Below are 72,089 nucleotides of genomic sequence, written 5' to 3'. Positions count from 1 at the left end.
TCAATATGCAATTTGTGTGGGAACACAGCCAAACCATATCATAGCCCCATATTTATTACATTTAATGAAATAAAACTCTGATATAAAAAGTTGATATTTTGTCATTCAAGGACAAAACCCAAAAGGAGCTTAAATAACTTCCATACTCCCACTTTCATTTCTTATTTTATTACCTTTTTCTTCAGTATCCCTTTCAGTGTAATGATGACATATAACTTTATATACAAATTTCTAATTCTATCCTGTACCTATTTTTTAAATATTGCAGTCATATTTTTGATGGCCTCATAAATAAAAACTTGGAACTCATATTCATTTTCTTCAAAACTAAGCTCATAATATTTCCTCCCAATTATCCTTTTCCCTATATTTTACTTTTGAGACATTGTTGCCTATTTCACAAATAAGTTTGTTAACTTAGACTCCTCCATTTACCTCATATTCAATGTGCAGTTTCTACCAATGCATAACAATTTTATTCACAAATATCTCTTCCTTCCCTCATTCCCATTACACGTGATTCAAGTTACTTCTTAGGTCTACTCCTGTTACAATTCAGTAGAAGTTTAAATAATAAATTCAATCTGTGATACGCCATTTTAAGATTATGCTCCCTACATATCCTGTCCTCTTTTTCTTCCTGATTTCACTGAATAACTATAAACATAGAGATAGAAAGAAGAAAATGTTTGATTTGGCGGCACATCACCCTTAACAAATCCTATATAAGAGATTATCTTAACTCTAGCTATCTGTGTTAGAGGCACAAATATTGTATGTGTCTATTTTAACTGAGATTTTGCAAATCTGGGATTCTAACAGCATTTCAGATATGATTGAAAAATTTGAATGAACAAAAGGCAATATATTAATGTCAGATTTCTAGGTATGATACTTGAATGCTGTGTACATGTGGTAATGAGGAACAAAAAGAAATTCAATATGAACTACTCTGTTTGATATGTGTCTATCAGGTAGTTCAATGTGTTTCTGTTTCCCAAAGGAATGTATATGATAATGAGACTTGTGGTGAAGCACATATTTCTAAATGACTACCTGATTCCATTGTAGGTAAAGGGAATAAAAAAAAACTATTCTTATAAAAATATGAAATATGATATTAACGGCCTAAGTTGTATACTTCCCTTGAGACCTTCACTTTTAATAACCTCCAGGATTATAGATAAAAGTGAGGTAGTAATCATTACTGAAATGGATTTTCTGGCAGAATTAGACATCACCTCCAAGAATCAATAATCATTTGAAGCTAACAGGGTGATTAAATGACCTCCTTTTTATTTTTCCTCATGTTGAGTTGCTTTTTAATCTTCATTTAGAGTCACACTGTTAGAAACAAAGATAAACTGAGGACTTAGGACATTAGAGCAGCAACTTGAGACTTATTCATTATCAAGGTTAAAGACTCCCTTCCTTCAATCAAGGCATTTTTAGGTAATCAATGCATTCTAAAGGAAAAAGTGAACACTCTAGGTGCATACTGTATAAATACCACCACCTAAGGCTGCTTTTCGTTTTTAAAGATATGCACCATTAGCTTTGCTGTGGCAGGCGCTATTTTTTTTTTATTTAATAATTTACCATGTCAATGATGCTTGAGGATATCTTTACATTGACTGATAATGATGTCATTAATTCTTTTCATCCAGGAAGTTGATCCCTCCCATCTTTTTACAGTCCAGAAAAGAACTGCCTCAAGTTGGCAGCAACTTAATTCTACTAACCAAGTATTTTCTACCATATGTAGAAAATGCAGCCAATTCCCAAAAGTTTTTCATAGTTTGAATTCTCAGTTACTACGTAAAGAACTGTACTGACCAAACTATTTAGTTTGTGTATGTGTATATGTGATGTGTGTATGTGTGTGTGTCCTAATATGCACATATCACAATATGGAAAGGAAGTATTAGCGTTCATGTGCAAGAAATAACTACAATTTAAAAAATATAGAATTCAATAAAATTCAAAGCAAGCATTGTTTTATCTCTTATGCAAAGATAGATAGATAGATAGATAGATAGATAGATAGATAGATAGACAGACAGACATAAACAGAGAGAGATCTGGTGAGTGAATATATACACACATGTATGCACAAAGGAATAAAAAAGAGAGAGTGTGTCTTTAGGTATATACTGTAAATATATTATTAACCTATTGCCCATACTTTTCTGACTCTGAACATAAGAGTTTTTATTTATAACTACTTCTATCTTAAGTCTTCATTTCTTCATAGATTGAACATCTTTCATTTCTTTAAAAGTATATTTTATGTTTGAAGTCATAAACATGATTAATAAGATTACAACAACAAGTTATAAAGTAACAATTATCATGCACTTTCTTTGCAAAATATTTTCAAAATATAATTTACAATTCATTAATGAACCTCATTTCTGAAAATCTTTTATAGAGTTACTTGGTAAGTAGAAGATGATTTTCAAAATGTTGAAACTGGATACCTGAATTTTAAATACTTTTGCCACTGCCATGACAGTCACTTAGGGAAAATATTAGTCTTCTTAAAGAAATTGATTTTTAAAAATATTTTTTAACACTACAAAGTGTCCTACTGTTCCTTTTCAAGTGCAGAATGTAATTTCACTTCATTTCTACATAGTTAACAGTTTGAAAGGGAGATTTTCAGCTAACATGTTTACAGTTCTGTTTATTGATTCTCACATTCATTTACAGACCTTAAATACTGTCCATGTAATTCTGACAAGAAGGACAGAGAGATGCTCTGTACTTCTCATAAATCCCTAACAGGAGACACATTATATATCTTTTTATGAAATTAATTTTGATCTGTGTGACCAGGTATTATGAGTCCAATCCATCCACATAATATTCATTGTCAGTATTCTACCTAAATTGTTTAGACGATCATTGCTGATTGTCTACCTGCTTTATTTATTTAGGAGTTGCAAAATAATTCTATCCTAATTCTATCATGTACTTTGCATTCATCAGCTGCCGTTTGTTACATTATTCTAAGTATCATGAAGTGTATTTTACAAAGAAGTTAAGGAATATGTTCTGGTGTTTATTAATTATTGAGAATAATAATTGGTTCTCAAAAATATAATAAAAGTGAGAAATATATTTTTATTTTACTTATGATTGCAGTAATATTAGTGTGTTTGATATACTTCAATCTATTGCAGTAATTATTTTTGATGCTCATATTGTCCTATCTTTGACCAGAGGCATCATTCAAAGTTTTGTTTTGTTTTATTTAATATGAGCCTAGTAATCTTTATCACTTTCATGATATCATGTATAATGTGATAATTCCAAACACCTCTTGCACCTTTTTTACTTCAGACCTGGAATTAGTCATTTCCTCAAGGAGCTTTGATTATTATTAATACAATGTGTTTAGTGATCACAACATGGGCACTACGGTTTCTCATTATTATATTGTTCATTGTTTCTCGAGTTTTGATAAATGCAGCTAGGAATATATGCCTTTTTTAATAAGAGAGAAAATACATCATAGAGTCATACTAATATGTCCAATAACACTTTAGAATTTTAGTGTTTTTGTATTATTTGATTTTATATTTATCTACATTTTATAATCTGAAAAATATTGGTTTCTAATGACGTTAGCTTATTGGCTTATTTGACTTGTCCTCATAGATGAGTGCTTACACATATAGTAGTATGCTGTTAAATGTTCAGTATTGAAAAATAAACTGCCTGGAGAAATAAAAACAGCCCTGGTTAGTAGCGTTTGCTTATTTCCATGGAGTAAATATGCCCACTCTGGTTGATTTCAGGCTAACACGGCACCACTGAATGCAAAGTTCAGGAAGATGCGTTGTCATGCAGAGGTGTCTAATATGTTCACCATACAGGTACAATAGATGCAAATAATCTCAAGACCACAAATGTCATAAAATAGAGTAAAGTAATTAATAAATGATGAATTGTTGAATATCATTGACTTCATTTTAAAACAAAATATATTTAGTTGTGAGGTTTTATGATTTAATTTTTTAATAATAACTGCATTTAACACTGGGCTCACAATGTTACTGAAAATTCAATGACCGGGTTTCACACAAGGTGGTACGAAGTTGGCTCAAGCACACCAGTCCCTTATGTGTACATACAATACATTTATTGTGATAATACCAAAATAATTACTAAAAATAAGATTATTTAAAATAAATTTAAAATATTTTTGCTCTTAGGATATTTGCCAATGTATAAGCACAAATTATTGCATTTTGAAATCCCTTGAAATAATTTCTCTCTGTATACTTAGGTCTTGTTAGAGACTATTTGCTTCATTTGGCTTTTAAATATTAAATATTTTTATTTTATATTTTGATGTAATTTTAATATTGTGTAAAACTTTTGCATGTTTCCAATGACAAATGAAATATATCATCAGAGAAATTGTAATTCCGTCATTTGTTCATTTATTCTATTCTCTCCCTTCACTTATTGATAACTATAGTACTCGGATTTTATTTAGTCTTACATTCACAGTTAGACAAACATAATGTATTATTTATTTGATTTCATTAATACTAACTACAAATTTATAAGAAGTATAAAACGAATAGAGTGATATGTTAAGTGCCACTACAAACATGGAATCAAATATATTTAGAAAGTAGAAAATCCTATGGAATAAATAGCTCACCTTCTTAATCAGTTGCAAGACAGAATTAAAAAGTTTGGGTATTGTAGATATAATGAGACTTAAGATACATGTCAACCAAATGTAATATGTGGACCTTGTTTGGATCCAGAGTCAATCAAAACATTAGAGAGAAACAGAGAGAGAGAGAGAGAGAGAGAGAGAGAGAATTTGGGGCATTTTAGCACTATTTTAACTGTTTTCTGGTATTTAGGAATTATTGTAACTCTTAATTTTTTATTAAGAGTAAAAATAGTATTGGGGCAGTATTATAAGTAAAAGATCTTTTTTTTTAGAGATACATAGTGAAGTTTTATGTATTTTTATAGCTATTGGTGATTACTGAACTTGAGTATACACGTGTATATGGGGGCTCAGAATACCATCCTCAGAGATACAAAAAAACACAAAATGAAGTCACTATCCTCAAGAGTCTTATTAGACTGGTATAGTTTTGAGGCTTGTAAATAATTATTACACTGTGGTTATATAGATGGTTTAAAGTCTGCTAGATTGTAAAGAGTGGGGAGAAACTAAATCCATCTGGGGAATTAAGAAGGGCTTTATGGAGAGAAGGGTATTAATATATGTGTAAGAATTTGGGATTGATCAATGAAAATGAGAATATTTCACACAACAATCCTTATTTGCAGAAATAGGAGTTTTGAAAACTCGTGACATTTTCAAAAATAGTGAATAACAGATTAAGTTTATTTTTTTCTAGATTATATTTTTTATTGAAAACTAAAAGTACTGTACTTATGATGTGGTATAATTCTTACTTGTGTTTTTATTTATATCAGTGAAGTTAAAATTTTATCTTATATGTTATTAAAATTATGAAGTGTTTTTAGTTCATGGAAATTAATTATTATATTTAAAGTATGTGAGATAAGTCAGCTATGTCAGGCATGCAAAAAGTAGCTACTGAAATGGCTTTTTGTGAACTAAATTATTCAAAGATTTAGTTGAAATGTAAGTTATGCATTGCAGTTGTGAAAATAAACCTATAGATTGCATTAGTGGGTCATTGATGAAAATATATCAGTCCCTGTTATCCACAGAATTCATAATCATGCTAACAAGAGCATTTGACAATTTGAATATAAGTTTAATTTTTAAAAATGATGAAACCTAAAAAGACCATATTAAGATACTTTCTAAAACACTATTAGATCAATATGCAGTACTTAACAAATTATAGGACTCCAGGGATTCTTTTCCAAATGGAAAAGTAAAGATGTATGTCATCTGAAAATGATCCCACAGTAATTTTAAATATCTTTGCTTCCTTTACACTCACCTTGAATCCATCTAGAATCACAGACCCAATCTAAATGACAAAGGCACATACTTAAGTATGAAAATATTGTAGGGGAGAAACAGGTACAAAGTGTGTTCCAAGTTTTGACATTTTTTAAATAAAAGCATTTGATATTAAGAAAGAAGGGGAGGAAACAGGCAAAGAATATTAAAGAGATGAAGAGAAAGTTAGAAAACCAAAATTATAGCATAGGAAAGAAGGATACTGAAAGGATTCAGAAAGAAGGAAAAGGAAAAATCAGACGCAACATTAAGAACAAATGGAGGAAGATCTATTGCCCGGTCACGGCCATGGAAGTACTCATCCCCCATCCACTAATTTTATATTTATTTTCTTTAACAAGGTTTTATCATTTTATTTTTTTCAAATTAGTTTTTAATCTCAATTTTACATATAAACCTTTATAAAAACAAATAGTGCTTCCTTATGCTTCAATGGTTCCCCAATCTCGAATTCTAATTTACAGAAGCAATAATCTATACAATTTTTCCCAACAGTGATATGCATATTCTTCTATTTCTTTTCTTATTTATTTATTTATTTAAGATGGAGTCTTACTCTGTCACCCAGACTGGAGTGCAGTGGCATGATCTCGGCTCATCACAACCTCTACCTCCCAGGTTCAGGTGGTTATCCTGCCTCACCCTCCTGAGTAGCTGGGATTACAAGCGCAAGCCATCACACCCGGTTAATTTTTGCATTTTTAGTAGAGATGCGGTTTTGACATGTTGCCCAGGCTAGTCTTGAATTCCTGACCTCAAGTGATCCTTCCACTTCAGCCTCCCAAAGCGCTGGGATTACTGGCATGAGCCACTACTCACAGCATGTTCCTTCTATTTCTTGATTTTGTGCCCATTTCAGTTCTTCCATATACTAGTAATCTGTTATTGGGTTTTTAAGATATAGAGGCCTTCTAAGATGAAATAGGAAAATCTATTTTTCTTTCCACTTCTCCTCAGAAACAAATGTATCTTCCATATTTGACAATCTATAAATATAAATTAATAGGTAACTTTTTTCAGTTTTTCAGTTATTAATGATTAAGAATATTGTTCAGTCTGAGACATGTTTGCAGTGTGGTTTTATTTCCTCCTTTTGGCTTGCTGTTCATTTTACTTTATATACAACAACAACTTTTCTTCCAACTCTCTGGAAGCATAAATCTATATTCCCACTCCAGAAGCCACAATATCAGTGCCTATCAGGACTTTCTTTTTTTTTTTCTCCAGGCTGGTTGTATTTTAGGATTTCCATTTGTCATTATTCACAGTATTATTTTTATCTCTCCTTACTTACCTTCCTCCCTTTTCTTGAGCACATTTATTCTTCATCTTCAGGAAAAGGACAGTATAGGAGATAGCTTTAAGACTGTGTGTGTCAGAAAACATCATCAGTCCACTTGCTACCAGAACACTAATTTACCTGCTCATAAAATTTTAGGTGGAAAATTATTTTTTTCTAAGAAATGTCAAAGCATTTCCAACCATCCTCACCCTTCCTGGTATTATTGAAAATACAAAGACATTGTCCTTCTTGGGGTTTTAGATGTAACCTCTTAGTATTCTTTCTGGGGGCTGTTGAGATTATAATTTTTTATTCCTAGAGTTCTAAAATTTTATAATGACGTATCTTGTTGTGGGAGTTCAAACTTTCTTGTTTTAAGCAACCAGCAAACCTTTTTGAGTCTGGACATTCACATCTTCCTATTCTGATGAAAGTTTTTGACCAAATTCCTTCATCAGAAAATACATTATTTTTGCAACCCCTATTATTCAGAAGAATAACTAGTTGACTACCCAGATTGATCCTATTTTTTCCTCTTTTCTTATTATTTTTTGTGCCTTTTTTCTTTTGTTAATGTTTCTTTGGACTTATCTTCAAAATTGTACATTTAGTTTTTAATGCATTTCTTTCAATATATAGACCAATATATATTTTACACATATCTATCTATCTATCTATCTATCTATCTATCTATCTATCTATCTATCTATCTATCTGTCTGTCTGTCTATCTATCATCTATCTGGAGAGAGAGAATGAGAAAGGGGCGTAGGCTTTAGCATACAATGTATTGAGACTTCTCCTTTTCATTTCCTATTTGTTTTTGTCTCTGCAGACTTATGACTAATGTCATTTTAACACAATTTCAAGAAAGAGTAGACCCAAAGACATACATTGAATCTGCCATTTTAAAATAACAGCCACTTCCATATATATTTTCTAATTCACATTACTTATCTGCATTTCTTTATTTCTTTGTCTTGATGTCTTATTTGCCTCTTTTCAGCACTTATTTGTTCCTTTCCTCTTTTCATAATGTACTTATTAACAACATACAAAATATTTTGTTAGACTCCTACTCAAAACCTTTTTTATATTATTCATCCTACTTTTCTTATTATATATTTATTTTACTTCTCATCTTTGTTATTTGATTTTTTAACATTTTCATTGTGGCAAATGTTATATGCACAAATGTAAAAAATTAATATGTATGATTTTTTAAATGGTTAAATAAGTATCCATACCCTTCACAGAGATAAATAGAATGTTAGCAACTACCCTAGAAGCCCACTGTGCTGCCCACTAAAATATCCCATTATTTCTTTCCCTAGAAGTTACATCTGTCCTGAGTTGTGCACATACTTCTTATTTGAAAAAATAAAATATTTGATTTGAATATTTGAACCAACGCTTTTTAAAAAATGAATGAAATAAATATGTTCTTTTGTGACTTGGTCCATTCACTCAACATAACGTTTTTGAGTTTTAATCATGCTGTTACATTTAGCTACATTTCCTTTGTTTTTTGCTGCTGAAAGAAATCCATTGTATATACATACCACAATTTATTAATTCTATGATTGTTGTATATTTTATTTCCATGTCTAAAACATTTCTTTTTGTGGTTCTTCATGTATATATGCAAAAAATTGAACAGAGTACAAACAAAATAATAAAATACAAAGAGTTGTGAATGCTCTTCTCACATTCAGAGAAATGACTGAATGATAAGAATATGAGAATTTCCATTTAATATGCAATTACAAACCTTTACCAAAGTGACTGTATCAATTTACATTCTTATCAGTTGCATAAGGCATTTCATCCATCATCCTTTTACAGAAAATTTGATATTAATAGAATTACATTGATGGTATTGACCATAAGGGTCTCAGACTTTTGCAGTTTCCTGTGAATCTTACTTGATTTTTTGCAAGAGTGGGAAGGAGAAGTCTACCTTTTGTCTCTTGTTCCCCATGCCTGATGTTGGGTTCAGTGCACCCTTCCTAATGAAAGCCAGCCCTTCCATATGTTCACTTGCCAGACTTCCTGATATACTTCTATTTTAATATGAGCAGAACTTCAAAATATTTTTCTTAGTTACTTATTCCACATGCAATTGTACACTCTAAACAACACTTCAGAGAATCTAGCCTGCTGTATTGCAAGAATAGAAGTTCCCTGTTTTATTTTCAACAGGATGAAGAAATAAAATACATGATTCTAACCAAAGGAACTACAGAAATTTTAAAGTTCTAAATTTATTTTCCTTTACTATTGGTTGTTGTTTCACTCAGTATTGCAGAAACACTAACAAACCAAGAGCAACCAAAAGATTTTTGAAACTTTAAAATTCACATTATTCACTTCTCTGTAGCTCATTTTCTTAATCTGTGTATGGCAATAATAATAAAATTAGCTTTATGAAACTTTATAAAAGTGCCTACCATTTATTTTAACTATTCATTTTAACTATTAGTAAAACCATCATATGCATATAACTTGAAATATATGACACCATAAATTTCTAAAAGCAGTCATTAAAAAAATCTTTTCTTCACAAACTTTTGCTCTCACATTCTCTCATAAACACCACACTCACTCACACCCACACAATAGAAATGCTTTGAAATTCATAGAGAACGAAACTGAATTTCATAAATAAATCTTGAAAGTGATTTGAAATAACAGAAAAAATATGTGCCAGTGTTAAAATATATTTAAATAATTGAACAAATTCCTGTAGAGTTGTTCAACATTTGCAGAGGCTGAAAGTACCTGCCCTTCAGAATCACAAAATAAGGAACTTCATTTGAAATATGCAAGTTGGGAAATACACAGCATTGGATTGAGAAAATACTTAACATCTTTAGGAAATGTTTATAATGGAAGTCTCTATTTATCCTTAATTCAAACCTTGCTCTTTGAATGCTTCATTTAATGTAGCTGGGCCAATCCACCATTCAAAAGTCTATTGAGTGCCTACTATGTGCTCAGCATGAGAGTAGCAGAATCAGACAGCTCTGACATTTTGATAGGTTGATCTGATTTTCTGTCACTTGTCTTTTAGGCTCCCCTAGAGAGAACAACCTGGAAGTAGCAGGCTCTATCCCTTCAGGGAAATCTTAATGAGACCTAGCAGTTCAGACTGACAACCTGCAATCAGACCTGATTTTACTGCATTTCTTTTAGACTGAACATTGGTCTTTTCTTTATGCTTCTTTATAAGTCCCTTATCTTCAAACATTTCATTTTTATATACTTATACATGAAAAAAATAATGAAAGCTTTGATTTTCTCAAATAAATGATTATAGTAGACCCTGACCTCAATTAATAGTACAAACAAAGATGTTACGTTTCAAATTGAAATACAAACTTAAAAATCTTCTTCATCTTTCAAATATTAATAGGGAAAGTCTAAAATAATTTGCAGATAATTGTTCCTTCAGTTTTCATGCTTTAATTTCTTCTGACGTAAACTTAAAATACATAAAGCCATTTTTTGTAGTTTTTTACCTAATTTATCTTACCTAGTACTAAATTCTTTATTTTTATCTATTTGTGTTGCTTCAATGCTAGGTCATTTTTCTTCATTTGTTATTATTAATTAGTATTTAATACATAATTCCCCTGCCCATACTGTTGTGAGAATCATGCTAGAATCAGGGATTGCAATTAGTAAACACAAAATAAAAATCACTTTACTTGTAGCTGGGCCCAAAATAGATCTCCAGATCCAAGACCTGAACAGTTAAGACTTGCATTCAAGAGTGTAAATCTAGATTATCAGATTGGACCATGTTAGAGTATAAGAATCGGGAGCTTTGTGTTTGAAGCAATATGGAGATCTAATCATCAACTATAATTTCTTAGGAGGGTCAGATCTAGGTTTTGTGGTACCGGAAACCTCTGTAATTTGGGAGATCTTAAAAAAAAACCAGAAAGATAAATTACTAATACAAAAAGTATGTTTGTGTTAATTGCAAAAGACTTTAGAAAGGAATAGTGCTAATTTCAGACCCTAAAATTTAAGCTTTATTTGATTCACAATAAATATGCCTTACTGATGAGATTTATAATGAGTATAATTTTAGATAAAATATAGTATCTATGTGTTTAACATTACCTAATATATCTAATAGATAAGGAAGCTATCTCAATACTAAATACATAATGTGATGAGCATTCTTAAAAGTGTTCTGAAACCACAGATCCTGATGAGCGCAGGCATTGTATTCAATTTACAGTTGATGAATTTGACAAATTTCATTGTGTGGGACTGGAGAAAACTGAGGTAGAATAAATGAGACCAAGATAATTATAAGGAGGAGAGGAGAAAATGCAATGTGGTACACAAGGAGACAAAATGCTTCAGAGAAATAATGGTGACTTTAAATAAAATTTGTATATATGTAAATAATTTTAGAAATTATTTAATTAATAACAAAAATAACATTTATGTAAGATAGAAAAGAACTTTCAAGTGCAAAACTATTAGCCAAACTTCTATCATTTTGCAGTGCAAAAGAGTATGCAGAATGGCTTAGATTTAATGAAAAACCATTCAATTTATTTATGAGATGGACATCTTACAGAAAGTTGGAGACTATTTTTTCTTTGGACCTTTTCCTTAGACTATATTTGACCTACTGCTTTATAAAAAAATTTAAACGTCACATTTTATTTCATCTTTAGAAATGACAGACTCATCTTTTAGTGACCTAATCTGTGAATTAGTAATTCTACATAGACGCATAAGCCCATGATGACAGAATAAATCAGAAAGAAAGAGGTTTGTAAATAAACAAAAAATTGATATGTAAAAGTTATTCATGAAAATATGAGTATTTCTAGATGTAGCAGGTCATTCACTGAAGGGAAGTAATAGAGTTATAAATGTTATTATGCTTCTTGAGATAACATTTAATTCATTGTAAAACTGACTTGAATATTATATTATCATTAAAAATAATTTTAGATTAAATATATATAAATAGCATGGGAATTGAATGGTTGAGAATTTTAAAGATAAAAGGATAAATTATTATGTATTTGTATGAAAGTTTTCAACAATGATAATGGTTAAAGTCAAAATAACAGTTGGATTAGGGCAACAGATTGACAATTTATTTCACACTTAGAGACCACAAGTAGCCACCTGAAAAACAAAGGCCCACTGATCTGGTGCAACAACTAAATTATTTGTTGCATATAACAAAATGCTGTAATATTTATTTATGATTAAAATTAATTAAATTAGGTAAAAATGAAATACTGTAATGAAACAATTAAAATTAATATGTCAAATCAACTTACTGAAAGGCTACTAGAAATGTATCAATTTCTGCTCAAGAAGAATTAATTTTATGTATCCAGTATTAAGTGCTTTGCAAGAAATACTGTACAATTAAATGCAGTTGATTGCTTAGAATAACTATGATAAAAACATATATTATGCATAAGTATAAGCAGATAAATATTAAAGTAATATTTTATAACTAGTCTGATCATTACTGATATGGTTTGGCTATGTCCCACTCAAATCTCATCTTGAATTGTAGCTCTCACAATTACCATGTATAGTGGTAGGGAGCTGGTGGGAGGTAATTGAATCATGAGGCAGGTCTTTTCTGTGCTCTTCTCATGATAGTGAATAAGTCTCACGAGATCTGATGGTCTTATAAATGATATATCCCCTGCACAAGCTCTCTCTCCCTTGCCTGCTGCCATGCAAGACATGACTTTTCACTTTCCCTTCCACCATGATTGTGAGGCCTCCCCAGCCATGTGGAACTCTGAGTCAATAAAACTTCTTTTCTATATAAATTACCCAGTCTCAGTTATGTTTTTATTAGCAACATTAGAACAGAGTAATACAGTAATTGGTACCAGAAGTGGGGTTCTGATGTAAAGATACCCAAAAATGTGAAAGTGACTTTGGAACTGGGTAACAGGCAGACATTGGAAGAATTTGGAGGGCTCATAAGAAGACAGAAAGATGTGGGAAAGTTTGGGACTTCCCAGGGTCTTGTTCATGGCTTTGACCAAATGCTGCTCATCTCAACTGGCTATGAGGACCTTATTGGGAATGAAATAAAGGTGACTCTTGCTATGTTATAGCAAAGAGTCTAGTGACATTTTGCCTCTGCCCTAGAGATCTGTGGAACTTTGAACTTGAGAGAGATGATTTAGGGTAACTGGTTGAATGCTTATGTATTCACAAAGATATGGTTTGGAATTGAAACTTATGTTTAAAAGGGAAACAGAGCATAAAAGTTCAGAAAATTTGCAGCCTGACAATGTGATGAAAGGAAGAACCTATTTTCTGAGAATAAATTCAAGCAGGCCGCAGAAATTTTCATAAGTAACAAAGAGCCAAATATTAACCACCAAGACAATGGGGAAAATGTCTCCAGGTCACATCAGAGATCTTTGTGGCAGGTACTTTTATCACAGGCATGGAGGCCTATGAGAAAAAAAATGGTTTCATGGGCCAGGTCCAGGGCCCCCCAGCTGTGTGCAGCTTAGGAACTTACTGTGCTGAGTCCCAGCCCCTCCAGCTGTGGCTAAAAGGGGTCAGGGTACAGCTTGGGGCGTGACTTCAGAGTTTGCAAACTCCAAACGTTGGCAGTTTCCACGTAGTGTTTAGTCTGCAAGTGCACGAAAGTCAAGAGTTGAGGTTTGGGAACCTCCACCTAGATTTCAGAGGATGTATGGAAATACCTGGATGTCCAAGCAGGAGTTTGCTGCATAGGCAGAGCCCTAATGTAGAACCTCTGCTAGGGCAATGCAGAAGGGAAGTGTGAGGTTGGAGCCTGCACATAGAGTCCCTACTGGAGTGGTGCATGGAGGAGCTGTGAGAAGAGGGCCACTATCCTCCAGACCCCAGAATGGTAGTCCCACCAACAGCTTGCGCCGTGTCCCTGGGAAAGCCATGGACACTCAATGCCAGTCTGTGAAAGCAACCAGGACAATCAGGATAGGGGGCTCTACCTGCAAAACCACAGGGGCAATGCTACTATCCAAGGCCATTGGAACCCACCACTTGCATCAGCGTGACCTGGATGTGAGATATGGGATCAAAAAAGATCATTTTGGAGCTTTATGATTTGTATGCTCTTTCAAGTAAAGCTTTACTCAGTTATTGAAAATAAAATAATCACTGATTTTTTAATTAAAAAGCTTTGAAAGAAACCTGAGGCTCTTGAAGTAAAACTAAAACTAGGCTGGGCGTGGTGACTCAAACCTGTAATCCCAGCACTTTGGGAGGCCGAGGCGGGCAGATCGTGAGGTCAGATCGAGAACATCCTGGGTAACATGTTGAAACCCTATCTCTACTAAAAACACAAAAAAAATTAGCCGGGCATGGTGGGGGGTGACTGTAGTCCCAGCTACTCGGGAGGCTGAGGCAGGAGAACAGTGTCAATCCGGGAGGCGGAGCTTGCAGTGAGCCGAGATCCCGCCACTGCACTCCAGCCTGCGTGACAGAGTGAGACTCCATCAAAAACAAAACAAAACAAAACAAAACAAAACACTAAAACTAATAACTAATGACGGGATGCTTTGATCCAGTACATTTTTTGTTTGCTAAACAATGGTTCAACAGTAGAAATTGAGAGAGCTTGTGTTTGATTCTTACCCATGTGTTTTTATTATAGATTATCTTTGGTAACTTATTTTACAAGTCCATGTAGAGAGTCTACAGCAGTGTGGCTTGTCTTTTTTCCTCTCACTTATCAGATTTTTGTGTTTCATAGTTTATTTATAATTGCAGTTTTGTACTACTCAGAGTAGAAGTGAGGCAGAGCAGAGGTGCAAGATGACTTCACAGTTAAAGGAAGGTTACCTAGAGTAACACACTTTGGGTTAAATCACATATCTGCCAGGTACAATAAATGTGATTTCATCAATGCTACTTTTCACCTCTGTGCCTTAATATCCTTTTAATACAGAAATAATTATTATAGCTACCTTTTATGGTTTCTTTGAGAATTAAAATTGTTAATATATTTGTAAAGCCATATAAAAAATGCTGGCACTAAATTAATGTTAAACATTTATAGAAAATCCAGAGTCCCCTTTGATCATCATCCTCTATAACAATATACTTAGAATTATATACTTGTTAAGTGTATTACTTAACTACTCCATGTGCATTTACACATTTATACTCTATGTGTATAGAATGTGTTATTTTTAAAAAATGAAAGATATCATACTCTTCTTAACTTTTTTAGTCTGGTTTGTTGAAGGTATAATTTACAGACAGTTAAATTAATCTGTATATAGCATATGGTATAGATCAGGGCTTCCTTTTATGCATACTGAAGAAATAAAATTGTTTTTATATCGTTTGTTAAACAGACTGAATTGCCTCTACTCCTTTATTAGAGCAACTGACCATATTTCTTCAAGCTTTTTTATAGACTTGACACATTTTTCTAACCTAGAGGTATATTCTTTGTTAAAGATGAGTATTTTAATTCAGTTTCAGAAAAAGGTGATACATGGACTTGAATTAGAAAACATGAAATTAAGAGGCTTGCTTTACTGAAAATAGGCAAGAAAAAGAACTAAACTCTAGCATGTTCCATGATCATCTTCTGGATCTTCTTGTGTCAAAAGCTATATATTTTCTCCCTAAAGCAGCTGCTGCAAGGAATAACTACCCGGCTTTATCTCCCTCTAGCTGGGATAAACTAATTCCTCTCCACCCCCATCTCTCTTCTTTCAATAACACTGTGTGGTTGGTAAAGGCTTGGGCTCTGACCAATGAACATAATTGCCCTTTAAGCCAGCAACCCACAGGCAGTGGCACCAAAAATCTCACCCCTAGTCCCCATAAAGCTGCCATTGTTTCCAATGCCTCAGGAAGAAGGAGCCAAAATCTGACCCTCAGCACAAATCAAAGCCCAATATATAGAAAAAATAAGTCCTTCTAGGCCCACAGTAGGCAAGGCAAGCTGTGGGCAGGAAATGGATTTTTTTTCCACTACTGTGGTCTTCAAGTTACTCTACTGCTACTGAGCTCCAAGGGTATCTGAAAGCACAAAAGGATCTAAACTAATGAGGAGAACTTTGCCCAGACTGGGGATAAGAGTGACAAACAGGGAGACAGGTGAATGTCATCATGTGTAGGAAGATGATGCTTGGAACTTCCACTCTTCACATGGCTGCCAGTCCTACAGAGGACAACACAATTAAGAACCAAGACAACCACTGTAACCTGGTATATCTGGGGAAATCTTCAGCCTTTTCCTAGGTCCCATGTCAAGTGTTGAATCCCATTCTAGGTATGATACATGAGAGGGAAGATGAGTGCAAACTTAACCGTGAGAATCAGTGCTGGCCCCAGACACAGGGACCTCAGGAGTTCCAAATTAGACTCAAAGTTCCCAGGGAGCAACAGGGCCTACCTGCCAAAAAAAGAGACCTTTGCATTTAAAGCAATACTGGTGCCACAGTGGCAGATGGACATCACCATGGGAAGAGACCAACTGTAGATAATGATGTGGGGAGATAAAAACACTTCGAACCTGTGTTCTTATTCCAGAACTGCTCCATCTCTTCTTTGGCCATGGTTCCCAAAGCAACAATCAGAAAAGCATTTCTGATACAGAGCTGAGGACTAAAGTGGACTTGGAGGGAATGACGGCCTATAAGCCTCAACAAGAGTGCAGCCATCTTGGGTTCCAGCCTGGATGAAAATTAATCTAGAGTTACATTATTATGACAAAACCACAGTGTACTGACTACTATAACCAGACAGTAAGCCTTAAAATCAGTTGGGGTGAGTACTCTAAATTCTTTTTAAAATATTTTTATTAGTCTAAGCTCTTCGTTTTTGCTATATATTTTTAAAATTATTCTGTCAATATTCTACATAAATGCTTTCTGAGTGTTTTTCCCAAGATTTAAAAATAATATTGATAATTTTTTCATGAATACATAATTATTGTACATTTTTAAGGCATACATGTGACATTTTGATACAGGCATATAATGTGTAATGATCGAATAGTGGTAGATAATATATCTATCACCCCAAACATTTATCATTTTTCATTTCTTTTTGTTTTGGGAATATTTCAAATCCTCCCTTCTAGCTATTTTAAATATACAATAAAATAATGTTAATTATAGTTAACAAATATAAAAATTTTAAAAAGTCAAATATATCCTACTGTGTTTTGATTGAAATTGCACTAAATCTAAAGATAAGGGAAATTAGGATCTTAATTATATTGAGTTTTCAATCCATAGACACTGTATGTGTCTCCAGTTATTTAAATCTTCTTTGAATTTTAATTCCATAGTATTTTGGTTTTCCACATATACATCCCGCAGATGTTCTGTTTTATTCCTAAGTACTTTGTTAATGTATTATATGCATTTTGTTTATTTTAGTGCTAAATATCTATTGATAGTATATATAAATATTATTGTTATTAATATTCTGCTCTTTATTTTTTATTATTTATCACTGGCAAACCCACTCATGAGTTTTAGGAGATTATTTTAAAATCTTTGGGATTTTCTATGTAGAGGTTAAGCCATTTTGCAAACAACAACAATTATTTCTTCCTTTTCAATTTCTACCTTTGAAAAAAATTTTTAAGAAATTCTCTTTAGTGCATTGGTTAAGACTCAGGGTAAGATATTGAATAAGTATGCTCAGAATATATATCGTTACCTTGTTCCCAATTTAAAATGGTAAGAATTCAGCTTTCCACCACCCAATATGATGCCTGCCTTAGTTTTGTGTTTGTCTTTACAATGAATAAATGTGACATTTTGAAATTATGATTTTTTGCCTCAGTTGTTGATATAATTATCTATTTTTTCTTTATTTTATTAATATATTAGGTTATGTTGATTTATTTTTGCATGTTAAAAAAGCCTAGCATTACTGGGATGAACCATATTTATGATACATTTCTCTTTTAGTGTATTGTTGAATTCAATTTGCTAATATTTTGTTGAAAATTTGCATCTGTGTTCATGAAGGATGTTAAGCCTTTATTTTCCTTTATTGTACTATCTTTTTCTGGCTGTAGATTGGTGATGCCATTATGGAAAACAGCATGGAGATTTTTAGAGAAATTAAAAATACAACCATCACATGACCCAGCAATCACTCTTCTGAATATAGATCCAAAGGAAATGAAATCACCACCAAGTAAAGATATCTGCACTCCCCTGTTCACTGCAGCATTATTCATAGTAGCCAAGATCTGGAAACAACTTAAGTAATAATATCAATCAATGGATGAATGGATAAAGCAACTGTGATAGAATATACAATGGGATATTTTTCAGACTTAAAACTGGAGGAGATCCTCTTATTTGCCACAACATGAATAAACCTAGAGGACATTGTGCTAAGTGAAATAAGCCAACACAAAAAGAAAAATATTGCATTATCTCACTTACATACAATCTTTAAAAAAAGTCAAATATGCAGAGAGAGAAAATAAAACAGGGTTATCAGGGGCTGGGTTGGGTAGGGTGAAAAAAAATGGGGAAATGTTCGTCAAAGGATAGAAAGTGGCAAATACGTAAGATGCACAATTCTAGAGATTTAATATAAAACATGAGAACTATAATTAATGATGGTTTTTGTATTCAAGATTTTTGCTAAATGAGCAGACTGTAGCTGTTTTTGTCACATATACACCAAAAAAAATGGGTAACTGTGGGATGATGTACAAGTTAATTAGCATTGCTATAGTAAGCAGTTTTCTCTATATATGTCTGTCATAATATAATGTTGTATCGTTTAAATATGCACAATAAAATTTATTTTTAAAAATTGATGTTATTATTTGAAAAAATTTTGTAGAATTGTTGTTATTTCTTCTTTAAACATTTTGAAGAACTCTTCAGTGTAAACATGCAATAGATTCTTTTTTGAAAGTTTAACTATGAATTCAATTTTTCTAATAGAGCTAAGAATATTCAGGTTATATATTTTATGTCGATGAGTTTGGTAGTTTGTGACTTTCATCTCCATGTAGAATTGTATTCATGTTACTGAACTGATTGACATAAAGTTGCTTATATTATTCTCTTATTATTATTTTAATGCCTGTGAACTCAGTTATGACTTTTGTTCCTAATATTGGTAAATTATTTCCTCTCTCTTTTATTTTTTATTAGGTTTGCTAGAGTTTTATTGATTTTATTGATCTTTTCAAAGAAATATCTTTGGTTTTCCTGATTTTCACAGTTTGTTTTCTGTTTTCAATTTCATTCATTTCTATTTCTATGTTTTTCCATCATTCTGTTCAATTTGGTTTATTTTACTCTACATGCCCTAGTTTTTTAAGATGGAAACCTACACAATTATTTAGAAACTTTTCTACTTTCTAATATAAGTATTTAATGCTATGAATGTCCCTTAAACAGTGTTTAATTTCAGATAAACACTGCTTTATCTGTCCCAATATTTTTAATATACTGTATTTTGATTTTTATTCTTTTCAAAATATTTTGTCCCTGTCACTTCATTTTGACTCATGGATTTCTTGCTTTTCTATGCAATCTGATAATTAAAACTGTAATTATCAGTCCACTTATATGGTTTGATTTGAATCTGTCATATTAGTAGTTGCTTTGATTTAAACCCATGTATTTTTTTTTCCTTTTCCCTTTGTTCTTGCTTTTTGAGGTGATTAATATGTATAAAATTAATATAAAATATATGGTCTTGTTTATCTTGTTTAATTTGTTAATACTTTTTGAGTGTTTGCTGTAAAGTTCAGAATATAATTCTTTAATTTATATTACTCTATCTTCATGTATTCTTATACCACTTCATGTACAGTGTAAGAAACTTTCTATTTACCACTTTCCATACTTTGTGCTATTGTTGTCATACATTATTCTATAAATAACATAATTCTCCAAATATATTATCACTATTTTTATTAGGCAGTTATTCTTTTAAAGAATGTAAAATAAGAAAAATGTATTTTTAGTTTATGTACAATTTTAGCAACACTTTTGATTTATTTATTGTGTTTTATCTATTTAGTATATTTACCAAAATTTGATTTCATATTACTCCTTCCTTTATCATTTCTTATAGGGCAGTTCTGTGTAAAATGCATTCTCTGGAATTTGTTCATCTGAAATATCTTTTATTTGACTTCATTATCAAAATACATGTTCATTATACATAAAATTATTAGTTGTTATTTTTAAGGCATTTTAATGTCACTCAATTGTCCTCTAATTTTTCTTGATTTTTAACAAAAATCTACTCTAATTCTAAATTTTGTTCTTCTGTAGATATTTTCTTTTTTTTTTTTTTTTTTTTTACCTTCTGGAAGTCTTCAATATCTTCTGTTTTAGTGTCAACAATTAACTGTGCCTGTCTGAGATGTGTGTGTGATTATACTATTTTCTTATCAAATTTGTCTTCTTCCCAATGCCTTCTAAATTCTTTTACCAATATTTCAATTATTATACGTACCTTAGACCATTAGGTAATGTTCCACAGGATACCATATTCTAAATTAAAAAAAAAATTTCGTATTTTAGTTTGGATAATTTCTCTTGAACTGCAATTTTTATTTCCACTGTATCCATCCTTTTGATAAAACCATCAAAGGAATATTTGTATTTGATATCTTTTTTGTAGCATTTCCATGTGACTGTTTATTTTTCTATTTCCCATCTCTCTAACAAAATTACCTATCATGCTCTTTTCATAATTTTTTAAACTTTTTATATTTTTAAATGGCACTTCTTTAGTCTAGTTCTATCAATTATGTGTTCTGACAATTATTTTTTGATAATTTTTGATGGAATAATAGGCTTTATAGACCAAAGAAAATAAAAAACTACAATAAATAGAATTTATGCTCTTCTTTTTTCAGGCTTTTGGTGTTGGGAGTTCAACTGAGTCAATTATTGAGCTGAGTTTAACTTTTGTTATTGCAGTAATTACATCAGCACACTACAAAGTTCAAATTTCTTCAATGGTGGGATGCTACTAAGTCATTCATAGTGTTCTCTCCTCTTCTTCTATTAGACCCAGATGCCTGCAACACAGAGATGTTCTACATGGACATTCTTGGCCTTTCCCCAGTTTTAGATTGTTGTGGATTTTACTGCATGCAAGTATAATTTGGAGGTCAGAGTAGTCCTCAGCTCTGCTGGTCATTTTTTAGTCCTAAACAGTTTTTGTATGCCGGGGCCTCGGGGATAGGGGTTTCTTAGCTTTTTACTCTTCGTTCTCATGGAAGCTAGTTTCTTATATCTATGGAAAATCGTGAGTAGGAAGGGGGTATGTATATCCTCTCAGATTGGTAGTCAAACTGCCTTTTATCAGTTTATCGTCTTCAGCCCAAGTGGATTTTTCCAGTCGTTCCTCAATAGCAGACAGCTTGTTTATTTTCTGTCATTCAGGGTAGTACATAATCTCTGGGCTCTTTATTTAAGAGGATGTTTCACAATCTTCCAATAGCTTAAAGACTTCTTTTATAAGAGAGTAAGGTCAGGAATATGGTGAGATTTTGTATCTATGCACTATACTGTGGGTGCTTCATCTGGTTCACTGCTCTGCCCCCAACATATCTTGAGAGTATCTGGTATTGACCCATATTAAAAGCTTTCAAGAGTTGATAGATAATTATAGATAATTCTCCTGATATAGCTTGGATGTGTTTCCCCTCCAAACCCCAAGTTGTAATGTGACCTCCAATGTTGTTGTGGTCCTAGTAGGAGTTATGCGGGTCATAGTGGTAGACCCCTCATGAATGGCTTGGTGCCCTCTTCATGGTAATAAGTGAGTTCTCTCCTACTTTACCAGAGAGCTGGTTGTTTTGTAAAAGTGTGGCACATCCCTGCTTCTCCCTTTTTTCCCACTCTTGCCATGGGTGTATGTTGGATCTCCCTTCACCTTCTGCCATGATTCTAAGCTTCCTGAGGCCTTCACCAGAAGCAGATACTGGTACCAGGCCTGTACAGCCTACAGAACTGTGAGCCAATTAAGCCTGTTTTCTGTATATGTTACCAAGCACCAGGTATTTTTTATAGCAATGCTAAAACAGACTAACACATCTCCATATAGAGACAATATGTAAGAATGGCATTATCTCTTATTTTTTATAACTGTCCATGGAGATTCAGGGAAATCACATCATGGGACAGTTGTTTCAAATTGCTGCAAGCCCCTTAAACTAACTCGATGCTAGGTCTTCCATCTCAGACCAGAGCCATTTTCCACCAGACAACTCTTATCATTGATTAGTTTGGTGGAGACAGCATCCACATGGGTCACCTCCAGTTTATCATTATGGGACTTCAGGGATAAAGAAAACTAGGTAAACCTGAAGCTCATTCTGCTTCTTGAAACACGAGTATTAAAATCCTTTATCTCTGACTCAGTAGTCTTGTGTCCCCTACTAGCATCCATGAACCTGTAGTATGCTAAAATCTTAGCTTGTAAGTAGGATAAAATCTCAGACCCTTGATTGTCCTTGACAACAAATTCTTGCAATGTCTTGTCATCTTCTGTTTGTTTCTCCCAGGGATTGTACATGCTCATAACAGTCATTTAAGAAGGCATTCAAATTTTAGCTCTTTCTTGTTTACTTATTTCTTCTTACGATTTACTCAAAGTGAAGCAGTTCATGTAACTGTTCCTCTTTGGAGTTAACGGTCACTCTTTGGAATTCAGTTCATTTGATACAATCAAGTAGCTTAAAATTTTACAGATTATCTAGGGGGTGTTTTCATCATTATTGGGATAACAGTGCCATTTTCTTATGGCTTTGTACACTCTTTGCTTGTATTTAAAAATTTGCATATTTTGTTGTTCTGCAGTTTGTCCATGTGTCTTAGAGATTTTACTTGATGTCAATATGTACATTTTCTCCTTAACCTTTTCACCTGCCTCATGATACATCAAAATATGAATGATACAATAGTTTCCCTTATAATTAACATTTAAATATTATCTTATGGTTCCTGGTTCCAAATAGTGTCTATTCCTTATAGGCCTTCTTGAACATGTGTGCAAGTATTATGCTGAGTAGTTATCAGAAGTATGATTTCCCTATCATTGTGTTGCCACATGCTTTTTTTTTTTTTTGCTATTGATTTGTAATAGTTATTCATTTATTATATATATACACTAATTTTTGTGTGAGTTCTTCAGACATTTTCTAGTATACTTATATGTTAACCTTAATGATGCTTCAGTTATAGTGAAAACTTTGTTTATTTAATATTTTCCTCTGTGATGTTTATTTTTGTCTTAATGCTTTCCTTAAAGTTATAAAGATATTCTTCTGTATTTACTTTAGAGGCATAAATGTATATTACATGTTTAATAATTTTTTGATTGTGTTTATCATTTTTGTTAAGTTTATGCCTTTTTAATTTTGAGCTTTGTTATTATAAATAGTATTAACTTATTCTAAATTTGGAGTAATTTTTATACCTAATAATTTTCAAAAGGTACACAAATCCTTTGTGAACTCTATCAATCTATTAATTTATTATATATTATTGGTTATTACTTTACTGGTTTATTTGTACTTACAATGTAGTTTACTACTTGGTGGAGTAAGGTCTATTACTTGTTTTGAATTTTTTCAATTTATGTTACTTATTATCATATAAATTTGCTGCATGAAGTTGAGAATTAGTTTGATAAATTTTATAATAATTATATTGGGATTTTAGTTAGATTGGACTAAATTTATGGATTAATTTGGAGAGCTTGGCTTCTTTATCATCATGACTCTTCCTGCCATTACTGTGGTTTAGATTTTTATTCATATTTTTTTGCATTACATTTTCAGTATTTTATTCTGAAATGTCTTAGATTTTTCTTAGGTTTATTTATAATCATTTAATAGATCATAGCTGCAATTGATATTGATCTTTTTAATTATGTATATTTCTAATTGAATATTACTGAAATAGAAGTGGTATTAAAGCTTGCTAATTCGAGTCATGAGCTTCAGAGTCATAACGAACCCCAGTTCTGCCACTTACAAGTTATGTGACCATAGCAATATTAATTATAATTTTGTGTACTTAAATTTTCTCATTTGAAAAGTGGCTAAAATTACAGAATTTATTTCAAAAGGTTGTCATAAAAATAAATAAGGTAACACACATAAAAAATCTCTACTATTTGACAAATGTAAAGTACACAATACATATTATCTGGAATTATAAGGACACTTAATTTTTTGGTGTTTTCTCAGTTCATTAACAAGTTTGTATTAGGAGTGCAATTATATTATCTAGAGAATGAATGTTATTTCTTCCTCTCCAACATTAATTTCACGTGTTTCTTTCTTTATCTGTATATAGGTTGGTTGGAATTTCAGTACAAAGTTAATATTGGGTTTAGAGCCAGTACCCTAGTCTGTTCTTTAATAAAATGTTTCTAATATTTAGCCATTATGTATGATTGTTACTATAACACATTTTTAGACTCTATCTCCACATAATGAAGTTTGCCCTCTTCTAAGTTATTTCTGAGATTTTTATTAAAGTATATATTTCTTTTTAAAACATATTAGATATAATTCATTGAATATTTGTTTTGTGGTCTATTGACAGAATTCTGTTATGCCCCTCTTCTTTTTTAACAGAGTAGATATCATTGTATATAACATGTTTTAAAATGTAAACTACACCTGCATATCTGGATAAATCTAATAGGTCAGGTTGATGCTTTTCACTTAATACACTTATGATTGTTCTATTCTCCCTTTCTGTCAGTCTGTTTATATAAAAGATTATTCCAAAGCTCTTTTTTCTTCTCTTTGTTATGAGGGCTTATCCAGGCTCACAAAATGAAATGAATAAGCAACATCTTTCATTGAAACAATCGTTCTATATTAATAAAGTAATACTATAACATTTCAATAGCTGCGTAGTATTTCTTATTTTAGTGTCATATTGACTTAATCCATCAGTTGTTCACTTATTTAAACATATTTACTATGTACCTACCGTGTGTTTCACATGATTCTCAGTGTCCACTGTACAGCAACAAACAAAACAAATCTCCGACCTCATGGACCTGATCTACTTTTAGACTACGACAAATAATAGACTACTAAATCAATACATATTGAATGTCAGTCATGTACATTTATTTCAAATAATTACTTTAATAATTTTAAAAAGGAGAGCAACGAGTAAAAAATGTGCTGTTTCATACAGGATGCTTAAGGATAAAATATACTGTCATATATAGGTTGATTGATATTTCTTTTAATAAATATATAACCAACTTTTATTTAGATTTACCAATGTGTGCTAACTTCTGCTTTTGTTATAAAAATGATTAGCTTACCATTTTCTTTGGATTACTTGCTTAATTAATTGGAAAAATTCTTTAATAATTCTCTCAGAGAAGATTTGAGGAAGTAACATGTCTAGTTTCTTTCACTTTGTTTAAAAGTATGTTTATTTTGTCATTACACTCTGTTAGCAATAACTATAGAATAATAAGTGTAATATTTATTATCTAAAAAATTTTAAAATATTGTTATAATTTATGGTAAATAGTATTAATCATTTATTTTAGTCGTTTTTGAAAAATTTCAGCCTTCATTTTAGATGCAGTGGGTACATGTGCAGGTTTGTTATATGAGAGTATTGCATTATGCTGAGATTTGGGCTACATATAACCCTGTCACCCAGGCAATGAGGATTGCACACAATAGGTAGTTTTTCAGCCCTTCCCTCAGCCCCACCTTTTGGAGTCCCCAGTGTCTATTGCTCCCATCTTTGTGTCTTGGTAGTGAGGAATCTGAGATATTTCTCGTTCTCATTGATTAGTAGACAATCTAAGAGTTTTTTTCCCCTTTCTATTAAGTCTTTATCATGTTTTTGGATAGTTGCTGATATTATTGTTTTATTTTATTACTACCAATTTATCTTACTCAGTAGATGGGTCCTCATTGGGCTCTTTTAATGTGACTATTCTTTTTGCTTTACTCCTATTTTTGGGAACTTTTTGTGAATTCTTTGAATATTGTTTATCATTTATCCTCTCTAGTCATTCTCTGGAATTAATTTTAAAAGATGAAAGAGACATTGGAAGTTTATTCCACTTCAATTAACCTTTATTTCTTGCACTTTTTAAAAGAATTTAGATATGCCAGAAATATTATCTTCAGCTATGTCTATCATTTATATTTAGTTTAGTTTTGTTTTTAACTCAAATGATCCATGTTAAATATCCGTAATAACTTTTAGCATTTCTTATATGTATTCTATTCCTTAGTGCATTTCTCTGAAGATATTAACTGTTTTGACTCTGTATTCCTCGTCTCTTTTCTCAGTTATCTCTGTTACCTTTATTGAAAGTTATTTCTACTAATTCATTATTATGCCTTTGCTCTTTGGTGCTGTAGGTTTCTCTCAATATCTGATGATGGATAGATAGATTGATAGATACAGATACAGATATATTGATATATGTCATGTATATGTCCAAGTGTATATGTGTGTGCTTAAGATTTGTACTTGTTTATTTATTAGACATATTACTAAGTTGGCTTGTACAATTTGTGTATAAATATTGGATTGGACAGGACTTGCTTCAGAAGTTAGCACTGTTGCTTGTATAAACAGAACTAGAGAGCTAAAGGACATCAATCTTGCTGGATGGAGTGTTTTCCTAACTAGTATTATTAACATGAGAGGCATACTTTGACCCACATGAGTACTTTTTGACCCACCTGGAATTACCTTATTGTCACTAAGAGTATGGAGGAAAACATCACTGTTACTACTTTCTGGCTCAAATGGGTGGAGGAAGTTCACTGATGAAGGTCCCTGCTCAGGCTCTTGCCAAGGTGTAGAGCAACCTTGATAGTTACCCTTTGGCAAACACCTGCCTCTATGATCACCACCTTTGTAGATGGATCACTCTTAGTGTTGCTCCCACCTTCTCTAGTAGCTTATGTTTCTGCTTCCTGCTTATGTTTTGTCTTGTATTTTTCTTCATTGATTCCGTCTTGTCTCCTTGCCAGCTTTCAAAGGTTCTTCACAATCTCTGCTAAACAGTAAGTTTATATTTATTTTCCAAATTTTGTTTACACATCTGTTTATTTGCTTTAGTCCCTTCAATCATGTCTAAAATTTTTCCTAGAAAAGAATATCTGCAGTATGACTTTAATGCTCAGTCTTTGCCTTAAATAGTTTCACTTTTAACACAGTCTTTATGAAAACTCAGGAGTCACTGGATTTACAGTTTTATGGAGAAGTTTAAATTTATTAATATTAAATCATAAAATTACAGAATTCTCTTTATGAAGTAGATGCTAAAATGTACATTATTTCCCAAAAATATAAACCTAACATGAAAAAGTTTTATTGAATGGAGCCACAGTTTTAGCTACATTAATTAGTATAAAATGTCATTCATGCCAAATGCATTTATTGGGCAGCTCCTCATTGTGCAATTGATTGCACCCAGTTCAACAAATATTCATGGAATGTTTATTTTGTGTTACCTTAATATATACTTATAAGAATGACTTTCTTTCTTCAAAAGGTTTTTGTGTACCAAATTCCATCTATTGATAAAAGAATTGCAACCAAGTAGCTATTTAGAATTATATGTCATTATTGCTACATCAGAAATACACCAGACAAACCTCTTACTTCCTTAATATCATTGGAGGATATCTTACATACCATAAGTGGACAAATATTTTGGACCATCTGGTAAATATTTTAGACTTTGTGGGTCATAAAGTCTCTTTTGCAACAACATAACTCTACTCTTTTACTGTGAAATATTTCATGGTTAATATAAAAATAGTAAATTTGCTGTGTCCCAATAAAACTTTATTTATGAAATAGACAATAGGCAGGACTTGGGCTGCAGTCCGTAGTTTACTTTCCCTCACTAGATAATATAAGCTTAAAGTATTTCAAACAACCATTTCTTAAACTTAATTTTTGAAAAAAATCTTTCTACTGCCTCTTATCAATTTGGAATACCGCTCCGAATTCTTCAAGAGGAGATTAAAGTAGCATGATATCTTTTGTCTTCATTAATTTAACAAAAATATTTTTACATCTGAAAAGGAATGTGTGTTGATAAACACAACTTCAGGATAAAGAATAATTCAGAATATTTTAAGTTCATATATATTATATTTTCCTTTATTGCTTCAAAGTTTCCAAAGATGAAAAAGGAAGCTTCAATCTCAAATTCCTGAACAAGATGAAAAATGACTCATAACTACATACTCTGTTATAAATATGAAAATAAAATCTGCAGCATGTAAAGTAACTTGTTATATAAATTTCCACAGTATTATTTGTTTAAACTAGAGCAAATGAAATGTATACTTGTCATCCATGTATAAAATATACTTGCTAATCTTTATAAACGCTGGGGGAAAAGTTCATAATAAAAGCACAGTCTGTAGTAATGCAAGAGATATTAGGTAGGATTTAAAAACCATTAAGAGAGTATTTGTTTTTATTTAAAACACAATGAGAATTGAAAAACATTAGCAGGTTACACTATAGCATGTATAGAGTTATTTTATATCATTTAAGATAATTGTGTTATATTTCCTCAGGTTTCAATCCCTTAATGGCAGATTTACTCTTTGTATATGAGTCCTCCCCGTTGAATTACCACAATTTACTCTCCATTCGTCCTCTGGTAGTGTCCCAGGAAGACACACGTTTCTTCAACAGGGAGTAAATACTTGCGCTTTCATTGCTTTACACCTCATTCTTTCCTACTGGTCATGGCCAGTTTTGTTTGCGTGACTCTATGCTCACCATATTGTCACAACTGGCCTTATGCTCATATTGTTGTTTTCCTCTCTATACTCAGGTAATCACTCTTGTAGAGGAGGGTGTATACTAGATACCAACCCACCCCCAAATCCAATATTTGTCCTTCTCTGTCTTGCTTCCTTCCCTGGAAGTTCTATCCCTGTGCACTGCAATTCTAGGATTTCCCTGCTAGCTGGCTTCCAGTTGGATTTAACTAATGAAAAGGACCAGCAACAGACTAGGATATGAATGAGACAGATCAGAAGGCTTTTTTTTTTCTCTGACTTCTATGTCTTTCATCTGTGTGTTTCTTGCAGTACTTGTAACCCTTCAGAACCTCATCTTACCAGCTGATTACTCTCACATTGTTCCAACAGTCACTGGGCTTCTGGAGCACAGTTTTCTCCCGTTGCTTCTTCAATCCTAACAGGCACAAAGGCTTACTACTCTTGTCTAGCCTCTATTTACCTACCTTATGTTTGTTTCCTTTTTGCTGTCCTCACCCTATAGGTCTTCTCTTTAAAATCCCTTCACTTAAAATATCCATCAGCTTTCTTTCTTGCTGGACCATGTTGTAAGAAATAATTTAGATCCTGAATGACTTTGTTTAGTTGATTTCTGTTGTTTTTTTAACTCTCCCAGCTCCATATCTAATCTTTATAAAATTGGAATACATTTTCTAAAATAAGCATTGATTTCTTAAATTTGATGCTACAGACTAGTAATAAAAATATAAGCCTTCATATACATAGGACCTTTACAGAATTTGAAGTCTAGAGGATTACATGGTTCATATAATAATAATGTAGTATCTTTTTAAAAATTTTCCTTGTAGTCTCTACTCCAAATATTTATTTTTGACCTTCATTAATGAGTGTTTTTAGATTTAGTCCTACACAACTTAATGCTCTTCTTAAATTGATTTCCTTCACTATTCTTCACTCTCTAAAAGTTTAAAAATTGACCTTTGCTTTTTCACCTTGAAATCTTCTTCCCCATATAAAAAGAAAACACTGGTAGTTAATAATGAGTTTATTGACAATAAATCTATAGTGTAATTTATCCCAGAAGGATTGACTTTTCCTAATAGATTGCTGACTCACCTAGAATTTCACAGCAAGGGAGCCACTTTCTTCAAAGTAATGAGCAATTATGACATTGTCACCAAACAATAGCATACTGTCTCCACAAATCTTAATATAAAATATTTTGCCTTTGGAAACATATCAAGGAAATTATTGAAACTCAGGAAGTCTTCCATTACTTAGTCTATAATGTTTGTTGAGTGCATTTATATAAATGTGGTTAAAAATGTAATACTAGATATTATTGCCTGGAAGCATGAGGAGATGATAATATCACTGGTGTAAAAAAAATACAGTTCTTCACTAAAGTAGAATACTGTTTTTATTACAAATTACAGTTGTCATACTGAAGTTTAATTAAAATTTCCTCTAGAATCAAAAAGACTTCGCATCAAGGACTATATCGTATTGTAAAACCTAGGAGAAACCATTTCTTTTTTGAGTAATTTAATAGTTTGTCAACAATGTAATAGCTGCATCTCACATGGAGAAAAACTGTGAAATCAGGTGTATTTTTTTCAAAATTCTTTCATCATTCTCCATTTTTAACATGGTACACTTTCAGTGGAATATATATCCCTGCCCCGTTGGAAAATGGGATGTTAGAAAAATCCTGAATATGTTGGCAGTGTTTTCCCTATCTACTTGTGTTCATGCCTTTCACCATGAGAAAGGCCTGCCCCATGTTGCTACTTCTACCTGAGAAAAACAGGGATCTGTTCTGAAAACACACCTGCTGTTCATAATCCATATTAACTCTTGAACTTGTGTATTAAAAAAAATTGCTAGTTTTTATAAGCCATTATAATTCTGGGATAGTTTGTTATATAGCATAGTCACATCAATAGTTGCATTATACAAACTCTTTAGCAAAGAAATAATCAGAGGAATTCTGATAAATGAGACTTGCTGAAAGACAGTGGAACAGATTTGCATATCATTTAACAAATGCAAGTACAATCATATGTAACAACATTTTGGTCAACAGTGAACCACATATAAGAAGGCCGCCCCATGATATTCTAATACTGTAACTTTACTGTACCTATTCCATGTTTAGATACACGAATATGTCCCATTGTGTTACAACTGCCTAAAGTATTCAGTACAGTAACATACTGTACAGGTTTGCAGCTTAGGAGCAAGGGGCTATGCCATATAGCCTGGATGTGTAGTAAGTCATGTCATGTAGGTTTTTGTAAACACACTCTGTGAAATTTACAAAATGGCAAAATTACCTAAAGATGCATTTCTCAGAAAGTATCCCTAATATTAAGAGCATAACTGTATTTATGGATTGGTTTACACAAGAAACCATTAATTTCTACAATCTTCTCTGACCACTTGAGGAAAAGAAAATAAAAGAAAAAGCACAGATAATATTGGTATGCTTCTAACCTTGGATAAACTGTGTGTTCGGTGTGGTAAGGAAACAACTCTCACTGCTTATATTACAATTTTTAAGAAGTTTCAAACAGTGTGATTTGTGTCCAGGATTAGCTTAGTACAATAGCCCTTTCAGAATGTGTTTTGTTTTGCTTGGTGTTTTTCTATAAAGCCGTTCATCTGCTTAAAGTGAAGACTTGGGACTGCTAGAATTCAAGTGATAGCCACTATGCTTCACTAAGAGAGTCCCTAAAGATATTACCACTTTCTTTCTCCTGAATAATTCACATAAAATGCTGCTAGGTACAGATGAGCAAGGCAGGTATCTTCAAAGGAAGGTGGTGACAGCATCTTGTCATGGGGCATTGCAACCAAGTGGGGTGAGGAGGAAGTCTGTGCAGGGTGGGAAATGGCAGCAGCTTGTCAAGGGTGCTGGAGCCTGAGCATGTTAAAATTATCTCTAGTGTTTCAAATAATTATTCAAGGTTATTCTCTACATCTGGATAGATTTTTAAAACACTTTGTAAAGGGGCAGGCAAAATGTGTGTGTGTTTGTGTGTGTGTTTAAATGGACTCATGTAGCTACATCAAATTATGTCAAACATAGTTGTCATTACTGTTTTTCAAAAAATAAATCTTCAACTAAAATATAATTTACAATTAATTCATCTAATCATTCTATGACTGTTTCTATTACCAAAAATTTGCATATAAAAGAAGCTCCCTCATGAAAAAGAATTTGCTACATTTCATTATTAAAATGAACACACAAGAAAAGCCTGATAGGCTACTTAAGACAGTTGTATCACAAAGTGTATTATAGAGCAGAAAAATTGAGGATAGATTTAAAAGCAAAACAAAAGAAAGCTTTTTTTTGCATTCAAACTACATTAGGGAAAATTCTTTGCAAAATTTAGTTGCAATTTTTGAATACTTTCAGTAATTTCTTGGAGATGACTATAATCTAGGAAAGTCATTAGCTATTACTAACTTTAGCTATTACTCCGTTATATCTCAACCTAGTGACTGTGACAATACCTTCCTATGATGCTTGCTAGGAAGGAGTGGTAAGATCAGAAGCAATGCTTTACCTTCTAATAAACGCCGAGGGTTTCATTGTCAAGGAGCTTTACCAATCCCAGGGAATTTAATCATCCTCAGCTCCCTCTCTCTTACTATTTTATACAAATATATCCTGGAGCACTTGACTGCTAATACTCTACTTGCCCCAATCATGTTCCCAATGTCCTCCAAAAAAGAAAAGCAAATTATAGGATAAGAGTGACCCCCATTTGATAGAAAATCCATAGACTAAGGATACTTTATTGGCAAGATTACTAGTTAGCATCTTCATACTTAACAAAACAATTTGAGCTGAAAGGAAAGTTATCTGTTATACTTTAACCTGACCAACTACCCATTATCTTTTATTGACTCCAGGGTTCTTTACAGAGTATTCTTTAAATTCATTGTTGGTTCTTCAATTTCTAATTGGCACCTGACTTGCCATTTTAGATCCAGATGTTTTCTTCAATTGAGGAATGTGTTTAAGTTAGAAAGATAGGCTTTTTTCTTCTGTGAGTATGTCTTCAATTTATTAATTAGAAATTGTTTTATTCAAATATCTGGCATTTCCCCCTTCAGATATTAGTAAATATTTGTAATTAAATTTATATCTTTTTATTTATCTTTGTGCCCACAGTTGGTATAATTCCCCTTCTAAAACTAAGAAATAATAATTACCGTTAATATACCGAGTGTTCTTTATATTCAAGCCATTGTGGTGGTATTTTACATCCAGGAACATCATTAAATCTTTGCAGCACTGTATGAGGTAGGAATCATTAATAATATCATAATGTAGACAAGAAGCTGGGATTCTTAGAAGTTATTAGTTTGCCCAAGAGCCCCTGTAATTGGCAAGGCCAAAATTTGTACAAAGGCTGTCTAATTCTAGAGCTTGAGCTTAGCAGGATCTCATCAAGAATTTGCTAACAATTTCCTTTGGCTTTCTCACTTTTATCAGAAGTTCAAATTTAACTGCTCTATAATGACTGTCCCATTGCAACCTGCTGGCAAATATCCCTAACATTTTTTTTCACAATCACTATGGATTAAAACCAATGTTTGAGAAAAAATTGTTCATTGCTACTTGTAGCACAGGTATCTATGTATAGCCATGGCTATAGTTATAGCTATATATGTGTAGATTTAAGTAAAGGGCTTTTATGATTGTGGGGGCTGGGAAATCTAGAATCTGTAGGGAAAACCAACAGGCTGGAAACTTAGGTGGGAGTTAACGCTTCAGTCTTGAAGTCAAATTTCTACTTCACTAGAAATCTTCAGATTTCACTCTTAAGGCCTTTAATTGATTAGATATGGCCCATTCACATTATTGAAGGTGATTTTCTTTACTTAAAGTCAACTTGTTTTAGATGTTAACCACATCTACAAAATACCTTTATAGAAATACCTAGATTATTGTTTGATTAAGTAACTGGGTACTATAGCTTACCCAGGTTGACATATAGAATTAACTATTACTTTGATGTATAGAATTAACTATTACACTACCTATAAAAAGAAGCTGGCATTTCTTTTCGTAAGAATTGTAATAACCAATTTAATATAGTAATTTACTAAATGAAAATATGGAAAAAAGTAACACCTCCAATGGTATAGCTTCAAAGATTTGTAAATTTCTTAACCAAATATGAAAATATTGACTTAGTTGTACAATCCTGATCAGACTTACAAAACCCTATTCGTGAGTTTTAACTATTTAAGTATGGCATATTGAGTCACAATGATTCTGAAGACATGTACACCTCAGGAAACTTAATTTACCATTGATATTCACTTTGGTCTTCACGCACATGCTATATGTATTCATATCACCTATTTCTGTCATTCATTACACTATCCAATTCGATAAATTATTTTTGAAAAGTTACTGACATTGTATGATATTGAAGTCCTTGCAACCAAATGTCATAATTTTCCTAATTAACTCTGTCTTGATAGTATTATTATGAAATACGAGTTGATTTTCATTTGATATGCTTCCATATCATTTAGTTATTTTATTAGATTGATCAAATCATTCATTGGTTCATTCATGTATTAAATATTATTGAATATATTGTAGGTAGTGAGAATGCAGTGGTGGGAAAAGAGAAATTGTTCTTCCCTACAGAGTTTAGTTGTTTTGAGAAAAAGTGATTGCATTATTATTTCCATAATATTCCCTCCTCCCCTTTTTTCTTCCATACTGGAGTTCAATGGCTCGATCTGGACTCACTGCAAACTCCACCTCCTGGGTTCAAGTGAATCTCCTGCCTCAGCTTCCCGAGTAGCTGAGATTACAAGCGCCTGCCACCACGCTTGGCTAATTTTTGTATTTTTAGTAGAGACGGATTTCACCATGCTGGCCAGGCTGTCTCAAAGTCCCAACTTCAGGCGATCCGCCCACTTTGGGCTTCCAAAGTGCTGGGATTACAGGAGTGAGCCACCGCGCTGAGCCAATATTCCCTTTTTTGACACCATATCTTATCCATCAATAAATTGTGTTGGCACACTCTTCAAATTCTTTTCTAGAGCTTCAAAACATCTTTCCACCTCCACTGTACTTTTCTGGCACACACTGACATCATCTCTGGTCTGTGTTACTGGTTACTGCTGTCACTTCCTATCTGGTTCCTCCTGCTCCTGCTGTCCTAGGTACTCTGTTGGTCTCCTTGCTCTGAAGCAAATTGTGTGTATTTATGAGAAATAATGGGATGCTTTAATATGTAGACATTGTAGAAAGTGTCAGTGAAGCTAATGAACTTATCTGTCACCTCACTAATATCATTTTTTATGGTGAGGATATGAAAATCTATTATTATTATTATCATCATCATCATTTTGATACAAGGTCTTACTCTGTCACCCAGGATGGAGTGCAGTGGTGTGATCCAATCTCTCCTCCTGGGCTCAAGTGATTCTTGTGCCTCAGTCTACAAAGTAGGTGGGATCACAGGTGTGTGCCACCACCACACCCAGATTGTTTCTCTATTTTTAGTAGAGACAGGGTTTTGCCGTGGTGCCCAGGTCTCTCTTAGACTCCTGAGCTCCAGCGATCCACCTGCCTCAGACTCTCAAAGTGCTGGGATTTCAGGTGTGAGCCACTGTACCCAGCCAAAAATCTATTATTTTAGCAATTTTTAATTAATACATCGATAAATATAGTCACCATGCACTGCATTAGACCACTAAAACTTTATCTTCCAGTCTAACTGCATATTTGCATAATTTAATCATCAGCTCTCCTTCCCCAATTCTTCTCCCTCCCCACATCTAGCCTCTGGTAACCACCTTTCTACTTCCTGTTTCTATGACATTAACGTTTTTAGATATCACACATAAATGAGATCGTAATAATTGTCTTTCTGTGCCTGGCTTATTTCACTTAGCGTAATGTCTTCCAGTTCCATTTGTTTCATGCTGTGGCAAATGACAGAATTTCCTTCTTTTTTAATTCTTAAGATTATTCTATTATATGCATGTGCCACAATACCTTATTCATTAATTCATGGGCATTTAAATTGGTTTCTTATATTGACTATTGTGAATAATGCTGAAATTAACATGGGAGTGCAGATATCTTTTCAACATACCTATTTCAATTCCTTTGTATGCATACTCAGAATTGGAGTTACTGGATCATATGGGAATTTTAATTTTAGATTTTGGAAAAACATTCACACTATTTTCCAAAATGACTGTGTAATTTACATTCCTGTCAACATTTTACAAGGATTCCCTTTCCTCCACATTCTCACCAACACTTGCTATCATTTATACTTTTGATAATATCCATTCTAACAGATGTAAGGTGATATCTTATTGTGATTTTAATTTGAATTTCCTGGTGATTAGAGACTTTTAACATTTCTTAAAGTGTGTATATATATATATGACATATATATATATATATGTCATTCATACCCCTTTTGAAAAGAAATGGTTATTCAGATTCTTTACCCATATTTTAATCCAGCAATTTGATTACTTACTATTGAGTGGTTCAAGTTGCTTATATATTTTAGATATTAACCACTTGTCACATGTATGGTTTACAATTATTTTTCTCTAATATGTAGGTTATCATGTCAATCTATTAACTATTTTCTATTCTGTGCAGAAAGATTTTAGTTTGGTGCAATCCCAATAATCGATTTTTGCTTTTGTTAACCTGTGCTTTGGGTGTCCTATCTAAGAAATAACTGTCCAGACCAAGGTTGTGGAGCTTACCCCCAATGTCTTCTTCTATAAGCTTTACTGTTTCATGTCATACATTTAAGTTCTTTATCATTTTGAGTTGATTTTTGTCTATGGTATAAATGCCCATTTTCTTTTTTTTTGCACATGGATATCCAGTTTTCCCAGTATCATTTATTAAAGATATTGTAATTTTTCCATTGTGTGTTATTAGCACATTTGTTGAAAAACAATTAACCGTAAATACTTGGATTTATATCTGGGTTTTCTATCTTGTTCCATTGGCCAGTATGTCTATTTTTATGTCAATATCTGTTTGATTTTTATAGCTTTATAATAGATTTTCAAATCACATAGTGTGATGGCTCAAGCTTTATTCTTTTTTGCTCAAGATTTCTTTGCTATTTGGTGTCTTTAATGGTTCCATACATATTTGAGCATTTTTTTCTATTTCTGTAAAAAAAAATTCTAGAATTTTGAAGAGATTATAATAATTTTAGACGGTTTTGGGTAATATGACCAATTTAACAATATTAATATTTTCCCTCGGTAAAAATGAGATATCTTTCCATTTATTTGTGTCTTCTATTTCATTCATGAATATTTTATGGCTTTCAGTATACAGGTCTTTCACCTCCTTGGATACATTACTTCTAATTATTATTATTATTGCTTTTGAAAATAAAATTGTTTTCTTCATTTTTTCAGATAGTTGATTTTTAGTGAATAGAAATAATATCGATTTTTGCACATGGATTTTGTACACTATGACCTTACTAAATTTATGTATTAATTCTAACAGTTTTTTGGTGGAGATTTTAGGGGTTTGTATATATAAGATTATGTCATCAGTAAACAGAAATCATTTCAGTTTATCACTGGGATAAATCCCACTTATTCAAGATGAATGATCTTTTTTAACCTACTGTTGATCTTTGTTGGTATTTTATGGAGGATTTTTGCATCTGTGTAGATCAGTCAGGGATATTGGCCTGTAGTTGTTGTTGTTGCTGTTTTTCCATGTAGTATCCTTGTCTTGCTTTGATATCAGGATAATGCTGACATTGTAAAATGAGTTTGGAAGTAATAACTTCTCTTCAATTTTTTGGAAGTTTATCAATGAAGCTGTCAGTTCCTAGACATTTTTAATAGGAGACATTTTGTCATTTATAAGAATTGTTGGCTTAAATTACAATTTGGAATTTTGTATTATTATTCATGCCAATATGGTAAATAAAGCACATTGATCCATTTGCTAGACAATATTAAAATTTTATATTATTTATTATGCATGCCCATATGGTAAGTAAAGTACACTGATCCATTTACTAGGCAATTTTAAATAATAATTTTGTGGACATTTAACAGTTGCTAGCAAAATTCTCAAATGAGGAAATTTTTCTTGCTTTCTTTTAAGTGTCTTAAAATTTTTTAACAGCATAAAAATTTGACTGCCTGGTGATATGATTCTGGATATATTCATTCCAACATGACTGTGCAAATGACTGTATAGCCATTAAACTATAAAACTCATTTCCTGGCCCCAAAATATAAAAGGTAAATGTCCTTAATACTTCTGGTAAAGACCTCAGGACTTCACTGAATTTACTCTCTTATAATCTGAGAAATTCTTATTATTCAATTCTAAACCTGAGAAATGTCTGAGCATTTAGGTTAATTATTCATCTAAGAAAAAACAAGTAAGAAATATTTTAAACATTTCAGAACAGATATTTTCAAGATTTAATGTATAAGCATGACTATATCTGTGCTGAAATTTTTGACTCCTAGAAACACATTTAGAGGTTTGTATATTATTTAGGTTGCATTCTTTGAGTTTTTATGACAACTGATAATTTCCTTTTAAATTTCTAAAAAACCAGTCGTCCAAACTTCTATAGTATTTGTAAAGCCCTTTAGGGTAGTTTCTGTTGTTGTTCACTTCTTTCTGACCACAGAAACTAGCCTTCAGTACCTGACTGTAGATAGCTGTTCAGTGATAAATTTGTACACAGAAATATTACAATGACAGTGAAAGAGATGTATTTCTTACAGTCGAAGGTAATCAAGGTAGCTATCCAAACTCATTTATTTATGTATTTGTTTATTTCTTTTATGCAATGAAACAATTTTATTAAATTATAAGATCTACAAATATCTACAAATAGCTCTTGTCAGCTTAATACTACTTTGGTTTTAATAACAGGAGGAAAAAAGTCAAGAGGGGTGTTAGTAACGTGTTCCAGGCTGGAAGGAGGAATAAGTGATATTTGTCTATTTCAAATTTCCAAATATCATAAACACAAAATTGGAAAGATTTTCCTTAGTAAATTTCTGTGTAGCTTTTATTAAACATTTTCGCAGAGAAAAATGTCCATAATATTAAATGCTGAAAGTATTTTTTAAACACTTTTGAATACTCTCAGCTGATCAAAACACCTAGAACTTTACATGTAAGCAATTTGTTATTTTCACATTATCTGTGGTTTATTTTCCTACAAATCAGTATGTGTTTCCTGTTGCATAAGTGAAAATTGTCCTACTTATCACTTGCTTATTACATCCTATATTTGCATAAAATGGTGAAATTACTCCCACTTTATTTAACTTAGTATACCAGAATCCTTTTCAATCCATTGAATTAAACTCAATGTTATTTGAAAAACCTAGAAAACAAATGATGTTAACACACCTGTCACTGTGAGCTACTTTAGAGGATTTATGTATTTTTTTCTGTGGCACTTCCACTCAGTGTGCATGTCATCTAGTTTTTAAATTAAAAATGCAGTAATACTTTCCTTAAGATATTAATAATTTGTCATATTTTCAAATATAAACAGGAAGCTATAAGGACAAACTATGTACTGTAAAAATAGATTTACTAAGAGACCAATATAAATCATAAATCAAGTGCTATTAGTAAACTGCTTATACTTATAATATTGTCTTCTTTGTATAAATGGTCATAGTCACAATTATAGCATCAAAATTCTATGCCTTTTGTTATTTTAGATTTTTTTCCTAAATATTGCTGCCCATCTCCAGTGAGAAATAATCTAGACTTATCATTTAAATGATAATAATATATAATATTTCTATATGAATGATAATAGTATACAGTTGACCCTTGAAAAATATGATTTTGAACTGCGTGAGAACACTAAACATGATTTTTTTCAATAAATATATTGGAAAGTTTGGGGGAGATTTGTGACAATTCGAAAAACACACAGATAATCAGTTTAGCCTAGAAATATCAACAATTATTTTTTAAAGTTAGGTATGTCATGAATACATAGAACGTCAGTAGATACTAGTTTATTTTATTATTTGCTACAATCAGATATAATAAATCTGTTATACAAAGTAAATATTTATCAAAACATAGAACACAGACCACACATGGCTCCATTAGCTGTCAAGAGAAAGGGTAACAAACTTAAAGATGCAATATTAAATCATAACTGCATAAAGTTAACAGTGGTACATACCCCACTACTTTTATAATTGTGTAACCACCTTCTGTTGCTGTTGCAGTGGGCTCAAGTGTTGTCAGTATTCACTTAAAATGCCATGTGATGCTAGTCATCTTTGTGTCAGTAGTTCCTTCCTCCTGCAAATTGTGATTCACTGTAAAAAGCAATCTCCTGCGGTTCTTGAGTATTTTTTTAATCATGTTTAGTGCCATACCATAAACCTTGAATAACATCATTGAAGCCATACAAAATGCCACTAGCGGTGCTAGAAGTGTTCCCAAGCATCAAAGTCATCACATTACAAGAAAAGTTGAATTGTTTGATATGTACCATAGATTGAGGTTTGCCTGCTATTTCAGACAGGCAATAAAACTTGTAAAGAGATGCTGTAAACTAATGGTATTGATTTTCCCTTCCTTATGATTCTCTTAATAACATTTTATTTTCTCTAACTTTATTGTAAGAATACAGTAATAAAATAAATATACAAAATATGTGTTAACCATCTGTTTGGGTTGTCAGGAAACCTTCCAGCCAACAGTGGGCTATTAGTAGCTAAATTTTTAGGGGAGTCAAAATTACACATAGAATTTTGACTGTTTAGGGGTCAGTACTTTTAACTCACAAACTGTTCAGGTATCAACTGTATATCTTCTAGAAGACTGACATGTGAAGACTATAATGATTTTAATGCTTAAAATCTTTTCTATCTAGTTACATAGTTGCTCTAGAGCAAAACTCTTTAGGAAATTCATGAATGTGATGGAATTTCACCATAGTAATTTGCTCTATTTAATTGGTAAGGACAGGAAAAGGTGTGCTTGTTACAAGGGGAAATATTTTACTTGCCTTCTAGTCATACTATTGGTGTGGAAGAGATTCCCATCCCAAGATTGGAGGGATAGCCAAACACACTACATCTGACACTGGAATGATAAAATCAGCTGCAGTTATTAGTCACATCTACTGATAGCCTGAAGGAAGAGCAGACCACATGTCATGCAGGATCACATGGGGCCACAGGGGATCTGTGCTTCAGAACAAAGTGAACAACCAGGGTCTCCACTGGAGATTGTTATTGGTTTATTTGAATAGTTTCACAGACTGACAAAGAACTGAAACCTGCTATTCAGGGATAAGTGGGAAGCACATCTAGTCAATTTATTAAGCAGGGTTGTTGGCTAGAATACCTTATCCATCAGGGAAGAATGGGGATGGGAAGTTGTGGTTAGACCATTTGAGGCCCTCCTGGCTTCCCCCATTTGTCTAAGCAACACTTAATATTGGGCCTTAATATTAGACCTTTTACCATGGGAAATAAGTGTTGTAATGGAACTGGTTAGGAGAAAAAAAAAATGCTGCTCTATATTTAAGGCAGCCTGTGCATTAATCAAAATTTCTAAATATATTATCTGCATGGCCTCAAAAAGTAATCCAAGTCTTGAAATTTGTTTTCCTCAAGGATGTAACAGAGAAACTAATACTTGACCTATGTTTCTTGCAGTATATTTTTTAATTTAAACTTCTCATTTTGAGAGATGACTGTAAACTCACATGCACCTCTAAAGAGTAATACAAACATCTCTTACACACCAAACCTAGGTTCCTCCAGTGATAACATCTTGAAATACAATGTAAATCTAGTACAATATCACAACCAGGGTATTGACATTAATACAGTTCAGATACAGAACACTTCCATCTTCACAGCGATCCATTCTGTTTCCCTCTTACAGCAACACTTTCATCCCTTCATATTTCCATTCCTGAGCCCTGACAACCCTCCATCTGCCCTTCATCTCTAGAATTTTGTCATTGCAAAATATTTTATAAAATTAAACCATATAGTGACATTTTAGATTAACTATCTTCACTCAGTACAATTCCCTGGTGATTTATTCAAGCTGTTCTTTGTATCGATAATCCATTCATTTACATCTCAGAGTATTGTTATACTGCATGGAAGACCAAAGTGGGTTTAATTATCTGTATATTTGGTGATCATCTGCATTGTTTGCAGTTCTGGGTTGTTTTCTGGCTATTGTGATTAAAACTATTATAAATACTTGTGTATAGGTCTTGTATAAAGATATGTCTGATTTCTCTGAGATATAAGCTCAAGAATGTAATTTCTGGGTCATGTGATATTTTATTTAAAAAATTTCAAACTGTTTTCCAGAGTGAATGTGCCACTTCACATTCCCATAAGCAGTGTATGAGTGATCCAGTGCCTTCAAGTCATCACCAGGATTTGGTGATGTCACTGTTTTTTTTATTTTTATTTTTTTAATTTTAGCCTTTCTGATGTACAATGCTCATTGTGGTTTTAATTGGCTTTTACTCAATGGTTAATGGTGTTAATTATTTGTGGAATTTTACTGATGTTTTTATGCCTTATTGCCATCTGTATAAACTCTTTGGTGAAATTCTGCTTATGTATTTTGCCAGTTTTCAATTTGGATTTGTATGTTTTGTTTTTTATTTATTTTTTACTGTTGATGTTTGAATGTTCATTATGTATTCTAGATGTTAGTCTTTGACAGACATGCGGTTTGCAAATATTTACTCCCAGTCTGTGGGTTGCTTATCTTCTTAACGGGGTCTTTTAAGGCACAAATCATCTAATTTTAATTAGGTCTGATTTATCAATTTTTCTATTTTAAATGATAATTTTGGTATCAAATCTAAGACCTAATTGCTTAGGCCTGGATTCCAAATACATTGCCTTATGTGTTTTCTAAAAGTTTTATAATTTCATATTTCAGTACATTAATATATTTTCTTATAAGACATGTGGATTAATTCGAGGTTCATAGTTTCTCTTATGAATATCCTATTACTCTAGAACAATGCAATAAAGACACTATTTTTTCTTATTTAAGTATGAGTCTGTCAAAAAATCAGTTGACTATATTTGTATATTTGTGTGAATCTGTTTATAAGTTCTCTATTCTGCCTTTTATTTAACACATTGATTGATATGTCTATTTATCTGCCAATATTACATTCCTGATTATTATTATAGCTGTATAACAGACTTATTCAATAATGAGTTGAGTCATTTCCCCCATCTTATTTTTCATCAAGATTGTTTTAGCTCTTCTCTGACTTTAATATTTCCACATGAATATTAGAATAACCTTATCTATGTCTATAAAAAACTTGTAAAATATGAATTAAATTACATTAAATCCATAGATTGATTTGAGGGAAAATAGACATCTTTACTGTGTTAAGTCTTCCAATCCATGAACACACTATATCTCCCCATTTACTTATGTTTTCTTTGATTTCTCGCATCAACTTTTTGTAATTTTTAGCATATATATTTTATACAACTTTTTTTATGTTTTTGCCTGAATGTTTTATTTTCTTTGGAGTGATTATAAATGATGTTGTATTTTTAATTTTGTTTCCACATTAATCTACAGAAATGTGATTGAGTTTTGCCTATCAATTGATCTTGTATCCTGCAACATTGGTTAACTCAATTATTAGTTCTAGAAGGCTTTTGTTTCTGATATATATATATATATTTTATATATATTCACAAGGATCCATATATATATAAGGAATATACATATTATAGAACATCTTAGGATGTTCTATGTAGACAATCATGTCATCCGAAAGTGGGGAAAGTTTTATTTCTTCTACTCCATTCTAGATGTTTTTTCTTTTCTTCTTTTTTTTATTTAATTCAGTGACTACAACGTTCAGTTCTATGTTGAGTAAGAATGGTGAGAGTGTCATTCCCCACCTTGTTCCTGATGTCAGTGAGAAAGGAGTCAGTCTTCACTATTAATCTTAAAATCATCTGTAGATATTTCATGGATGCTCTCTGTGAAGTCATGGAAATTATTTTCTATTCCTAGTTTGCCAGACTTTTTTTTCATCATGAATGTGTATTGAATTTCATTAAATGCACTTTCTGTATCAATTAATATAATCATGTTGTTTTCTAATTTAGCCTGTTGATATGATATAGTGTTTCAAATGGTAAACCAACTCTTCATGTGTCAATAAAAAATCTGTTGTAGAATAGTATTAAATTCTTGGTTAACAAACAGAATTATTGTTAAAATTTACTGGATTTAACTGCCTAATATTTTAAGAATTTTGGGGTCTAAGTTTATGAGAGATATTGTTCTGCAGTTTTCTTTTCTATTTCCTTCTTTGCTTTGTTTCTTCTTTTTTCTTTCCTTCCTTCCCTTCTTCCTTTTATTTTCTTTGTACTGTCTCTAGTTTTGATATCAGGATAATACTCATTGCTCTTCTGTTTTCTGCAAAAGGTTACATAAAGTTGGTGTAAATTCTTCTTTAAATGCTTAGTAAAATTTAACAGTGAAGCCATGTGTACTCAAATAGTTCTTTCTAGGAAAGGTGTTAATTAGAAATTTTAAATTCCTAATGATTTTAATGCTATTATCAATTTATTTTTATTGAATTTTGGTACTTTGCAGTTTTTGAAGAATCAGTTCTGTTATTCTCAGTTGTCAAGTTGTACTGAAAAGTTGTTTATAGAATTTCCTTATTATCTTTTCAGTAAGTTCGAGATCCTTAGTGATATCTTCTGTTTCATTTCTGCTATTAGTCATTGCATGTTTCTCTGTTTACCTTTATCATTCTTGCTAATGGTTTATCGATTTTATAGATATATTCAAATAATTAGCTTTTTGTTTCATGGATTTTCTTTTATTGTTTCCATAATCTTAATTTTATTATTAATTTTACTATTATTTTCTTTTACTTTTACTTTTTCTTTCTTTTTTTTTTTTCTTTTCTTTTTTTTTTTTTTTTTTTTTTTGAGACGGAGTCTCACTCTATCGCCCAGGCTGGAGTGCAGTGGCGCGATCTCGGCTCACTGCAAGGTCCGCCTCCCAGATTCAAGCCATTCTCCTGCCTCTACCTACGGAGTAGCTGAGGCTACAGGCGCCCGCCACAACGCCAGGTTAATTTTTGTATTGTTAGTAGAGACGAGGTTTCGCGGTGTTAGCCAGGATGGTCTCGATTTCCTGATCTCGTGATCCACCTGCCTCGGCCTCCCGAAGTGCTGGGATTACAGGCGTAAGTCACTGCGCCCGGCCAATTTTGCTATCATTTTCTAACTTTTTTCTTTCTCCTTGTTTTTGACTTAGTTTGCTCTTTGTTCTAATACTAAAAGTAGGAACTTAACTTATTGATTTGAAATTGTTTCTTTTTCTTATGTAAACAATTCTAATGTTTTTTTTTCTCAGCAGTGCTTTAGCTGTATCTCACCTCTATGGATGCATTGTATTATAATTCTCATTTAATTTCATGTATTTTTTGTTTCCTTTGAAACTTGCTATTGGGCTTACAGATTATTTAGAAATGTGTTGCTCTGTTTCCAAATGTTTTAAGATTTTTTTTTTTCTGTAACCAGTTTCTAATTTGATTACATTATGATTGGAGAAGACACGCCACATATTTTAAAATTTCTCTAAATTGTTTAGACTGTTTTATGATCCAAGATGTAACCCATATTGGTGAGTGTTCTCACCAAATGAAGTGAAGTATGGGACTTGAAGGAAATGCACATGCTGTCTTGTAGATTAAAGAGTTCTATATGTGTCAATTAGTTCCTATAGTTGATGGTGTTGTTCAGCTCTTCTGTGTTGTTGCTAGTTTTCTGTCTATTGATTGTATTAATTACTGAGAGTGGGGTGTTGAAGTTTCCAACTACAATTGTAGATTTGTCTATTTCTCCTAACTCTATCTTTTGTTCTTTCCTGTATTTAGAAGATCTATTGTGTGGGATATACCCACTAATAATCACTATGACCTCTGTATTAGTTTGCTAGGGCTACTATAACAAAAAGACACAAGCAATGAGCCTTAAACAACAGAAATTTATTTTATCACAGTTCTGGAGGCTAGAAATCTAAGATAAAGGTGTTGGCAAGTTTGTTTCTTCTAAGGGCTCTCTTCTTGGCTTGCAGATAGAGCTTCCTTCTTGTGATGTCTCACATAGCCTATTCTCTGTGCATGCACATCCCTGATGTCTCTTCTTCTTTTAAGGATGCCAATCATATTGAATTAATGTCACTCTCCTGATATCATTTAACCTTAACTCCCTATTTAAAGGCTCTATTTCCAAATACAGTCACACTGGCATTAGGACTTCAAGATATAAATTTTGCTAAACATAATTCAGTCAATAAAAACATTTTAATGGATTAATTATTTTATCATTATAACATATATTTTTATAACTCTGATAATTTTCTTTGCTTTGAAACCTGTTTTATCTGATATTAATATAGTCATTCAATTTGTTTTTTTAACGTTAACGTGGTTTATCTTTTCCCTTTAAGTTTCATCCTGCATATGACATTGTGTTTGAAGTGAATTTCCCGAAGACAGTATATAAAGCGTGGATATTTTTAAAATCCACTCTGTCAATCTCAGTGTTTTAATCAGTGTATTTTCATAATTTACATTTAAGTAATTTTTTGTTGTACTGCATAAATCTGTGATTTCATTTATTTCTATTTTCTCTATTTTGCATTATTTTTCTTTTCTTCCTTTCATTTGGATTACATGAATATTTTATAGAATTCCATATTTTCATTGTGTTTTGGAATATATCACTTTGTATAGTTATCTTAATGGTTGTTCTAAGCAGTACAATATACATATATAACTTACCACAATCAACAGTTACTGACATTTTACTTTTTTTTTCTTTTAACACAAGACTCTGTCTATGTTGCCCAGGCTGAGTTTCAACTCCCGAGTTCATGTAATTACCTCACCTCAGCCTCATGAATAGTTGGGATTACAGGTGCACAATACCGTATCTAGTGATATTTTACCACTTCAAGTAAGTACTGTATCTGTAGTTCTATTAATATCTCTGTACTGCCTCATTATAAAAATTTGTCTCAATTATTTCTCTGCATACACTATAACATAACTTTTGCTTCTGCCATCCAATATGATTTTTAAAACTCATGAGGAGAAAAAAAATCTTTCCCTAATATACCTATTTTTAAATTAAATCCCAGATTTCCTGTCATCATTTTCATTCTAATTGGATAGATTTCTTAGCCATTCTTTAAGGGTAAATTGCTAGGATAAAATTAAATATTTCTTTGCCTGAGAATATCTTAATTTCCCCATCAACCCTGAAGGACAGTTTTGCAAGATATTGAATTTGTGGTTGACAGTTCTTTTTCCTTTCAGCACTTAAAATTATCGTGCCCCTTTCTTCAGACCTTCATGGTCAAATCGGAATTTCACTTTTATTTGAATAAGTTTTTTGTTTGTTTGTTTGTTTTGGGTTTTTTTTTTTTTTTTTTGGTACAGATAATGCATCATTTCTCTCTGATTGCCTTTAAGATATCTTTCTTTGTATTTCATTTTTAGAAGTTCACTTATCATGTGTCATGGAGAGGATTGCGCTGAATTTATCTTGTATGGGATTCACTCAGCTTCTTGAATCTGTAAATTCATATTTTTTTTTTTTTGCCAAATTTGGGGAGTTTTTAGCGATTATTTTTTGAATATTTTCATACCTGTATTCTTTCTGCTTTTTCCCTGAGTCTCCAATAATAGAAATGTTTGATATTATGTTCTGTTCCACATGTCCCTGAAACTGTATTCAGGTTTTTTTTCAGTCTAGTCTGTGATTCAGATTGAGTAAATTCTGTTGATCCCCTCAAGTTTACTGCTTCTATCTTCTGTCATCTCCACTCTACTACTGAACCCATTAAACAAATAGAAGGTATAAGATAGAGTCAAATGGAAATTATGGAACCAAGAAATGCAATAACCAATTAAAAACTCACTTGATGGGTTTTTATTTTGGTTATTACATTTTTTGATTCCATAATTCCCATTTGATTCTGTTTTATAACTTCTATTTATTTAATGACTTTTTATTTTTTTCATTGATTTCAAGAGATGCATAATTAATTATTGAAGCATTTTTGTGATAACTACTTTGAAATCTTTGATATACAGTTCTACTATATTATTTATGTCCGTGTCAGCAACAGTTGGTTGGCTTCTTTTTCTCATTTAAGTTTTGATTTTTCCTAGTTCTTGTTATAATGAGTGATTTTTGACCACATACTGGACATTTGAGATTGTATGTTAGGAGACTCTTAATCCTATTTAAATCTTCAATTTTAACAGGCAGTTGCCCTACTTAGGTTTAGTGTACAGGTAGTGGTCTAGTTTTGTGGGGTGTAATTCCAATAACAATTTAGTTTTCTGAGTCCTCACAATGCTATTCTGAACTGCTTTGTTCTGATTCAGCTTAATGTCTCGCTATTCCCTGCTGGTACTGATGGCAGAGGTGGAAGTTGCTTCCCTAAGCACCCAGATCTCTTATGTAGGACATGCTGAATGTGCAGATGGAGAATATTTCATGCAGAGCATTGGGCTTCCCATTATGTCTCTGGTGGTGGCACCCAAAGGAGCGAGGTGCCTACCCGAACTCTTTAACCCACTGGATAGAGGACAAATTGATGCCTGACTTAGCACTACTTCTTCTATTGCAGTGGATGGCTAGGAGTATTGCTTTTTATTTTTGGGCAGAAGATGAAAAAACACCAGGCCTGTTGGCACTTCCAGGGCAAATGGAGAAGCCCATCTGCCGCTAACAAATGTGGGACATGGTTTGGGTGGGAACGACAGGCACATTGGATTGCCTCTGCTGGAGGACCCAGGGGAGAATGTGAGCTGGCCCACCCAGATTCTGCTGCTGCCACTGAGCAGTCAGTCCCATTGTCACAGGTGTGAGGCCAGGGACAGAGGGCAGATGTCGCCAATACAGCTACTAGACATTGAATTTCCCATTAGATCTCTATCAACTTACTCTTTTTCCTGGTTTGTTGGCCAGAGAGACCAGAATGTACCTGCGTTTTGTTTGAGTGGACTTTTGTTTTGTTTTATTTTTCGTAATAGGCATTTTCAGATAGGAGTTTCATCTCTGTTTAATTGCAGGTATATTAATTAATGTAGATATTGTATTATCTAAATGTTTTTGCAATGAGTCATAAAATTAATATGTCCTTTAAATATATCTATAAAAATTAACACACAGCAGAACCATATTCTGATATAATATAGGAAACTGGCTTGAAATATGTTTTTCAGTTATTTTTAAATGTTCATTATTTAGCTTCAGAATATATTGGATATTTATAACTGGGTTGCCTTAGATTGCTTGTCTGTTGACATTCTCTATAATTTGTGGTATTTACTATAGAAAACACTGCATTTTTCAGTGCATTTTTATTTTCACTTTATGCTCCCTGCTGTGGAAAGTAATTTATCCTTGAGGATATAATCTGTCAAATTCTAGGTTCTATTTAAGATAAAATATTTATTTCTTTATTAATTTTGGTTTTAATAAGTTTCCTTAATCAAATTTTATAATGTATCTTATTTTATTTCAATATTCCGGCAAAAATGGTTCATATATGATAATAATTTTTGGCAAATTTATTTTTATTTTAGTTATACTACAAACTAAAGTTTTACATTGTGTAAGAAATCTTGGGTACAATTTTGTGTATTTCTATATTTATGGTATTGCATGCACACACAGATACACACATACATGTACTGAGATTTAGTTACCTAAACAGTAGGGACTGACTGATATAAGTAATATTTTTATACATTCAGATATTGTCTTACACTTTAAAAATAGTCTTTATTATCGATATAGGAAACAGCTCCCATTATTACAAAATTACCAACTTGATAACCTGGTTGGTATAGTATTTATCATAATAGTTCATGTAAGAGCTAGATTGTTATAAAAAGCAGGCCCCAAAATGCAACAGCTTTACTAAAACAGGTGATTTCTCTGTCATGAAACAATTCACTTTACTGTCATTCTAAGGCTTATGACATTGTTCTTGGCTTCATTGTTTATCCTAGATTAGTTTTACATCCATATTCAGTTTGTAGATAGAGGAAAAGACAGGCAAGAATTTCGGGACAATAAATTTTATAAAGTTGACCAGATGGAAGTTTTGCACTTCTTTTTCTGTCTTTTTTGGTGATAACTGAATCATATGGCCACATCTAGCCACGAGGGGGCTGGAAGATGTTGTGTATCACTGGGCATTCATATACAAAGGAAAATGAGTGAACAGATATGAGAGGCAGCCTGGAACTTTCCATAACTTCGCAGTATTTTACTCTAGATTTCTCTTCAATTAGCCGAAACTTGACTTTTCTATATTATAAACATAAGGAGAAATGAGGAGGTTTTACATACAACTATCCTACTATTAACCTGAACAAATGTTAAACTCCGGTTTGACATACTTGATCTTATTTCTAAGGTCTAGGTTTATGGACTGTTTAAAAAAACACTTTTGTGAACGGCAAATAAATACAGATATAATTAAACATGTATTAGGCCGGGCGCGGTGGCTCACGCCTGTAATCCCAGCACTTTGGGAGGCCGAGGCGGGCGGATCACAAGGTCAGGAGATCGAGACCACGGTGAAACCCCGTCTCTACTAAAAATACAAAAAATTAGCCGGGCGCGGTGGCGGGCGCCTGTAGTCCCAGCTACTCAGGAGGCTGAGGCAGGAGAATGGCGTGAACCCAGGAGGCGGAGCTTGCAGTGAGACGAGATTGCGCCACTGCACTCCAGCCTGGGCGACAGAGCGAGACTCAGTCTCAAAAAAAAAAAAACCAAAAAACCCCCCCCCCCCCAAAAAAAAAAAAAAAAACCATGTATTGTGTCTCTTGAATGTTTAAGAATCAGGAAAGCATAAATATTTTTATTAAGGGTGTGGAGGCTATTTTTCACTTTTGCTGAGTTTCTCTAAATTTTTGTTTGTGTTTAAATGAAAGTCTGGGTAATTCTAATTTACAACTACATGACAAATCTTCCATCAGAAAACCAGTGAAAACACAATAAGAGGCCCTGAACCTTAGGAGAGCCCCCAGGACTCCATAAACATGTGCAGAAGCATTTGGCTATCCTAACTGTCACCAACCAAATGCTAACTTCGCTACAATTGGAAACCAATTCGAAAATTCACATACAAATATGAAAGCCAAATATTCTGCTGAAACAAATGTTTTCAACTGAAACAAATGCTTGGGTTGTTTGCATGTGCCCAAACCAAATATTTTCTTGTAACAATAAATCTGTTTCCAAGTTATCTTACTCTGCATCATTTATTAACTAAGCAAGGCTTTATATTAAACAAAAGTTGATACTATCCTATACTTTATTCTGCTTTATTTTGAAGAAAACATGAAATAACCACTGACCATGAAATGGTATACTTTGTTCTGAAGGGTCAGTATCTGAGGAAAAGAGCCCTCACATACACTAAGGCCCTCTGTGGGAATGCTTAGAATAACCCCTAATTGTCTGCTTAGCTCTTAATACTTATTCAGCTTTCACCTCAATCATAACTTCTTCAGGAAAACCGTCCCTGTTTAAGTTAAATACCACAAACATTCTATATTTTTATTGTAAGTCGTATTAATATGTATCTCTTCCACTGTGCTGTAAGCAAAATAAGAGTAGTGACTGTGTGTGACATGTAAAAGGCAAGCAACAGTTATTGGGTAAATAAATGGAGATAATACTATGTGACACCTGCGGTTGATTCGAGAATGCAGTGGGTTATTGCATGTAAAATGCTTAGTGCTTGGCACATGGAAAGCAATTATTTTTTTCTCCCAATGAAATGTAAGCTCAATGGAGTCAACATTTTTTTTTCCAACCAATATATTCATGAAACATAGAAGAAATTCTAAGATATAAAACATTCTCAATACATAAAGAATGAATAAATAAAAATGAGTTGAACCCCAAATGCAAGGTTATTTATAAAAAAAATCTTGACTTTATTACTGAGCCTGAAGGAATGAGTAAATAAATTATATATATACCCTTTATATATATATAGATAGATATACACATATATGTATATATACACACCCATATATATGCACATATATGTGTGCATATATACGTATACATATATATGTGTGTGTATATATATAAATACACATCCACATACATATATACCTTTAATTGTCTGACTGGTATAATGACTCCAGAGAGAGTATGAAAACAAAGCTGGGTACAGCTTGAGACTGGTCAAAAAAATATATCCTATTGGAAGCACTCTGATAATTTCTAAAGCTTTTAGAGCCATCTGATAAGAGTCAGTCTTGAATCTATTCTACTATTTCCATACAGTTTAATGAAAATGGACTTATTTTGTATAATACTATCTGGAATACAGATTTTAAAATTATGGCCAAAGATTAAGATAATGTGACCAGAATCAACTATGAAAATCCCCAAGGCTAAAAAAGATTTCTAGAACATACCAATTATTAGTTGGTGTGACTCATTAGTAGACATAAAAATGCTAGAAAACAACTTTTGGTATGAATGAGGACATGATACTTATAAATATATTGAATTACAACAGTTAAAATCACCAGCAGAAAAGACATTAAAAAATGAAAGAAAAGATAAAGAAAAAATGCAAAGAAAGCAAATCAGGAGAGAGAGACAGAGACAGAGAAACAGAGACAGAGAGAAAACAGTATTACTGAAAACACTGCACAAGAGCTTTTTCTCTAACACATTATGAAAATGCACAGGACATTGTGCACTAAGACCCAATGATAGCACTGATTCTGAGATCTGGCAAAACTTTGTCATGACCTATTACTGGTGAAATGGTAATGATGATCTATCTTTGTATGTAAAGTTCAGTGCTACCTTTCTTTACCACAATAATGGATATCGGGGTCCTTGTCTGACAGCTTATTTCAGAACTGAGCCAGGAGGAGTGTATACACTTCCCTGATCACTGCTGAAGGAAAGCAAAGGCTCATACTGAAAGCCACCATCTGCATGATACCAAACACCACAAAGTTGGCTATGCCTCCCTGCACAAATATGTTGATGCATTTGTATGGCTTAAGTCATCGAGTTAGTTTCAAAAATGTTTTTAAAATTTGTTTGACTTTTAAAAATGTGAATTAAGACTCCAGTAAAAATTTGAAGCCAATTTGAATAGACAGCTCTCAATTCCATTTTTAAAATATCGAGGGATATAGATTTTTTAAAAATTTGTTTTTACCTGAAGATCTTTAAGTATTTTATTTCTTTATATCTTATTTTCCATAATAAACATGTCTACATGCTTTATGTGAACATTCCTTATTTCTTCTGGCCTTATTTATGGCCTCATAGAGTCTATGTTGTGGCCAACTTTAAGCCACCAAATAAGAATTTAGTAGTTATTTTGTGTAATGTGAGATAGTATCTTTTATTTCACATTATTTTTCCAGCATTTATTTAGAAGAAATAAGGAAAAGATTTAGACTAGGTTACACAGCTATCAGAAGTTGTTTCCAAGTCTGCAACATTAATTCACGAGAAATTTCAACAGTTAATTATTCTTATCTGCTTTTTTTTTTTTTAAACAAAGTGCTAAGAAAAATTTCTTTCATTGGTCCTAATGAGGGTTCGCTGAATGATGTAATAAATGCTGTCTTCAAGAACATCCTGACTATTAATACCATAAGTATTACAGTGCAGCTTCCTCTTATATTATCAGGAAAGTTCAATGTGACAGTTTCCATTCACATGTCAGTCAAGAAGCCGAGAATGTATCCAAATCGCTGCCCAAGTACAAATGATCCAATCTGACAAATGTTTTGACAGCCTGAGTAAAATGTTTTCAGTAAAAAACAAATAACGTATGACTATTTGATAAGTCATTTTTCTGTACTATACAAGACATTTATTAAATATTGAAATATCAAAAAGAATATTTGCATTCACATATATTCATTGAACATGTAGGAGAATAATACTAAGAATACTCATCACCAACCATCTTCTTTAAATAAAATATTTCTATTACCTTGAAACCCTTTGCATAACTTTTTTCTACCTCATCCTGTTTTCCTTAGGGAGGCAACTTCTTTCTTAAATTTCTTTTTGTATTCTTGATTTTATTTATTATTATACTAAAATTATTTTTCCTCTTAATAAAACATTTTTAAATATTTTTAACTCTACTAATAAATTAAAGTAACCTTATGTTTCTCTGCAACATGCTTTTTGTGCCTTCAATGTTATTCCTGAGATTCAGTCATATTATTGTTTATACTTGTCATTTGTTCACTTTTACTTATATATCATAATTTACTTACATATGCTACCATTGAAGAACAACTGATTTCTTTTTGGGGGGCTAAGACAAATAATACTGACAAGGTTATACTGATACATGTCTCCAGGTGTATATCTTCTCTTAGGGTGAATACTAAAAAACAGATTTTATAGGACATCAATTCTGCTCAAAATTAGCTGATTTTACTAATTTAAACTCTTCAACAGTATAACAACATTCCAGTTTCTCCACAACTTCATCCTTACTTCCTATTGTCATTTTTTTTTTAATTTTCTGTAAATCGTTGGTGATAAGTTGTATTTTATTGGTCTTACGTTTCATTCCCCTGCTTATTAACAGTTTTAGAATATCAATGTGTTTTTGGATCACGTTTCATATATCTATTCAGGACTTTTGCCCCTTTCTCTTTGAATAATCATTTTTCTTTTATTCATCATTTTCTTGGTCAGCTACATATGTTGCAATTTATTTTCTGCTCTAACTTGTTTTATTTTATACATGATATACATGATATTTTGAACAACTATAATTTTAAACATTAGTGATATCAAACTGATTTTATTTTACTTTTGCTCTTTGATTCTTAAAAAAATTACTGTCAACTGAGGTCATAAAGATATTCATCTGTATTGAATTCTAAAAGTTTTATTGTTTTTCCTTTAATATTAAGGTTTTTAATCCACCTGGAATAATTTTTGTGCCTAGTACAAGATAGAGTTCCAGCTTCACTTATAATCCACATAGATAATAAATTATATCAACATCATCCATTTAAAACTTCATCAATTTACGCAGACCTACAAAGCCCAATTTGTGATATATGTATATGTGGATTGTTTCTGGACTTTGTTTTCTACTACTTGATGTTTTCTTAATTCCTAGACTAATACTATTGTCTTATTTATCAAAAGACTATAATAATTTATAATATTTGATCATGCAATTCCCTTTTCCTGTTCTTCACAGGTATGTCTTAGAAAATTCTGGCACATTATCTTTACTATAAATTTTAGAATCTTATTGATATGATACACAAAATAAACTGTAGGGATTTTGACGTTCAGTGTATCAAATTTATAAATCAGCTTGGGAAGTATTGACATTTAAGGGTTATAGACTCGTCCCATATAACACTGGCATATGTGTCCATTTATTTGGGTCTTGCTTAATGCTTCCAACAAAACATTTTTATTTTCTTCAGTAAAAGCATGCTAATAATCTTCAGGGCACTTTATTTCTGAGGTAGATACAAGTAACATCATTGGAAAATTATATTGTCCCAGAGGTTTTTTAGTTTTTGCTCCTGTAAATAAATGCAACTGAGATTTATGTTAAGATTTTTAATACAATCAACTCAGTAACATTTCTTATTAGAAATCACTTTATTTCTATGTGTTTGTTTTTTACATATAGATAATTATGTCATCTGTGAATAATTGATGATGGCAGTGGCCCACCTGGAGAAGCCACTGAAGGATGCCAGTTGCCGCGAGGGAGGCATGGCCAGGGTTGTGTCCTCCGTGGAGTCAGCGGAAGCTAGAAACAGGTGGGAGCCCTGCTCCCTACTAAGTTGGCCAAGTGGAAGCCCGAGGCTCCTGGGCCTAGCTGCAGCTGCCCAGCTGTGGCTTCAGACCCGGGCATCCCTGTGCTCCTGGGGTCCTGGGAAGCCCTTGGCCCCTACAGGCTCAGAAGTACCTGCATGCTGCCATGCAAGCCCCCTGCCACCTTGACCCGCTCTGGACTTTGAGCTCTGACGAGTGCGCGGGGAGGGGAGGAGGGCTGAGGGCAGCTCCTCAAGGGCCAGAAGGCCTCCCTTGGCATGAACAGCCTGAGCACCATGGACAGCATGTTGATGACAGGAGGCAGACAGGTTCCTAGGCAGAAAGGAATGTACCCAGTAAAACCTCCACCTTCAAGCCAGGGACAGTCTGAAGCCTGGGTTGAACTGCCAGTTCTGGGTGGAGTCCACCGCCTGGAGTGAGAAGTTATGGTGCTTCTTCAGGTTGCCCGTGACCACCTATGGACCAATCATCACGTATTTCCTGCCTTCTGAGTCCATAAAAATCCCAGGACTCAGCCAGACTCAGACACATGTCCGGACTACCTGACTGTGGAAAGAACTACCCACTTTAGGTCTCCTGTGAGCTGTTCTGTAGCTTAATGAAGCTCCTCTCCGCCTTGCTCACCCTCCAGTTTTCTGCATACCTCACTCTCCCCTGATGCAAGACAAGAACGCAGGACCCACCGAATGGTGGGACTGAAAGAGCTGTTAACAGGCGGGGCGCAGTGGCTCAGGCCTGTAATCCCAGCACTTTGGGAGGCCAAGGTGGGCGGATCACGAGGTTAGGAGACCCAGACCATTCTGGCTAACACGGTGAAACCCCGTCTCTACTAAAATTACCCACCCAACCAAAAAAAAAAAAAAGCCGAGCGTGGGGGCGGGTGCCTGCAGTCCCAGCTACTCAGGAGGCTGAGGCAGGAGAATCTCTTGAACACTGGAGGCGGAGGTTGCAGTGAGCCGAGATCGCGCCACTGCCACTTCACTCCAGCCTGGGCGACAGAGTGAGACTCCGTTTCAAAAAACAAACAGAGGAACAAAAAGAACTGTAACACGGTAACACAAATAGGGCTGAAACACTCCCCCCTGTCCCTAACCATTTGCCACGTTAAGGGTGCCAAGAAGGAGAGAGTAGCTATGGCCCTCCTGGGAGCCCAGAGCTTGGGGCTTCCTGAGCCAGGGCTGTGACACGCTGTAACACCCGCTCTGGGGTTCTGCAGTTCCTGGCATCTCTGACCTTTCATGCAGCATCACGTGCCCCTTGTCCAGATGAGGGTGCCTGCAGCGGAAGCAGCTTATTGGACCTCTGGTCCAGCCACAGCTTCACACAGAGTCAGCGCCTGTTCTGGCTTCTGGAGCTGCCGGGCCCACCAAAGCCCACCACAGCCCGCCACACCACAGCCAGTGCGGCGTGCCTGGCTGTGCACAGCGGCAGGGCAGGACTCCACGCTCGTTCACTTGCTCATACACCCTTTGCCGCTGTGGGTCTGGCTTGCCCTTGGCAGGCCTGGGATCCCGGCCGGTCGCGCGAACTGAGCGCAGCCTACTGGGCCAAAGAGGCTGAAGGAGCCCAGGGGGTGCAAATAAAATCCAAGCAGAGGCACTGCCAGTCACAGAGGTTTCCGGCTAGCGAAGTGACAACCCAAGGATCCTGTAGCATAGTGATAGCTTCAAACCTTTGGTATAAAAACCAGCTGGCGGAACAAATCTGAAAACTTGTATGTCTCACTCAGAGCTTTTGAACTTGCTACTATGCCAAACCAATGTTCTTTAAAAAGTGTTAATGCTTTTTTTTCCAATTCTGTGAAGAAAGTCATTGGTAGCTTAATGGGGATGGCATTGAATCTATATTACCTTGGGCAGTATGGCCATTTTCACGATATTGATTCTTCCTATCCATGAGCATGGAATGTTCTTCCATTTGTTTGTGTCCTCTTTTATTTCACTGAACAGTAGTTTGTAGTTCTCCTTGAAGAGGTCCTTCACATCCCTTGTAGGTTGGATTCCTAGGTATTTTATTCTTTTTGTGGCAGTTGTGAATGGGAGTTCACTCATGATTTGGCTCTCTGTCTGTTATTGGTGTATAAGAACGCTTGTGATTTTTGCACATTGATTTTGTATCCTGATAATTTGCTGAAGTTAAGAGCCTGCATTGCAAAGACAATCCTAAGCAAAAAGAACAAAGCTGGAGGCATCATGCTGACTTCAAACTATACTCAAGGCTACAGTAACTGAAACAGTATGGTACTGATACCAAAACAGAGATATAGACCGATGGAACAGAACAGAGCCCTCAGAAATAATACCACACGTCTACAACCATCTGATCTTTGACAAACCTGACAAAAACAAGAAATGGGGAAAGGATAAATGGTGCTGGGAAAACTGGCTAGCCATATGTAGAAAGCTGAAACTGGATCCCTTCTTTACACCTTATACAAAAATTAATTCAAGATGGATTAGAGACTTAAATGTTACACATAAAACCATAAAAACCCTAGAAGAAAACCTAGGCAATACCATTCAAGACATAGGCATGGGCAAGGACTTCATGTCTAAGACACCAAAAGCAACGGCAACAAAAGTCAAAATTGACAAATGGAATTTAATTAAACTGAAGAGCTTCTGCACAGCAAAAGAAATTACCACCAGAGTGAACAGGCAACCTACAGAATGGGAGAAAATGTTTGCAATCTACTCATCTGACAAAGGGCTAATATCTAGAATGTACAAAGAACTCTAACAAATTTACAAGAAAAAAACAAACAACCCCTTCAAAAAGTGGGCGAAGGATATGAACAGACACTTCTCAAAAGAAGACTTTTATGCAGCCAACAGACACATGAAAAAATGCTCATCATCACTCGCCATCAGAGAAATGCAAATCAAAACCACAATGAGATACCATCTCACACCAGTTAGAATGGCGATCATTAAAAAATCAGGAAACCACAGGTGCTGGAGAGGATTTGGAGAAATAGGAACACTTTTACACTGTTGTTGGAACTGTAAACTAGTTCAACCATTGTGGAAGACAGTGTGGCGATTCCTCAAGGATCTAGAACTAGAAATACCATTTGACCCAGCCATCCCATTACTGGGTATATACCCAAAGGATTAGAAATCATGCTGCTATAAAGACACAAGCACATGTATGTTTATTGTGGCACTATTCACAATAGCAAAGACTTGGAACCAACCCAAATGTCCATCAATGACAGACTGGATTAAGAAAATGTGACACATATGCACCATGGAACACTATGCAATCATAAAAAAGGATGAGTTTGTGTCCTTTGTAGGGACATGGATGCAGCTGGAAACCATCATTCTCAGCAAACTATCGCAAGAACAGAAAACCATGTTCTCACTCATAGGTGGGAATTGAACAATGAGAACATTTGGACACAGGGTGGGGAACATCATACACTGGGGCCTGTCGTGGGGTGGGGGGAGGGGGGAGGGATAGCATTAGGAGATAAACCTAATGTAAATGACGAGTTAATGGGTGTAGCACACCAACATGGCACATGTATACATATGTAACAAACCTGCACGTTGTGCACATGTACCCTAGAACTTAAAGTATAATAAAAAATAAAAAAATTAAAAAAGAAAAGAAAAAATTGCCATGCAAAAAAAAAAATTAAAAAAAATGGTAATGTGAAATACTAAGGCCCGGCATGGTAGGTTACACCTGTAATCCAGCACTTTGGGAGACCAAGGCAGGCAGATCACTTGAGGCCACGAGTTTGAGACCAGCTGGGCCAACGTAGGGAAACCCTGTCTCTACTAAAAATACTAAAAAAATTAGCCAGGTGTGGTGGTGTGCACCTGTAATCCCAACTCCGGATGCTGTGACATGAAAATCTTTTGAACCCAGGAAGCAGAGGCTGCAGTGAGCCAAGATCATGTCACTGCACTCCAACCTGGGTGACAGAATGAGATTCTGTAAAAAAAGAAAAATATGTGTATATATATATGTGTGTGTGTGTGTATATATATGTATACATATATATTTATGTATGTTTTATATATATGTATACTATAAATGTGTGTGTGTGTGTGTATATATATATTAGCTGGGTGTGATGGCACGTATTTGTAATCCCAGCTACTGGGGAGGCTGAGGCAGGAGAATCGCTTGAACCAGGGAGGCAGAGGTTACAGTGAGCGGAGATCATACCATTGCATTCCAGCCTGGACAACAAAAGCAGAACTCCCTCTCAAAAAAAAAAAAAAGAAAGAAAGAAAAAAAGAAAAAATTGGTGTTAGAAGCCTATATCATATTTATTCCATGATTTATTTCATGTTAGACATTTGCAATATCACGGCATGATTAAATTATAACAGCAACGCCAAAAAAATACATATATATACACCCAAACTTGTTATAATAGTCTATATCCACAACCAGATTTTTAAAAATCACAAAACTAACGTTCTGGAAAATCAAATTGTGTCACCAATAGTAAGACCCCTGAAGCTAAATATAAATTAACTATATTTACCATGATTTGTTTTACAACGTAATAATTCAGTTGGAATACTTACATGTTCACTATCTTATGTCATTTTTTTATTGTTTTCTTTGGCTGCTTCAAAAACTGCTAATTTTAATACAAGTTCCAAGTTTAGGGGGAAAAAACACATTTTCACAATACTTTATATTTTTCAGAGAATATTTGCATTCATTACGTCAACTGCAATTCATAGGAATTCTGTGCGCTGAGATGTCATTACACTACTTCTCAGGTAAATAGTTTAGTGGATTTATTAACAAATTATAAAAAATTAGAGGCCGGGCACGGTGGCTCATGACTGTAACCCCAGCACTTTGGGAGGCTGAGGCGAGTGGTTCACCTGAGGTCAGGAGTTCAAGACTAGCGTGGACAATATGATGAAACCCCGTCTATACTAAAAAGACAAAAATTAGCTGGGTGTGATGGCACGCACCTGTAATTCCAGCTACTAGGGGGGCTGAGGCAGGAGAATCGCTTGAACCAGAGAGGCAGAGGTTGCAGTGAGTGGAGATTGTGCCATTGCATTCCAGCCTGGACAACAAAAGCCCAACTCCCTCTAAAAAGAAAAAAAAAAAAAAAGAAAGAAAGAAAAAGTTGATGTTAGAAGCCTATATCATATTTATTTCATGTTAGGCATTTGCAATGTCACAGCATGATTAAATTATAACAGCAACCCCAAAAATAAAAATTTTATTAAGAAAACAACAGCAGGAGAAATATTGTTACTCATTATTTCCTATTTCACATCCTTATGAATAATTTCAAAAATATTAGATGTTAAATATTGTAAAATAAATTGGGTTTATTAAATGATTTGTTAAATAAAACAAATTTCTCCACTAAATATATATAAGAGCTATATAAATATTCATTATACATATATACATATATTTAACATACACACACATATAGAGAGAGAGAGGAAGAGGTTAAACTGATTGACACTAAATAGATAAGCTATTGGTAAGCTGATGGATAACCTAGAGAGACGTATTTTTGTTAATCTGATACCTACTTTTTGTTGGTCTAATTCCTCATATATATATAAATGTATTTTAAATAGTATTTAATAGGGGATAACCTCAAAATTAGGTATCAAGTTTTTATTTATTCATATTTTCATATCTAATCCTTGTGAAAAATAGTGATATTGATATGTCACAGGCCGTAGTTAGAAAACATGCAACTAAATGAATCACAGATAAATTAATCTCATTACATTAGCTTACTAAAAATATTTATTTTTATGTTCTTACAAAAATAACTCCACTTTTTGCCTTTTACATGATTATCCATCCAGTGCATGTAATATTTTCCCTTACAATAGCCTTTGTGTGTGCTGTTGAAAATCAATAACCTTGAATGCTGTGTGTGGTGGCAAGTCTACCAACTCTGTCAGACAAGGAGAGAGGACGATTAAGATATTGCGTTTAGGCATGTGTATTAACTCACCATCTAACATGGAAAAGGTAATGCGTGTAACCCTCACAATGGTGGAGTATGGGGAGCTTTTAAATAGGGAGTTTAATCTCCTTTAGAGCAAAGCCACACTCTCTGTTGCCCTAGGTTTTTGGCAAGATTCCCAGAAGCTGCAGTCATTCATGAGCCACACACTCTGTTCTTTGGAAAATTGCATTGGGATCCTCACACAGTGCAACCAATGCTCTCGTTTTGGATGCCTCATCTGTAAAAAATCCCCTCACACATGTGTATACACGTGCGTGGTACTTAACTCAGCCACCACCGAAGAATGGAGCACTACAGGGATTTGAACCTGTAGTTGCAGGAAGTCCAAGTATTTCAAACCTTATGTGTTGACTATAAAACCATTCCCTCTGGCTGATTATTCTGGAATTAAAATGTAGTTCATGTTAAGCAAGCTTGGAAAATTCCCAAATCAAATAAACTTGTTTAGAAAGGGTTGTTCTCCTCTCTTTAGAAATACTGAAGCCACAACTTTATTCCACCTTGGTTCCCTGTGACTTTTGTAATGTACTCTTATGTTCTCATTCACACTGAACTCCGTGAAATTTGAATAAGACTTCTCTACAAATGAGATATGCTGAGTGTAACTATAAAATGTAATACAATGCACAATATGTGTTTACTTATTTAAATTCTGGAGCTATGAAAAATTAGTAGTATATTTTATTTTGAAGGCAAGGGGAAATCTCTTTCACTACTTTTTGTTTGTTTAACAGAATAGGGTGTGAGATTGTATCTTGCCTGGGTTAACTAAAATATCTAATTAGATCAATATGTATAAATCTTAAATGTTTCCTATACAATATTTTATAAGTATGTATATTTGATGTTCATACTAATTGAGATTGTCAATTTCAATAAATATACTTGTCTTATATTTCATTTACTTTATTTTGAAATATTGAATTTTGTTAAAGTTCTTGTTTAAAAATTAATAGATTGTAAATCTAGTAGGTCGGGCTTTGGATATATTCACTTTCTGAGGTTGACACACATCTAAGATACGTATGTTATATTTAAACATATAACTTATATTTAAATTACGCACACACATATCATTAAACAGAAAAGACAAAACAGCATATAACATCTGTTACCACTGCCAATAGCAAAAGCAGAAGACAATGTCTATTCTACCTCTTCATAACAAAATCTTGCTCTAGTTCAACTGGAAAAAAACAGGTTCATGTTAAGCTTTGGCAAAGAATATTTATAGCAATTAAGCTATTTCAGTTATTGAAGTTGTATAATCCTTAGCACTAACTGGCAATCAAGAGAGGAACCTCCAGAGCTTCAGGTTTGCAGACAGTAAAGTTAGATACCTTAAGACATGTTTTCTTTGCATGTGCACTAGTTGCTTTGTTCACCTCATACACATACCTGTAGCTTTTCTGTTGTTGTTAGAGAGACATTTTCTTTGATATTATCATGTTATATTTCCTCAGAGCATTTTCTCCCCCAGGGCTGAATGTGCTTTTGCAAAACTGATTTCATTAATTCTTCTCATATTTCTGTGATTTTTAAAAAAGAACCAAGAGTGACAGAGAGAGGGCAGGTGGTGGTTTCTTTATTTTTATAGAGAAACTGAGACATTCAGAAGTTTATGTAGTTTCCCAGACAATAATACATTGAAGTCAAGAAAACAAAATATAAGTAAAACATAAGCAAAAAATTAGCAAGCACTCATAGCTCATTGTTATTTTTTTTACCTTTTTATTTGCACAGAAAAATATAACCTGACTTTATTTGCATTTTATATAGTTAAATTGAAAATGGCTTGCTCTCTCCAGGATTAGCACATTGTTTACAAACTGGACACTTTCAAACAGCAGAAACCAGAGTCAAAACCCATGTGGCATTACTCAATTGTCCCCAGCAATTTCAATTTGGTATCTTCTGCAGATTTTATGATTGGCTATGAGGCAATGAATTAGAACACACGTAGAGAGACAATGGGGAGTTTCTTTTAAGACAATTCAACTTTTATATAAATGCAAAAAGTGAAATACTTCATAGAAATTAAAATATATATCCTATAGTTATACCTCTCTCTCTCTCTCTCTCTATATATATATATATATGTATTTGCTTCATTGATATTTACAACTAAGAAAGAAGAATAAAAATTAGTTAACTGGAAAATACAGGATGCAGAGAATGTGCCAAAACATGCTTCCATAAACAGATGAAAATTTGAGCATCATTTAAGATCCTACACATAATAATACAAGACACAGTAACCTGAAAAAATCTGTTTGCATTTTAGTGAAAAATAAGGCTAAGAAGTAGCAATCATCATTTGATAACAATCTTTTACTTTCTACTTATTCTATTGAAGTACATAAATTATAATTGAAATATTTTCTGTAGCCAGTATGTCGTCAGGGTCATAAAAACAAGAAAATTAAATTAGATCTGTTTTTGAATTGACGTCTTCTTTTCAACTTGTCTTGTTGCTATATTTTTTTTCCGAAATAAATTTATCAACCTTTTGAAGCTCTCAAGCCATATAAAATGAGGTGTTATTAATGAGATGTATTTCGTTCTCCAAACTGATTTAATAAGCATTTTTTACACCTTGTGTATGAATGAAAATATTTACTTTAAAATATATTGAAGAGTCATAGTATTATTTTTACTATTAAAAATGATGCTATGTAATTCAAGTTTCTTAAGAGGAATACTGAAGACATTTAAACCTGTTTAGAACTTTCTTCTGAAATTGCATATTTTATTTATATTACAAAGAACATTTTTTCTTGTTCATCACTTGAAAGACATATTATTGCAAGTTAATAGGATAGTAGACATAGTTGATAGTTACTGTATTCTTTAACATTTCACAATTTTCATAAAAACAACTTTTTATATTTTTCTTTGGTATTTTTACTTAGATTAAAATGTGTAATACTTAATTTGAAAAGAAAAACACTAACATTGGAATAAAATTCAGCATTTGCGCAAATCAAGTAATTTTGCAGATTTAGTGTAAACTTGACGAAAAGATAACTGTGAGATGAGACTGAAAGAGGAAAATTGTGGTTAAAGGATCAACTGGAAGAAACCTGCTGTGAGAGATTATATTTATGAACAATTTCTTAAACAAAGACAACATTATGAGAAACTGTTTGTAATAAATTCTGTATGAAACGAATGTAAATAAAGTAAAACATGCTATTATACCTCGATGAAAATTGGTTGTTAAAGAGCCTATTGGCATTATAGAGAAAATAAGCCTGAAAGAACAGCTCCAATTGTCATTTCTGTTCAGATATTTTGCAAAGTTTTGACATTGAAAAATTCACATTTTAAAAATAGAGGTGAACCTGAGCACACGAAAAAAAAATTCATAGAGATTTCAATTTGTTACACAGTATGACCATGCATTTGAAAGACTGTATTTTTTTTATTTTTGACATATGTAAGAGAAATGGATATCTACATTTTTTTATGTTGACTAGCATTGTACAAAGAAGATAATCAGTTTCATGTTCATCTCACATGTGTGGCAGGCTTCACTGAAGACAACTGGAGCTAGAATCAGAGAGATTTCCAGCAATTCTTGAAACAAAGCAAAGTAAGAAAGCTCAAAGCTTTTGCAGAAATTGTGACATTTGCCTCAAGTTAATGACCCCACTCCCTATGTAGCTATAAATGATAACAACAATAACAAAAAGAGCATAGCTGTTACAGTGACATGCTTTTTCTTGAGAAAAATATTGCAATTTAAAATAAACTTTTATTTCAGAGTTCGTCCACCGACCTACCCCCAGCCTTCACACACACACACATACACACACTCACACACACACACCCCAAATATAAGCTTCAGAGATATTCACTCAAACTGAAGGAGCTATCCATGAATTTTGGTCGTCTTTGTGTTATATCCTAAGATAGCTTTTGCCTTTCTTCCTGTGTGATTTAGATTCAGGTTAACAACAAAAACAATGAAATTTTTAAAAAATCAACAGTTTGAAGAGTGCTAATTAGAACCAATTATAATTTCATTGTCCTGCCATAGTTCACTATGTCCTGGTTAAAAAAGTAATAATAATTTTGCTTTCTGTACATGTCTGGCTTCATGCTCATGCCTGATTGGAGAAGTTTAATATTCAACACATGTGCATAAAGTAATCCATTAACTAGCAGTCTGAAGGTAGCAATAATCTATACAATTCCTTGTGTCAATTTCTAATTAATATGAGTAAATAAATACCATCAGATTTCAAAAGGACCACTTAATTTATGGAACTAGTGTTTATTTAACCGGTATGTGAAATTGGTTTTCATGTCAATAAAGACACTAAAGTTTCTATATTGTGTATTCATCATGAAATCATAGAAATGACTATACTAACAACAAAGAAGAAAGTTCCCTCAAATCAATTTAGTTCTTGAGGAAAGCAATTCAATCTTAATGTAACCTACACTAGTTAACAAAAGATATTTTGTGAGCTTTGGTTAGAAATGTAATACAGTAACCTAGAATTACCTTACATCTAAGTTTAGCAACTACCATTTTCAAACTGGCTGTATATAGCTTAAAAAGTTGTCTACTCCCATCTAGCGGTCATAATGTTAAATTTCCTTTCAAAACTTAGCAGCCTGAATGGTCTGCATTAAGGCAAATGGAACTGCTGTTTTATTGTCAGAATTAAATAATTAATGCAGTTAACAACATCTGCATAGATTAAGTAATTCAGCCTCATGGGTTTTGTTGATAGCAGTAATTTTAAAAGCAGCATAAAATGGTTTTAGTCTGATTTATGGAGCGTAGCTCATGCTGCCAGAGCCACATGGAGCTCATTGACTGAAAAACTCCCAGGATCACTCAAGAGGATTGCCATAGTTCTATAGTCAACAATCTCTTATGAATATTTTATAAAAATGTCTATGTATAAAGAGAAGGAAAGTTCAAGCAATGAGGTCCTCTGTGTACAACTGAACTCCAGAATATAAAAATAGATGATTGATCTCTTCAAATCCTTGTTAAAGAAAAATTAAGACTGTCAGTTTTTAAAATAAGATATGCTTTAAAATTTTTATCATGTAATCTTTATTTTTTGTACCAAAATGCAGACTAGAATAGCATTGGTTGTGTTAATGATACCTGATTTTCAAAAACAAACAAAGAAACTGAAAAGAAAACAAATTCCATTTCATATTTCAGCAAAAGGAAGTGGTTTGGTTTTGTTTTGATTTTAAATCTTGTCCTAACATAGCAGCATGTGGCTTGGTGTGGGTATAATGTTGTACATTTACATATGTTGGATTAATTGGAACCTTGTAAAATGGTGAAATCCAGTTCCATGTAAACAAATATAATTAAATCCTCATAGTATCTATGCAGTTGGATATAACTACTCACTCTTTTCCAGTGAGTAGAAATGTGAGCTAATTATCCAGCAGAGCATATCTACTTATTTTACTCACTAAAATACGTTGAGCGTCTCCATACGAATACCATACTGGTGTTCAGCAAAAATCTAGGGTTTATGTCACTATTGAACAGACAAGAGAAGCATGCATCATAACTCCAAACAAAGGAGTGGTCTAGTCATAACATAGTGTCGGGATTCTAAAGGAAGTAGGAAACCACAATGGTTGGGAAAGCTTCCTGGGGGTGATAGGGTTTGATCTAAAGATTAAATAATGAGTGTGATTTGTGTTAGAAGCAAGAAGATAATGGCTTCAACAGAAACAAGGATGCTAAGTTCTGAGCAAATTAGATATGTTTGAGGGAAAGTTAGCAGATTATTCTCTCAAGAATAGAGAAGACTCATGCCAGGGAACAGTGGGAGAGAGTTAGAAAAGTAGGTTGGACCAGACTGGAAAGTGTCCTGAATGCCTTGACACGCAAGAAAGCTGAGTAAGCTGAGGTTGCATAAATGAGTTTTCACTGGAGGTATAAAACAAATATGGGAAAATATAACATGCAAATTCCTGCAAGGTGACTAGAAAGAAAAAAATTATTAAGAGCTTGTTTACTTACATAAAAACCATGAGAGTCGTGCAGTAATTAGTTGATCAGGATAAACTGAAAAGTTGTGCTATGAACCTACTTATTGACTCATGCATATAAGCATCAAATACTTTTAGCATCTACTATGTGCTAGGGACAGGTATGAGTATTTAGGGTTTACATTTAAATGCTATTTAAAATGTTAGAAAAATAATATGTATTAGTGGCAACATAAAGAATATATATTTTTCATCACTGTAAAGCACAACGTAGAATCAATACTCAAGTATTCTAAAAGTTAATGTAGATAATGGGTTGATGGGTGCAGCAAACCACTGTGGCATGTGTATACCTATGTAACAAACCTGCACTTTCTGCACATATATCCCAGAACTTAAAGTATAATAATTGTAAAAAACTTGGATTAAAAATTGAAAAAAAAAAGGTTTAGAGTTAACTACAAAGCCTAATTCAGATATTTTATGTATAATTTACTTTAAAAATTTTTTTTTACTCTAGTTTGAGTTGCTACTTCTTAAACAGAACTGCCATTAAAAAGCTAAAACAATTGTGAGGCATTGAAATGATATGAAAAACAATGAGTGTAAGTCATTTTAAATTAAATGAAATTATCTTAAAACTTTGGCAACTAATATCAACCAGTGACTTCTAGTAAGACAAGGAACAATAAATAATAAATCACTTTTTTTAAAAAAGTGATTTTTTACTGTTTCAGGCTGTCCCTCCATTGACATATATACATATATATGAAAGAATAAGTGTGATTTGTGTGTGAGATATATATACATGTGCATATATATATATATCACTTTGAAATAGATAAATGATAGGTATAAAAGATTAAAATCACTAAACTAAAAGTAAACATATCAAATGAGTATAATTTTTAACTTATATTCTTTAGAAACCAGAACTGAGTATTTCAATTCCCAGTGTCTAAAATATGATAGTATGGAATTTTATCCTTTGAGTAGATTTAAAAATGGATTCATATTTGCAGTGAAAAATATTTCTTTGTGACTATTTAGGGAAATACAAAATTTTAAAAAATAAACTTCCTTGTTATATTTAATGATACTATTTCAGATAAAGTTAACGTTTTAAATGGCAAATATTCCAATCATATGTGTGTGTGTTAATCGTTGCATTTCACAAGTATAATTTTACATTCTAAAATAATTCACATTCTAGAAAGATATTGGAATTTTTAAAAATTTAGCACTTGAAACAAACGCTTTTCACAAACACATTTTGTAAAATAAAATGTTAAATGAATTTCACCAGGGTAATATTTTAATTTTTGTTGGCTGAGGTATTTTAGTAAGCTCCTATGAGGCATGTTTTCTTTGGCTGATGGGCTGAAAGATGGGATGATTCAATGACTTTGATGTGCTTTTATCAAGGTACATCAAGACTAAACTCAACACCATCAAACAAAATTTTTTTTTTATTTTGTTTTCTTAGGATAAAAGAAAGCATATGCCTTTGGATTAAGAAAAAACAAAGCAAAACCAAAACAATAAAGTTTGCCTGCAATAGACAGGTGAGTCAGAGGAGTGAGGTCCTGCATACTGAATCACTCCAAGAGGTATTTTGTTTAGCTGTTTTAAGACTCATGCCTCCACCCTCCCCCAACCTTTTTTTTTTTTTTTAATATTGTAGTAAAGAACAAAGGCGATCAACAGGAAAAGCAATATAGTAATTAAGTAGTAATTGGTAGAAGAGGCTTTGGGGTTAAAATTAATAAAACCAGCATGATGTACATTAAGACTGTATAAATATTTAAGGAACTACAGCCTGCTTGGAGATGTAAACCGATTAGCAAAACTACTTAATCTGGAGATTCAAATGTTTCAGGTAGATAAAATAAACAGAGACTGCTTGTTGGAAATATGATCAGTTTTCGTCCTGGGAGTGCTTTATTTTTTTTTTATTTTAATCATCAAAATAAAACATTTTTGATGTTTTGTATAAAAGGTTTTATATTGCATCTAACGCAATGCAGGAAATGGAATCACAGATGAAATCATTGCAGATGTTTTTCCTTTCTTGTCAGATCATGTATTATAGATGGAATTCTGGCCTTTCACACTGAAATTAAAGGGAAACTATAACACAAGAAACTGAAAACTCATCCTTCAGGACTTTCTTTGCTGGTAATATTGATACATAAAAATTTGTCTACGGGAAGGAAATCATTTAAAGGTAAAATAGTTATTCTTCATTTCCAGCAATTCAAATGATATAGTCAATGTAATTGAAAACAACTAATAGAGGCATTATAACTTCTGTTTAATCCATTTCCTTTCTCTCACAAAATCTACTATAGGAATTTGATATAAACTTCAGGATTTAAATATTTAACATTGAGAAGAAATTTTTAAAAACAGAACTATTAATTGAATGTTGGCAAATACATGCATGCTTATATTTAATTAGATGAAATATCTAATAATTTACTGGTATTTATGTTTATATCTGAACCCTTTTGTAGCACACAGCGTTAAACATGATAATGTTTAGAATATACATTATGTTCTGGGTTATATTCACATAACATCCAAATACCCACGTGAATAGGGACACTTTCGGAATTGGGCAAAACTAAATGTTCAACATAAACACATTCTGTTAATTCAACAAATTAATCATTATCTCACAAAATTAGTTAGCATCAGGTGTACTGTGAATTATGAGATACTTATCTTACATCAGAATTCCTCAGCAAAGATCTGTATTTTTAGTATCTTTATACTCAATTCCTGTGAAAACACTAATTTTTGCCAGTAGAATGCATCTGTATAGAATATACACCCATACCAAGGCCAGTACATTCAGGTCCCTATGTGCAATTTTAAATTTGTATTTGTAGAAATATCAAATAAATGTTTTGAACAGGAAAAGAATGATAGAATAGCCAATAATTGTCAGTGAATAAATCAAAGCTTTTCTTTCTATTGACAGAGCACTGGAGAGAAATGCTTGTAAAGGGGGTTGTAGTCAGAAGACTTTCTCTCTGATTGATATTAGGCACTATGTGGGTCAGGAAACAAGCTAAGACAATGATCCGTCAAGAATACCTTGTCCTAAATATGTCAAATATTTAAGTTTTGTTTTTCTTGTTCATGTTTTCTACATCTTCTCCCTGGCCTATTTTTCTTACTTAAAAATACAACAAAATAAACTATCATTCCATAGCATTAATTTTTAGCTCTTGGCAATACCCAGTCTTAGACTACTTTCTCAATATTATCTTTTTTGGAATACTACATTCAAAATTCTTGTTGTTAATACAAATAGGGAATTTTGGTGTTCTTTTTAAAATAAGCCATTTTGTTTACTTTAAAAGAGAAATGTATATAGTTAGTAAAGCATTTTAGCTTTTCTAAATTCTGCTTAAAATACTGTAATAATAAACATGTAGATGGAAGAATATCTTACTTTTGTTTACATGCTGGTTGAAAGAGGCGTCACGTTAAGAGTAATCATTTGCATTTTCCTTTTACACTTTTGCTTGTAAATGTAGCAATACATCTTTGCTGACTATAAAGGTATTTGCTGACTTACCCACCACTTTGTCTAGCACAAAAATAAATTTTCGATATTCATTAATCATACAAACGTGCTTATATTAAATGTATAATAGATGTTATAAAGATAATCTATGTTAATTCACTTTCAATTTAAGAAAGCAAAATTTTACCTATCAATATCTAGTAAATAGTAGGGAAACAATTAATTCTATATTTAACACAAAAGGCAAATTCAGTAACTCTTGATCATTCCTAGCATCACAAAATAAAACGTGTTCCATCAAGTAGTGTGTAGTAGATGGTGGATTTTTCGTTAGTTATAGTAACATAAAAAATTCTTCCGTACGTTGCAGTTCTTTCCCATGTAACTCATTGAAAACAGTGGCAATTAAAGGCTCTTACACATCTGATAGAAGTAGGAAATACCTCCATAGCTTCCCCACTGACACTTACCTGTTCTCTCTGTTGATTTATACCAACTGAATTTTCTCATGCCAGATACTTAAAAATTCCAAAACATATAAATGGCAGATCATAAGGTT

This window comes from Macaca fascicularis, chromosome 4, assembly GCF_037993035.2.
Source record: "Macaca fascicularis isolate 582-1 chromosome 4, T2T-MFA8v1.1".
In the NCBI taxonomy this organism is placed as follows: Eukaryota; Metazoa; Chordata; class Mammalia; order Primates; family Cercopithecidae; genus Macaca; species Macaca fascicularis.
Note: the sequence above shows the minus strand (reverse complement) of the source record.